At 35.8% G+C, this 72,089-nt stretch overlaps 2 protein-coding genes across 3 annotated transcripts; one reads left to right on the plus strand and one right to left on the minus strand.

Annotated features, from left to right (window-relative positions):
- Positions 1-20,297: 20,297 nt before the first annotated feature.
- Positions 20,298-21,303, plus strand: LOC131039275 (NAD(P)H-quinone oxidoreductase subunit I, chloroplastic-like). Its single transcript, XM_057971979.2, has 2 exons — positions 20,298-20,670; positions 21,077-21,303. Exons 1-2 carry the CDS (start codon positions 20,298-20,300, stop codon positions 21,301-21,303), a joined length of 600 nt encoding a protein of 199 aa, XP_057827962.2.
- Positions 21,304-22,768: 1,465 nt separating this feature from the next.
- On the minus strand, positions 22,769-43,298 carry LOC131039213 (aspartic proteinase-like protein 1). Of its 2 annotated transcripts, none has more exons than XM_057971901.2 (10): positions 42,887-43,298; positions 39,478-39,613; positions 28,777-29,018; positions 28,390-28,617; positions 27,477-27,615; positions 27,274-27,344; positions 27,056-27,155; positions 26,857-26,914; positions 23,477-23,548; positions 22,769-23,393 (listed from the first exon to the last, which is right to left on the minus strand). In XM_057971901.2, exons 1-10 carry the CDS (start codon positions 43,216-43,218, stop codon positions 23,116-23,118), a joined length of 1,656 nt encoding a protein of 551 aa, XP_057827884.2. In that variant the 5' UTR covers positions 43,219-43,298; the 3' UTR covers positions 22,769-23,115. The 2 variants fall into 2 exon arrangements, with proteins under 2 accessions (XP_057827884.2, XP_057827885.2); XM_057971902.2 differs by having other exon boundaries at positions 22,769-23,372; positions 42,887-43,290.
- Between the last annotated feature and the right edge of the window lie 28,791 nt (positions 43,299-72,089).

Here is a 72,089-nt window from a genome sequence, read left to right on the forward strand (position 1 = left end):
CCACCTTGATCCTGCCCCAAATTAGGGTAGGACTAGGGTGTGGCACCCTGGTCCTCACTAGGACTAGAGGGCATGGAGCCTTGGTCCCCCTTAATAGGGACCCATTCTTGGGCCCCTTCCTCTGACTTATCTCAAATTTTAAGCAGGAAAACCCCTCTATGTTGGTTCATTTCGTAAAATTAATTAATACATCCTATGAGCAAGTATATAAGAGGGATTTCCCCTCTCATTTGAAGAGACACAATCAATATCAAGAATCTGAGCATTTAGGAGATCAAGCATTCAAGCATTCAAGAGAAATTGAGCATTTCCAGTCTTCCTTCAAGCTTTGGAGCAGCAATAGAGTCAATATTTCAAGCATTGAAGAGGAGATCATCATTCTAATCATAATTCCATGTGGAGGCAAGCAAAACTTCACAAGGAGGTATAAGCATTTCATTTCCAATCAATTCAATATCCCCTCAAAGAGTAGGATTTCTACTTTCAGTCATTTCAATTACATTATTTTAACCACTTGATTAATTCCAAAATTGGGGTTTGACCTAAAGGCAAACCCCTATTCCCAACACATTTCCCTTTCCTTTTGTGTGTAGGAAGCAGGTGCATAGTTGTACTTTTGTAATTAAGCTTTATTTGCAAAGACGGAGAAACCCTTTTTGACGCGTGGAAATTTTGGTGGACCAAGAGGATGGGCGACCTGGTCTGGACACACAGTCCCTGCTACTTTTGACAAATTTTGCAAAGTAGCTCAAATCATCTCAAACTTCTCAAATCTAGGTGCACGATGAAATCTCAAATTTGTAGCTCACTGTTTTCTCATGTTTGTCTTCATTTCCAACACTTAGTCTTAATTCAACTAGTCAACCTACAAAAGAGGGTCAAACATATTCCATTTCAATCAATCTACTCAATATTCAATCTTAATCTGATTAGTGACTGAATCTAGTGGATTTACCTAGTCTTAATTCAACTAGTCAACCTACAAAAGAGGGTCAAACATATTCCATTTCAATCAATCTACTCAATATTCAATCTTAATCTGATTAGTGACTGAATCTAGTGGATTTACCCCCTCTTTTCAATGTAAAGGCATATCTCCCCAAGAAAAAATAGATGATTTCTCCTTCTACCTTGGAAATTGCCAAGTCACCTAATTCGCCCCTTTACAGACCCTAATGGTCTATGCAAACACTGAGCTCTTAAAGGTCCAGCCCCTCCTGAACCTATAGCAATCCCTACTCTTAATGGCCCCATGATCCCTATGTTATCAGATCTCTATCATCGCCCTCAGCTCCTGGCCTCTGACATCATTAGAAATTTTTTGACTCTCTAGCTGGCTGGTACTATAAATTCATATAAGTTCCACCAATATGCTATCTCCTATGCCACACTTAAAACATAGTCCATCGCAAAGACCACATCTCCCTAAACTGTATCCCTAGAACTCTCTATAGCTAGCTCCGCTCTCCCATATCGCTCTATAGTTGTGTCTCTCTCGAATGTAACCATTCATCCCTACTCTTGTATGGAAGCGGTCTAGCCAACTTGGAGCTACATTTGTCCTCCAAAATCCTAATTTAGGCTCTCAATGCCCCAAAGTCGGCAAGATCCTCCCAACCCCATCCATCTAGTCCTCTGGGCTACTCGAATTTACCTAGACACAAACATGTCAAGAATACACAAATGGAGTTATTTATGTCGTATACACAAAAAGACCAAAAACATGCCAACATTCGACACATATGCAATAGGATTGACCCTATACGCTTTTTGACCATATAGGCACTTTTAAGGATCATAGACATAGTTTTACAAGCCACATACATGATTTTAACATAAACGCATTGCAAACTACCCTAGACGTGCTAAGAACTGACATGTATGTGATTTCGACATTTTTCCTAGTGCCACTTTTTTTGCAAAATGCATTCTAGCCCTATTAATGATGCAATAAATGTATGAAATCAAAAGGACGACATGGTACATATCAGCTCTTCATACTCCTTGGGCTCCTCATTCCATCAGACAAACTCAAATCAGTGGAATCTCTCTGCCATAGCTCTATTGTTGTGCTCTTAAGCTCTCCTTCACTCTGTACCATGAACAATGAAAGTGATGGATGCAAATGAGATGATCTCTATCCAACTCTCCAATTTTTTGGAGTGGTAACCCTAGATACCCATGGTGACCCTCTATGTTTGTTGTGATCCCCCGAGACCTCATTTTTGCCCATCTTCAGCCTTTTTCACCTGCCTATTCTTCTTGCTTATCCTTTTTCTAGCCCTTTTCATTTTGAGCTTTGTCTAAATTGTTTGAAAAAAATTCACCCAATCTCTCGAGGGGGCATGTCATCTTCCTTACCAAGGGCAACTTATCATATCAGTGTTCTATTTTTCTTTGAAACAATGCAACAAACTTCATTGTCTCAAAGAGTCGTAAAATGTAGACACCTAAAATTGTCCTAGACTAATTAAATAAATATTTTATTTATTTAATTATTTTATCCTAAGCCTTCTATTATTAAATAGATTTTAATCTATTTAATTAATTCACTAATCCTCTTCTAGCCTTTCCCCATTTAAATAAATATTTTTAGTTATTTAAATTATCCTCTCCCTAAATTAAATAAATATTTTATTTATTTAATTGGCACCACCTATTCTATTAATTAAATAAATCTTTATTTATTTAATTAATTCATTAGCTTTTTTCCCTCCATGACACTTGTCATTCATCTCTTGATTTACCTTTAACCACCTCTCCAATATTTTCCTATTTCCTATGCCTACCCTCCAATCTCAACCGACCATTTATCCTTTCACCTCTTAATCCTAGTCCTCCATTTCTAGGGTGTTCTCTATAAAAGAGACTTCTTCCCTATCCCTCCATATAGAATTCAAGTATAAGCACCTATAATTTGTCGAACTACATACACAACCACATGTGTCCTCTATTGAGCTCTTGTGCATGATACAAATCTAAGAGCAACCATAATATCAAACAAGATTAATGGAGATAGGAAAAAATGTAGATCAAACCCTATGAAAATGTGAAGGTATAATAACATTTCTATACTTTTTGTTTGCATGGTTTTAGGTTCTCATTAGTGTATTTTGGATTCTTTGTAGAACTAGGTTTTATGTGGTTGAATCATTTAGGTTTTACAATATTTTAATTTTCCGATTAACATATACAAACATAAATCATAAATTTAACTAATAATCAAACATATAAATGAAACCTAAGGGTCAAATCAATGGTGGATAGGATGGGTGGAAGTAAGGTCACTCTATGAGCTACAAACCCTAGAAAGGGATGCATATATGAAGTGAAAGAGGAAATAAAATCCTAACCAAATCTTGGAGAGAAGGTGAAGAACAAATAAATAAATATAAAACCCTAATGTATAATAAATAAACCTTAGGGTCAAAGCCTATGTGGTGACATATGACATATCAGGTTCACCAATTTATGTAAGAAAATAGAATTCCTTACATTGAATAATCTAGCCTAATCAAATAAATACAATCTATAATCACAATTAATCTAGATTTATTGGTTGGGTTAATAATTGTAATAAATCTTAAAAAATAAGTGAGAGAGTTTAATTGGGGTATTTATCTCTAAAATCGATGGAGAATGGATATTTTGATTTTGCATAGAAAATGATCACCTTTGTTAGAGAATATGCTAGACCTCTATCTAACAAGTGTCTTAGAAGCAAAATGGATCTATAAAATGATAAGGTTGATCATGAGCACCACATGTTTAATCTTGACTATCATAAATTTGAGCTATTACACAAATATGATATGTGTCTTACAAAAATTAATTGACAAGATGTGTGCCTATAAAAATGCTCGACTTTACTATTCTAATATCTAGATTTGTTAATGAAGTGCTTACCAACACCTCCAGGAGATTGTGAACTCAATAGATGATTTTTTTTTAGGTCAAGCCCCTTATCAAGACAAATACACAATAATGAGGAATATGGAAGATAAAATTTCATCAACATGCAAATGGATTATATGCAAATGTGATTCTTTGTTCCTAAGAAAATTAAAGTTGGCTCTAGATGTTCTTATGAAAATCTAAGTGTATTCTAAATTTTTATATTATTCTCCCTAATTCCACATATCAATGAATGACACATTGAATTGTTTAAATGCCAAATCATAGCAATATGTCACATAAACATGTTTCAAGTTGGCTCATAACATCTAGTAGAAATGGGTGAGAAATTTAGATTTGAATTTGAATATTTAAATTTTGGAGTCATTTCTAAATGCCTTGGGATTGAACGAGGTCAATCATGAGTGGTATTGAAATTAATCTTGGGACCAAAATGGTATTTTCAAGACAAATCGCAAATGTATGAAAGTAAGTTTAGATGAGAATTTAATAATGATGAAAAAATATAGAATGTATAAGAATTGGTGTAAAAATACTATATAAAGATAATTATGAATCTAACTACAAACCAAACCTAACACAAAATCATGTCTTTTATTGATGTGTTAATTATTAAAATATTTCACTAGAATAAACATAAGCAGATAAAAAAGGAGACACACACACATATTCTTTTTTTAAGGGATACATAATCCAGATAAGGAAAGGTGAGATTTATGAGCTTTCTCTATTATTATCTTTTTTTGATGAATAGGCCTTCTCTATTTATGAGCTTTCTCTATTACTATATTTTTAAAAGTATACATCAAATAAAAAATGATTCCATTAAACATTGAATTTGAAAGTAATTAGGGAGGGAACATATGCTGATCTTGGAGGCTCATTTCTTACTATACTAATCTTGAACCAAATAATTCTAATGCAATGATCCACTTTTAATACCATCTAAATCAACAAGACAATTTTGAGATCTATAGAGATTGAGTATTCATTAAACAAATAATATAAATATGCACCAATTATTGGAGAATGAATGTTCATTACCAAGTCTTGCAAACAATGCACCGATTATTGATAGCAACCCAAAAGTTATCCAATATATTTAAAAAAATAAATATGCGTTCTTTTATTTTTTAAGTTCATTTGAACCAAACATTTTTAAAGCACTAAACTAAAAAACAAATTTTATTAATATTTTTAGTTATTTTAATATAAAAATATTTGATTCCCAACTTTTTTATTTAAGATAAACTTTTATTCAATATAAAAATCAAATATCTCAAACCAAAAAAATTAATAATTTCTATACCCTACACCAACTCCTAAATAAATTATAAAAACGTTTTTTTTTTCCAAAAAAAAAAAGGACCAACAACATGGTGGAGCCATAAACGTTTTATTTCGATTATTGTTTAAGAATTAATCCGTTTATTTGGCGCCGACATAATGCTCAGCTGGCACGCAGCTAGGGACAGCTGTCGGGGGATCCACTTGTATAGAAGGGAGAGAAGCGGTTTAAAAAAACAGTAAAAGCTGCTGACCGACAAAACATATCTATGAGTTCTGCTGACAGCTGCCGGTTATTCCATTACGCTTTACTAAAAAGATTTAGCAGTACGCACTTGAGGGAAGGGAACTGACACGGCCCACCATGGGCCAGTTGGAAAATAGTATACCAGATACCAGATCCACACGCCTATAGCGCTGACAGTGATGTGCTCAATTTAAGCAATTGGGAATCTAGACATTGTGTTATATATATATATATATATATAGATGTTGGCATTATTTTATAATATTTTAAATATACATCGAAATCATTAGTTTTCTTTTGAAGAAGTAGTACATGTAAGGGATTGTGTTCCTCAAAGTCACTGGTCGTGGCTATTCTCGCTCCAAAACAGACCTTTCGTATAGCGTGATAGCGACGTGTTAGTCAATCGCAGTCATTTATTGCAAAACCGACGGTGTAAAACGTGCGACTAACTCGCGTGTTAGTCATTCCATACTGTCGTTTTCCAGCCAGAATAGACGCATCCAAAGTCATTACATGTTCTTCTAGTGTGAACATGTAGGGTTTGGATATTAGTGGATAGTTTTTTATCATATACCATCATCCTCACCAGTTATGCTCAATCAGTTGAACTAGGGGAGTTGTACCAATAGTCGTTATAGCTAACATTGTGCACTCAAAGATCTTAAATGGCACGTCAGATTTTGACGATTTTTTTGGTTGTTGTCTTCATATGTGACTTAACTGCTTATAGCTATTGTCCTGGTGTTTGGGTAGTAACAACGCACGTTATGGGATCAGTTATACATGCAAGGTTTTAAAAGTGGTCATTTCAAAGTGTCACTTGATACCTACTTAAGATAACCCAATAACCGTGCACTTAAAATTGCCAATACTTATCACAACTGCTCTAATAGTTGTGTGCTATTGGTACCAATAAAGGTGCACAAATGGTTCGATTACAGTCCAAAAATGCTAACTACTAGGGGTAAAGTGGGTTGGTATTGGTACATGTGAAATTTATTAATGCGCTTTTAGTTATCATTTTTTTGGTTTCTTTCAAGTTAGTAATTAGAGGGTTGGGTGAGCAAGGGGTGAATGGTAATTGGAACATGGGTGGCAACTAGTGCTCTTCCCTTATAACATTTTGACAAGTATTTATTTTCTTCAAGTAATTTTGAGTGATTTTGATTTTATTTTTTATTTATTTTTATTTTTTTAAGGATTGAATTTTGATAGATTTGGTATTAGTGCAAGGGATGCATGTTTCTTCAATCAAAGGCAACATTACCAATGGTCATCTCCACATCCAATAAATTCCAACTAATGAGGCTTTAAAAGTAGTGTTTGGCTTACTAATTTCTCCCAATTAATACATTGGTTCTCCGACTGACAATGTTTCTAAAGTGAACTCTCCTCGATGTTCTTTCATGATTAGCTTTTCATTACTTTCCTATTGGTCATATTTGATGTCTTATATGTTGTTGTTTAGCTTCTATATTGATTTTTTCATCTTTTTGTCTCCTTTTTCCAAATTGGATGTAACATATGTGGCTAGCTACCTTTGGCACTATTTTGTGAAGATCTCCAAACATCATCTTTTGTTGTATATCTATCGTTTAGTATTTTCTTTATCCAATTTGAATTCAATTAATTGAACTACAAGTCTTTGGTAAAAATTAGAAAGAAGCTAGATATGTTAATCCTTTGGTTGAAGACTAAACAACTAGCTATATCACATAAAACTCTAATTTTCTACTGTTTTGAAAACTCTCATTATCACATCAACTTAAGTGTAAGACTAATAGGTAAATAATATTTTGGGGGGGAAAATGTAAATTACAAATGAAGAACGTAGCAAACAGCTGCAAGAAAAGAAATTGTCAAAGAGAACATCTCAGCAAAGAGCATATTTCTCCGGCATAACAAAAAAATTACATCAATAAAGAACAAAAGAAGTTGCTGCTATAAGCTCCAACATAACTATAAATTAAAAAGTTACTACCAACATCAATAAACAACAAAATAGGATGCTAGTTGTACTGCTAGTGTGTTGTCACAGGTTCGTTTTGGCCTTTTTTTTGCTAACAATGGTTTGTTCATGACATGTTGTGAGTGGTATGTTTGGCTTGAGTTTGTATAAGGCCAACACCCTTGTTTTGTTGGTTTTATAATATAAAAAAAAAAGAAGTTGCTACTGCCACTAGCATAACTATAAACTAAATTTTACTACCAACAATATCATCTTGGTACAAAGTTAATAAAACATTGTTATAAAGAGCTTGAAACAGCTGAAAATAAGAAAAAGGTGACCAAAGACAAACAACCATCAAGTTTTCAAAGAGAACCTTAATCCTTGTGTCATAGGGATCCTTTTATTCCTTGAAAGTTGTTCCAACTGAACAAACAACCATCAAGTTTGCAAAAAGAACCTTGATCCATGTGCCATAGGGATCTTTATTTTTCCTCAAAAGATGCTCCAACTGAAAAAACGATCAAAGATAAACAATCATCAAGTTTGCAAAGATAACTTTAATCATGTACCATAGGGATCCTCTTTTTCCTCAAAATTTGCTCTAATTGGACTTTAATCTATTGATCTTTGTATCCTCCTCTTCCTTAAATATTATACGTAAATAATATTTAAGGAAGAGGAGGATATAAGAATGTGTCTATTGTGCAATAAAATATTATGAAAATATAATTACATTAAATCATAGAATGTGAGATATAATTACATCCACATAAAAAAGAAAAACAATTTAAATGTGAATAACTTAACTATCTTATTTGAAAAACCAAATTTATCAAAATAATAAACTTTTTAAACATTTTTAAAATCATTTAAATATAGATTAACTACTTTATTTGAAAAAACCAAAATAACAAAAATAATAAACTTTTTAAACATTGTTAAATAAACTTTTTAAACATTGTTAAAATATATCATTCATTCATATTATCAGTATGAAATAATAGTCCACTTTTAAACACATGCCATATAGAAATTCTCAGTTTTGATGCCTTCCATGTGGAAGAATTGCTATTTTTGGAAATTACCCATCTTGAATTCAAATCTAAAATCTCAACTTCATGCTTAAATTGTATATAAAATAGATGTAATTAAGGTTGAGTATGTTTTCCGGTGTTTTAGTTATATTTTATTTTATAATAATATGTAATTTAATTTATATAAATTGATTTTTATTTAATAATTTATTAGTTAAATTTTATTAGAGATTATTTAATCTAAAATAATTCTTAGAAACTTGTATAGCATGGATTCAGCAAACCCCTTCTCAAGCTTAGAAGGTTTCTTTTCTCAAAAGCATTGCAGGGTCACATATTTTCCTTTTTGTGTGGATTTGGAAGTGAGTAATTTTTATCAACTTTTGGAGAAAAAGGAAAAATCACATGTGGGAAAAAAAACCCTCTCCAAATGCGAGAGATGCAATGCATGAAAAAAAAATGAATTGCAAAAGGAATGGACAAAGAAGCATCTAAGAAAATATCCCAAAAGAATAGGAACATGAAGAACATCCTTGAAGCACAAAGAAGTTGTAGACAACTATCAAATGATAGTTGTTGTAGTGTTGAAAGAAGAACCTCCTCCAAAACCAAGATGATGATCAAGACCAAGAAAACAAGAATTTGTATGAGTGCCTACAATGACACCATGATCAAATGGATGGCAAACAAAGGGAAAAAAACATCTAGCAATCGAAGATACAAATGGCACATGAATCAACACGAGTGAACCCAACGACACTACTCAACCATGCAAGAGTAAATTATTAGTCAAAAATACAAGTGCCTATAGTCTAAAGAACACTGATCAAATGAGGATAAGTCAACTCCAAAAAACTAGAATGCAAGATTGTCTTTATAGTAAAAGCTCCATCTCACCAAATTATAGCCACTGCATCTGGATAGTACATAGGAAAAAATACTTAATATGTAGCTCACTCCAAAGTGAAACTAACGAAGCATTAGCACCAACAATAGAAAACCCCCATAATGTTGACAATGGAGAGAGATGACAAGTCCACTGAAACTGAGTGTTGCCATGAAGTGCATAGAGAATCTAAATGTGCATAAGAAAGTACTTGGAACTAAAAAAGGGTATGCAACCAATGCACACATGCATGGGAAAAGAATCTCTAGGATTCTATGTTGTTGTGGAGGGACACTCACCTGACAAACATGTGATGGCAAAAAAAAAGGCACTACACAATCCCCCATGACACTTATAATACAGTTCATGTACAAAATAAGGCACAATAAAATGTGCAAAATCCCAAAAAAACATACACAAGAGCGGTACTTTATCTCAATGCATCTACAAATAAAGAAGTGCATGAAAAGGATTCTCAAAATGCCCAAAAAGGGAAAATTGCTAGAATTACATGTAGAACAATCCAAGAGAAACCATCCAATGCAAACAGAGTTTCTAGGAGCCAAAATAACAAAGTAATCAACCATAAAGTGAAAACATGAAGGACTAAATGAAAACTACCTAGGGAAAAATCTAGAAAAAATAGCAGCAAATTTGGATGGAGCACTAAACCACCTTTTCAACGATATGTAGTTTTTAAAAAATGAAGTTCGAATGTGCAAGTTATGACCCTAGAAGTACAAAAAAGAGAGCTAACTTCAACAACCTACTGATAACTCAATGATGAACGGATATTACCAAATCGGTACTGAGAGGGGGGGGTGAATCAGTACAGACAAAAACACAATCCTAAACCGGTTTGTCAGCAGACACTGTGCTTAGGCAGACAAACAGTAACACCAGTCTTAAACAAAGTACAACCAGCAAAACCCAAAGTAACTAAGACAATCATAAACCGGTTGACACTTATCTTCTCATACAATCTAATACTTCATTTCCATTTTACCCTAGTGTATGAACAGGTAATCTACCATCAAAGATATATATATAAACAGCTAGATCAACATGATTCACCACTTGACAGAAAACAACATAGCATCACATGAAAAAGACATCACATATGACACACATATTTTTCACGTGGAAACCCAACTGGGAAAAACCACGGTGGGGATGAATACCCACAAGCTATTTTTGAACTCTTTAGAAGTTCGCTTTGTTAGGAACCTTGTCCGGTTAAATACTGATACAACAGATTTTGTTAGGAACCGATCCTGTTAGGGATCACCCAGTTAAGAGATGGCTAGAATACCCGGTTAAGGGTTAAACCCTGTTAAAGGTTACCTTATTAGAGGATTTCAAGAACTCAATGGTTTTGAGTCACCCTGTTAAAGGATTTACAGTAAGCCGGTTAAAGCTACCATGTTAAGGGATTTCCCAACTGTTGAAGTGGTTAGAGATCAATAGGTATTACAATGATCTGGTAACAGCACTCAATGCCAATGCAGATCCGCTTTAGCTCCTCTTCACCTTCTGCACTTACACTCTGCAGGTATCACTTCTCTCTTCTAGTCTGGCAAGAATCACGTATCTCTTCTCTTGGATACACACACAAATTTTGCCAACAACCTCGGAAAGAAACACAACATCGACCTTATAGGAAACAGATAGGTCGGTAGCATAAACCCTAAACCCTAAACCTGTTAGGATAAGCAATTCAAACGGTTCAATCTTGACCATTGAGCACATTGCATTAAATGCAATAGTCTTGAACCAATCTCAAGACGTTCTCTATCGTTTGTTTTCCATTGATTTCATGGCGGCTGATAACCCATCACGCATTATCACTGTTTACAGACTTCGCACATTCCCGAGATAGATAGGAACAATCTCCTTCATACAAGATCCTTCATGCGCACAAGGCTGACGCGGCATCACAGTCTGTTCTTCGTTACAATGCTAACTCATCACACAAAGTCACTGGTTGAGCCACACAGGCTTGAAGCACTTCAACCGGAAACCCTAAAGTTGAGACTAACAACTGGTAGTCATACAAAGCTTCCATGTGTCGGTTCCCATAACCACATGCCGGTTCACCTTAAACAAACACACTGCTTCACTTTGGCACATATATCGGTTCACAGTGTTATACCGGTTCTCAGTAACATACCGGTTCTCTCCTCTTCAGCATATTGACATCAATGACAACATACAATGTCATCATGTCCTCATACCGGTTCACATAATGCCAACAATCTCCCCCTTTGGCATTGATGGCAATATACAAAGATATCTCTCCACTTCACATCTTCTCCCTCAATTTCTGCAGATATCTTCTCTGCTTCTCTTCTTCTCCCCCTTTGACAACAATGCCAAAGTGGAGGCACAAGCTTCCCCGTTCCATTATGTTGCTCCCCCTGAGGAGTAGCATCCTTCAACACATCAATCCAAAAAGAATTTGACTATGCAATACCTGACTGATGTGGAGCATATACCTTTAGTTTACCTCCTGAAGGGGCAGCACCGATAATTCACCTCTTAAGTACATAAATGTAGCCTTTGGGAGAGGCTTGGTGAATATGTCTGCTAACTGCTCCTTACTGGAAACGTGTTCCAGTGCAATCTCTTTGTTCTGAACCTTTTCCCTCAAGAAATGATACTTAAGCTCAAAGTTCTTGGTTCTAGAATGTAAAACCGGATTCTTGGAGATGTTAATTGCATTAGTATTGTCACAAAATATACTTACCGGTTCAGATACAGGAACTTTGAAGCCATTTAATACATGCTTCATCCAAATTGTCTGAGTGCAGTTCATGAAAGCTACAACATACTCTGCTTCCACTGTAGACTGAGAGATACAACTCTGCTTCTTACTCATCCATGAGACCAGTCTACCACCGAGAAAGAATGCACCACCGGTTGTGCTCTTCTGGTCATCTACATTACCTGCCCAATCAGCATCTGTGAATACTTTCAAGTTGAAATCCTTGCTATATGGATACCACAATCCATAATCAATAGTTCCCTTCAGATACCTAAGAATCCGCTTGACTGCAACCAAGTGGGATTCTCTTGGGCTTTTTTGGAACCTTGCAGTAATGCCAACTGCATGTGCAATATCTGATCTGCTATGCACTACATAATGCAACTTACCAATCATTGATCGGTATTCCTTCTCATCAACCAATGCTGAGTCATCTTCTTTCGATAGTTTACAACCGGTCACCATCGGTATACCAACCGGTTTGCTATCTTCCATGCCAAAGGTCTTCAACACCTCTTTGACATACTTGGACTGAGTGATAAAGATTCCATCTTTCATCTGTTGGATCTGCAGTCCAATGAAGAACTTAATCTCTGCTATGAGTGACATCTTAGAATCTTTCTTCATCTCATCTGCAAACTCATGACTCATCTTGTCATCTCCACCAAAGATAATGTCATCAACAAATACCTCACAGATCAGGATCTGATCTCCTTCAAACTTCAAGTAGATATTGCTATCTTCGCTTGTTCTCTCAAATCCAATCTTCACAAAATGGGAGTCCAGGCGTTCATACCATGCTCTAGGTGCTTGCTTTAGACCATATAAGGCTTTATGTAGCCTACATACCATGTCACTATCTTCAGATGGGGCAAACCCATCTGGTTGCTCTATATACACCTCCTCTTCAAGTACACCATTTAGGAATGCAGATTTTACATCCATTTGATATACTTTGAATCCTTTAAAAGTTACATATGCAAGAAGCATACAAACTCCTTCCAATCTGGCTACAAGAGCAAAGCTTTCTTCATAGTCTTCTCCTTCTTCTTGGGCATATCCCTTGCACACTAGTCTGGCTTTGTTTCTAATCACTGTGTCATCCTCATTCATCTTATTTCTAAAAACCCATTTGGTACCAATGACATTTTTATGCTCTGGTCTGGGTACCAAAGACCATGTACCATTTTTCTCTATCTGGTCAAGTTCCTTTTCCATTGCCCTGATCCAGTCTTCATCTTTATGTGCCTCTTTGAATGATTTAGGCTCAAATTCAGAGATCATACATGAGTTTTCTCTGACCTTTCTTCTTGTAAGGATTCCTGCATCCTTATCTCCTATGATCTGCTTAGGATTATGATTCAGCTTGACATACCGAGGAATGGTCTTGATAGATTCCTCTTGCTTTTCTTCTTCATCCTCATCTCCATCAGTATCAACATCTACATCTACCGATGTCAGAACACTGTTACTGGTACTCGGTTGACTGACAACCGGTTCCCAGAAGGTTACGACCGGTTCATTTACCGCTTGCTCACTGCCGGTTTCCTCGGTTTTCTCAAAGGTTTCATCAACTCTTGCATTGATGCTTTCCATAATTCTCTGAGTCCTATTATTGAAACACTTGAGAGCTTTGCTCTTGGTGGAATACCCTACGAATATTCCCTCATCACATTTCGCATCAAATTTGCTCTGGTGTCCGCTCCTCTTGATGTAACATTTGCTACCAAACACTCTGAAGTAGCTAACCACAGGTGTCTTACCGGTCCAATACTCATAAGGAGTTTTATCCTTACCTTTCTTGATGAGTACCCGGTTCATTGTGTAGACTGCAATGCTCACGGCTTCTCTCCAAAAGGTGTGAGCAACTTTTCCTTGAATCAACATAGTTCTAGCTGCTTCAACCACAGTCCGGTTATTCCTCTCTGCTAGGCCATTCTGCTGTGGATTTTGGGGGGCAAACAGTTGCCTCTTGATGCCATGTTCTTCACAATACTTGTTGAATTCACCGGAAGTGAATTCCCCTCCTTGATTAGTTCTCAGGTACTTGATCCTTTTACCGCTTTCCTTCTCCACTAATGCTCTGAAGGCTTTGAACTTTACAAAAGCTTCAGACTTAGCTTTCAAGAATGTGACCCACATCATTCTTGAGCAGTCATCAGTGAGAATCATGAAGTACCTATCACCCTGTACACTCCTAGTTTTAATAGGACCACACAAATCAGTATGCACAAGATCAAGCAAATTTTCAACAGTGAAAGGTTTACTTTAAAGGTTGAGAAAGACATTTTCCCCAGTTGACACTCTCTGCACAAGGTATTTTCCGGTTTGCTCAGCACCGGCAACCCTCTAACTGCCTTGATCTTACTAGCCTTCACAATATTGTCAAAGTTTATATGGCAGAGTCTCCTATGCCATATCCAGCTATCATCAAATTTAGCCATAAGACATGTACTTATATTTGCATTCAGCTGAAATAGGTTACCTTTGGTCTGCATGTCGGTGGCCACCAATTCACCATTCTTTCCTTTGATTCTGCACACTCCATTCTTGAATTCCAGAGTGAGACCACTGTCATTCAGCTGGGCAACACTCAGAAGGTTGTGTCTGAGACCATCAACCCAATACACATTGTCAGCACTACTCTTTCCATTCAGAGAGATGGACCCTCTACCTTTGACCATACATGGTGCATCATTACCAAAGCGAACCACACCACCATCATACCCTTCCAAGGATAGAAACTTGCTTCGGTCACCAGTCATACCATTGTCAATAATCCACTCATTGGAATTATCAAAGCGAGAGACAAGAGCCTTCTTATCTGACACATCTTCCTTGACAGCAACAAACACAATATCTTCATTTTCTTCATCCTCTGATTCCTCATCTATGACACCTTCATCAACTGCCACAAAATAGTTTCTTCACTTTCATCCTTTGAATTTCTTGAACCTTTCCGGTTTGTCCTTGTTGTCACCATTAGGACAGTTTACAGCAATATGTCTTATCTAATTACAAGAAAAGCATTTCAAAGGGAGCTTACCTCTGTATTTGTCGGTTCCTTTAGGAAGTTTTCTGGCAAGAAGAGCTTCAAATGCCATCAAAATCTCCTCATCATCCATTTCTATGCTCTGTCTTGGTTCACCACTAGTGCTAGCTTCTTTTCCTTTTCTGGATGGTACAGCAGAAGCTTTAAAATCTGATTCAGTCTTTTGAACACTGCCATCAAAACTATTTAGCTCATAGGCTATCAACTTTGCAATGATGGAGTCTAGGGATACCTTAGTCTTGTCTATTGATCTCAACTCCTGAATAGCAGCAACCCTTATTGCATAGACCGGTAATAAGGATCTCAGGACTTTGCTTACCACAATGGAATCTTCCATTTTACCACCTACACTCTTGATATCTCCAACAACAGTTTTGATTCTTATTCCAAACTGTTGAATGGTCTCACCTTCAACCATCCACATGTCTTCAAACTTCCCTCTAAGGCTTTCTTCCTTAGCTTGTTTTACATGCTCATCACTGCCATAGATATTTTCAAGAGTATCTCATACCTCTTTGGGATTTACCTTATCTTGGACATCAATAAACTCAATGTCAGATAAACTACTAATTAGGGCTTCCATGACTTGCCCATTCTCCTGCATCTCTCCCTTTTGGTCATCGGTGAGAGTACTGGTAGGAGCAACATAGGCATTCTCAACATAGCTCCAATGTTGAGCACCCATGCTTCTGATGTATATCTTCATTTTGTCTTTCCATATACTGAAATTTTCTCTGTTGAACTTTAGACCTTCCCTCTTCATCATTAGACTGGGATCTTTACCTCAAGCGGTTAAGCTTATAACACAGAGGACCTAGAGGATGCTCTAATACCAATTGATAACTCAATGATGAACGGATAGTACCAAACCAGTACTGAGAGGAGGGGTGAATCAATACAAACAAAAACACAATCCTAAACCGGTTTGTCAATAGACACTATGCTTATGCAGACAAATAGTAACACCGGTCTTAAACAGAGTACAACCGGCAAAACCCAGAGTGATTGAGACAAGCATAAACCGGTTGACACTTATCTTCTCATACAATCTAATACTTCATTTCCATTTCACCCTAGTGTATGAACAGGTAATCTACCATCAAAGATATATATATAAACAGCTAGATCAACATGATTCACCACTTGACAGAAAACAACATAGCATCACATGAAAAAGACATCACATATGACACACATATTTTTCATGTGGAAACCCAACTGGGAAAAACCACGGTGGGGATGAATACCCACAAGCTGTTTTTGAACTCTTTAGAAGTCTGCTATGTTAGGAGCCTTGTCCAATTAAAGACTGATACAACAGGTTCTGTTAGGAACCGATCTTGTTAGGAACCGATCTTGTTAGGGATCACTCGGTTAAGGGATGGCTAGAATACCTGGTTAAGGGTTAAACCCTGTTAAAGGTTACCTTGTTAGAGGATTTCAAGAACTCAATGGTTTTGAGTCACCTTGTTAAAGGATTTACAGTAAGCCAGTTAAATCTACCCTGTTAAGGGATTTCCCAACTGTTGAAGTGGTTAGAGATCAATAGGTATTACAATGATCCGGTAACAGCACTCAATGCCAATGCAGATCCGCTTTAGCTCCTCTTCACCTTCTGCACTTACACTCTGCAGGTATCACTTCTCTCTTCTGGTCTGGCAAGAATCACATATCTCTTCTCTTGAATACACACACACAACTTTTGCCAACAACCTCGAAAAGAAACACAACATCAACCTTATAGGAAACAGATAGATCGGTAGCATAAACCCTAAACCCTAAACCTGTTAGGTTAAGCAATTCAAACGGTTCAATCCTGACCGTTGAGCACATTGCATTAAATGCAACAATCTTGAACCAATCTCAAGACGTTCTCCATCGTTCATTTTCCACCGATTTCATGGCGATTAATAACCCATCACGCGTTATCACCGTTTACAGACTTTGCACATTCCCGAGCTAGATAGGAACAATCTCCTTCATGCAAGATCCTTCATGTGCACAAGGCTGACGTGGCAACACAATCTGTTCTTCGTTACAATGCTAACTCATCACACAAAGTCACCAGTTGAGCCACACAAGCTTGAAGCACTTCAACCGGAAACCCTGAAGTTGAGACTACCAACCAGTAGTCATACAAAGCTTCCATGTGCCGGTTCCCATAACCACATGTCGGTTCACCTTAAACAAACACACCGCTTCACTTTGGCACATATACCGATTCACAATGTTATACCGATTCTCAGTAACATACCGGTTCTCTTCTCTTCAGCATATTGACATCAATGACAACATACAATGTCATCATGTCCTCATACCGGTTCACATAATGCCAACACCTACTATAGTCACCAAGAGCAAAATCATATCAAGCCACTTGTAGATTCAAATAGCCCTCTAAACCAATTTTCCAATAGTATATGGACATCGAATAGGCACCATATGACCAAGATATGGCTAAAAAATCAACTGCATGTCATGAGACGAGGTTTTTAAAAAACAAAGTCCGAATGTGCAAGTTATGACCCTAGAAGTACAAAAAAGAGAGCTAACTTCAACAACCTACTACAGTCACCAAGAGCAAAATCATATCAAGTCACTTGTAGATTCAAATAGCCCTCTAAACCAATTTTCCAATAGTATATGGACTTCGAATGGGCACCATATGACCAAGATATGGCTAAAAATCCAACTTCATGTCATGAGACAAAAGAGCAAACATTTTTTTCTAGATCGGACAATAGCTAAACAAAACTCCTACAAAGATATATCATTGTGCATGATCACATTTGCATTCATCTCTTATGATTAAAACACAACCTATGTTGTAAACCAAGAAGACAAGGGTCACCAACGAATGCAAATGGTTATAATAAAGTAGAACTTCAAGCCTTGCCAATGCACTAATAGATTGAACACAATGCTACTTGAGAACTAATCCTATCGGCGAAACACAATTTGAGCAAATAATTACATATATAGACAACAAATCTCTTCATGTGTTAGGCGTAAATTTAGTAGTGCAACAAAAATGTGTAAAGACCAAATTGAGATCCACTCAACGTGCCAAACAGATTGTTGGCAATTTCAGCAATCATGTTATACATGAGAATAAATTGTGTATAGTTCATAACCATTATAACAAGAGCAAGTGCATACCTAAACTTGAAACAAGAGGGCAAGTTAAGATTTTCACCACAACAATCATTAAACTCATACTGTCTAATCATTAAACTCATAATGTCTGATAATGATTGGTATTGCTTTGTAACTATTGCTATTAGTTCTATGAATCCCGAAATGATAACTCACCACACCCAATCATCATTCCCAAAACACAACAAAAGCCTCAAAAAGTTAGTTAGTCTAAAAGGCCTTGTGAGTTGTCTAAAACTAAGTTTCACCCTAATAATACTATTAGCTAGCTACTATAACAATATAACAACGCCAATAATGCTATTAGCTAACTACTATATCAATATAACAATGAATGAGGAAAGGAGCAAGTGTTCAAAGAAAATAAAAGAAAAAAAAGTGATCCACTAAGAAAATAGATTAATTTGACTCCCATTTCAAAATGCAACCTTCCATCCACTTACATAATAAGTGCTACTGATGGAAGTTCTACTTACTTACATAACTCATCTAATGGGCTGAAATCCGTTACATTAAAAAAATATAGAACATCAACTATACTACTTCCATATAAGGTCCCTAACAAGTAGACAAACAGTTACAATCCAAAGACCCCTTACAAAGCACAGATTTATAGTGCATCAACTAAACTACTTCCATATAAGGACCCTGCGCTATAAGGTGCACACTTCAAATCCGAGGACCCTCTCCATGACGAGATATTAAGCAACACAATGTAAGATAGTATTTGCACTAGGTACTACGCCCATATCTATACCAAGGCGAACCACAAGATGACACCATCTACAACAATCTAGATCGCAAAGTATACCAAATGAGAAGAAAGGAGATACAAATTTCTAAGGTGAAGAACGATCCACGTAGTGATCGACTGAACCTCAATTAAAGAATTGGAAAATACGTAGCATAGGTGGGCATAAGCTCCCTCTATCTACACTAATGGCGATTGAGTAATCTAGGGGAATCTGTTAAACCATTTGCGATATGCCCCTGAAATCTCGACGAAACAACAGTTGGATGAATGCATGAGAAACCACTATCATGAATAATTACAACATCAAGCAAGATACTTCCGAAATGTGTGCAAAAAACTATAGTGTTCAAAAGATTGAAGGACTTCAACCACACCTATAGAGGAAATCTGGACTAAAAGATTCTTTTTAAAAAGTGCATTGAGCAAGAAACAGAACGGCTGCTCACATACATCTAGAGCACGTTGTCAAAAATAGGTGCAATTGGTGGATTTACTCACCTCTACAAAGCACATTACCTCTACAGACGGTATTCAATGAGTAGAAGACTTGTTGGATATTAGGGAAGAGTATCAGTAATTGAAATAGTTATTTTTGTACATTTACAGATTTTAAACAGTATATTAGATGTTGACGTTGTTTTTGGTTGTCTTTATATGCGACTTAACTGTTTAGTAGTAAAGACGAACGCTGCAAGATCTATTATGCATACAAGGGACAAGGGTCAAAAAATAGTCATTTAAAATTGTTGCCCAATACCTACTTAAAGATGCCCCAATAACTGTGCACTACAACCACCTCAAAAATTGCCAAACAACTGTCCATTCTATGTATTCTTTAGATCTTAAAAACAACAAATCTTGTGAAAATTAGCACACCAATAAAACATGACTTAGTGCACAAACATTGGTTTCACTTTTTTTAGACCTTTTTGGACACTCAGTAAAAAGCAGGGTCTCACTTCTTTTTTTTGCATTTTTGGACACTTTGGTAAAAAGCATGCTAATGTGGCATCATATTTGATGATGTGACCCTGAAACTTTAGTTATAAATAAGGGACTTGCCAAATAAGTTGTTGAAAAAATTGATAGCAATTTGAAACTTCCCCTTATTATTTTGAGAAACACAAACTTGCATGTTCCCATGCGACTGCTCAGCTTATTTTGATTTGCAGACGCTCTTCCCAATATTTTTCCGTTGGAGTTTGCCTTATTCCTTTTATCGAGCATAATGATGCGAATCATGCTTTAATGGGTTCTAATATGCAGCGTCAAGCAGTTCCACTTGTTCAACCTGAGAAGTGTATTGTCGAAACTGGATTGGAGGGTCAAGCATTTCACGGGAGGATCCACTTTGAATTTGATAAATGCATTGCTTGTGAAGTATGCGTCCGTGTATGCCCGATCAATCTACCTATTGTGGATTGGAAAGTCGGAATAGATATTGGGAAAAAACGATTGGAAAATTATAGTATTGATTTTGGAATTTGTATCTTTTGTGGAAATTGTGTGGAATATTGCCCTACAAATTGTCTGGCGATGACTGAAGAATATGAACTTTCGACCTATGATCGTCATAAATTAAATTATGATCATATTGCTTTAAGGACGTTTACCAATATCGGTTGTTGAAGATTTAACAATTCAAACAATTCCGAGCTGAACATATTAACTTAGTATGTCTGAAGAAACTACGGACAAATTTTATGTTTTAATCACTTCTACGATTATTCAGATTGAGCTCTCATCAAAGAGTTTCTGATAAATAAAAAAAAAATTTTGACAAATCAAGAATTAATAATATTCCATTAATAATGTAACGTGTGATTGATCAGAATCTATTATTGATCTATAGATTAATTAATCTGAATCGATATATGATCTTCTTTTGGCTCCTCTAACGCTAAGTCTTATATTCGGAGACATAGGAGTAATATTACTTACTAATATAATTTATTCCGCTCTATCATTGGGGCTAGTTCTTATTTGTATATCATTTTTCTATATTATATTGAACGCAAATTTCGTAGCTGTTGCACAAATCCTGATCTACATTAGAGCTGTTAATATTTTGATTCTATTTGCCGTGACTCAAAAATCAGATCAAATGTTAGAACGAGATTTAACAAACAATATTCAACGTATTGGGGTTCATTTATCCACTGATTTTTTCCTTCCATTCGAACTTATTTCTATAATTCTTCTAGTCACTCTTATAGGAACCATTACTATAGCTCGTCGAGAAGAAACAGTTTGAAAATGAAAGCTCATCTTAAATTTGTATTAATAGCATTAATACTAATTTGTGCTCTTAAAATTTGAAAAATAAAATAGAAATAAAATCTCGTAAAAAAAAGGAAAGCAAATCATGGAGCCACATGACATTTTGTTAATATGTCGTGGTGTTCATTTCCAACCCCCTTTCTTCCACAGCGTATTTCTAATTCCTAAACAATAACTGCAACACCCAAAAAAGAAAGATTCTAAAATATCTTTTTTTTTCACAATTTTAAAATTGCTTGGGAACATGGGCTAGGGTGCTCAACTATCTAATCCTCTTCCCTAATACCAATCACCGCTACACAATATTCTACAAATTATACAATATTTGTTGGATGCATGTTGTTTACTCCACCGTCATATCGATTGGGTCCTACGGTTGTGCCTAAGCTCGTGAAGCCTAAGCTTGAGAATGAGAATGTGGGTGTATGGAGTTCTTGGCCTACTGTTTATATTCATTATTTTATAACACCACTTCACTATTTCTAGTGACTTGCCCATTAACAGATGCACATTTCTAGTGACTTGCCCATTAACAGATGCACATACAAGCCAAAAATATATTCTGTATTGACAATAATGAGTATGATACTCATTTATAAAAACTTGCACATAAATCAAAGTTAAATATAAGCCAAAAATATCTTGCTGTATTGAAATGCATTATCGATGATGAGTTAATACAACGAGTCTTATTTTTGTAAATGCATTGTCAATTATGTATTGACTCATTTTGTAAATGTATTGTCAATTATCTATTGTTAATTAATAACCCTCTAGTGTTTCATCAAAAAAATTTGCACAAGAAGAATTTAGATCAAGAGGCGGCTAAACCACGAAACCAATTCGATAAAATGGACATATTTTAAAGCTTTCTAATGGTAGCAGTTAATTTGAAGATGAAAACAATTTGGCAATTACTGTATTGACAATTACTCGTGTACAATATTTTCATAATGCCCTTCAATATTTTTAAGTTAACATGAATTATTAGTTTAAAGTAATTATTAGCATTTGTTTCTCGTATATGTTGTTTCTTCTCTGTGGCAAAGTAAAGAATGATCTTTGTCTCTCTCGGAAGAGAGAGAACGGTATCCAGCTTGTCCACTGCATGTATAGATGTAAAGCTTCCATAGTCCACTCAGTTTGAAAGAAGAAAAAAAAATAACAGAAATAGCAAAAAAAGTAGAGAAAATTGTTTCAATCGGCATATTTTTATCATACCACATGATTAAATCATTATTAGGATAAATCACGCGAAATGTAGGTAAAGAAACTTTTAACATTCCTTGAAGAATTCTACATAGATTTTTATAGTAGTTATAAAGGCCGTTCATGCTGAGTTTATGAAAAACATACATATCTTTAAACCAGCTGAATAAAAATGTTTCACCATTTCATATGTTACCCAAGCTTTGAAACAGAAAAAAATTAAGATGAAGTAAAAGCTATATATACAGTTGTTTAATTGCCACCATTTCAGATCATGTATAAAAATTTCAGCTGATAAAGGCTAATTCCAGAAGCACCATCACTGGTAAAATAGGATCCAGGAGACGCTAAAAAGCAGCATTCCAAAAATTCTGACAATTTTTCTCTAACACAACTGAGGATCATTAATTATAGGTTACAAGGTAAATGAACAAAATTATCTGTAGTCCCAATAAGCCATTTTTTTAACTCAGCAATGTGGAGGCTTACTGAAAATCATGGCAGTACCTAAAAGCTGTAAAACATAAATATGTGCAAAATATCCTAAAAGCACACAGATAAGAATATAAGAAAAATTCTACTTGTTCCATGTACTTGTGTGCCCTAGCCCCAATAGCAAAATTGTAACTGCACAAGTAAATAGTACGGATGTTTTTAAATTTGATTTTGTCTGCACACAATCAGAATTATGTATATTAGGAGTTCTTCCTGCTATTGCTGGAGATACTGCTCGTGGTGAGGAATTCTGCTGTTGCTGTAAAGGTGGAGATTTTGGTGCATTCTCGGGTGAATGAGCAGGAGCCACATTCCCCTGATATTCATCCAACTGATAGCCTACTCTCGCAAGCAACAGACCTCAGAGATCAAAAGACTAAATACAGAAAGAGAGCAAAAACACAAACAAGAGAGAAGATACTGCTGCACTTCAAAATACTTACAATCAGATGGAGACCAGCCCAACCTCAAATTATCGCGATCAAAGACTAACCGGTAACCAGTCATAAAGTTCTCTGCGTATATCAAAACATTTTCCAAATCAATAACAGAGGCCTACCAGAATAGTGACCTTGCAAACTACAAATTCTGCCTTATACAATACTACGAATATCTATACTGGCATCAAACTCTACTGCAACATTTATCAATTGAACATAGAACATTAACCAGTTTTCAAACTAAGAAAATCTCACAATTTGCAAGTTAATGGAAAACAGGAACCTTGTGCTTAGTGTAGACTCCGAATGTCAAAAGCAACTACATAATTCTAACCAAATTTTCTACCATAATTTTAAGGTTTACAAAAGGTAGCGAACCAAAAGTGACACTACGATTGACCATGTCTGATATTGAGAGGAAAGAATGGGCCAAAAAAGGGTCCTGCCAATAGATATGTATCTCACAATCTGAATTTCAGCCGTTCAGATTATCTTTACATCATTTAATTAAATTCTGTAAAGTAATGTCAAAAAATAGACAAACAACGGTTACTCACATGCAGTCTCTAGATATGCCTGTTCAGACTAGCAAGAATAAACTCAACTGCACCTGTACAAATACACGAATATGCATATTCTTGTATAGTTTGTTTAAGAACAGAAACAATACCCCAAACCTTGACAGCTTTCCTTTCCAACTTAATGTGATCCTCCGAACAATCACAGCCTCTGCAGAATTACCTTTCTCACACATGCATGAACACATTATAGTTTGTTTAAGAACAGAAACAATACCCCAAACCTTGACAGCCTTCCTTTCCAACTTAATGTGATCCTCCGAACAATCACAGCCTCTGCAGAATTACCTTTCTCACACATGCATGAACACATAGATAGCCTCTGATATGTATGTGAATAACAAATATCAGGAGGAAGAGACGAAATGAAAACAAATTTTCTGAATTTTAGATGACTGTGCAAGCACGTCACACATTCAACAGAAAATTAGTTGCAGACCTTATGTTGAAAATTCAAAAACAAGGGTTGAGTTTCTATACCTATCTTTTGAGATGTTAATTATATCAAAAGTGAAAATAAAAAACCATAGGAGAGCCTTTTGGCCATGAATTTGAATGGTTATAAAAGAAGAAATTCATTATGAACAGAGAAAACTTAACATATGCTTCAAACAAATAAGGAGTAGAGAAAAAACTAGTCTACCATGCTGAGAAATAACAGTAATCCATTATGAGATATAACAGATTACATATTCCTAAATCTATGGTCTGAGGAAGAAGCTATAAGATTGGGAAGTTCTCCACACTGAACAAGTTAAGTCCCAGCTCACAGTGATTGACAACCAGTTCTATTTGTACATAATGATCATTTAAAAGCATATGAGAAACTCTCTTCTCAGAAAAGGCACCCAGCAGAAGTTAAACACTGGAAATCTAATGTATAAATTTCAAGAACCAAAACAGACTTATTTGAATGAGCTAGTCATGAAACAAGAACCAATCTGCATGAGTGAAAACGGAGAAAACACACTTGCCATCGCAAAAATTTAATCTAATTTTGAATTTACTTCTGCTTTTTAAAGATATTGAAATGTTATTAAATCTCTACAGTTTCGTCAGTGTAAATCCTTCCTGTGTTAGTTGTGATGATTAGAAGTTGGTAAAGAATGGATTAGCCTGTTGGTGTAAAGAAAAATAACTGCAGATACCTCATAGATGCTAGTTTTCCCATGGGGGAATGTACAGCTAGATGAACAAGAATGTTTTACCTACAAACATGCATAATGAACAGTAAGAACATTATCTTAAAAGGACTTACAGATTATGATACTACTATCAGGATTCAACTGTGTAGTTTTTGAGTCAAACTCATTGACCCATGAATGCATTCAAATAGTTAAAACTCCAAAAAGTGTATTGAGAAAAATCAAATTTATCCCAGGTAAGGGTAGTTTGAATTTTCAAGTGGGTTCCCCCCAATCAAGTCAACTTAAACTCAACTTTGACCAAGCAGCCAGATGTAATCCTTGCGAAGAGGTTGTAGGGATGTTCAGGTATCACATGGATTATGGTAAAACAACCAAAACATTAGCTTAAGGAAGGGTGTCATGTGCCTTGAATTATTAGCTCAAGGAATTCTATGGACAGAACCGGGCATGAACTCTAAATCGAAGCCATCAAAAAGAGGATTTCTCTAATTGGGGACTCGAGCATTATCTCGGTCATTTTCAAATTCTTGAAAGGCTTTTCCCAAATGCCAATAATGGGCATATTAGGAGAAGCAGAAATCAACGTATCGATCAGCAGGATTGATAATGAAATCAGTCAATGCGTTGAGGAGAAAAGGGCATGCAATCAAAAACATTAAAAATCATCTTAGACCCCAAATTTTTTTGACTACTTATATTCATGATAGGGTCATCACTTTCCCCATAAATATCACTTTGAGTATAATGGGATGTGATCCCATAACCCTACATTAATGGATCACATAGCGACGATGTTGGTTAAAACTCAAAGAAAAGGTATGGTTATGGCAATACAGCAAGACCATCAATGATATATCTGGTATTGTTCTAGGTGGAGAGATATGTCCCATAAGAAATGCCCAAATGAAATTGCATAGCATCGAGCAAGATTCTGGTTTAAATAGAGCTCAGGGTTTGAAGCCCATGTAAAAAATTCCTTGGCATCTTGCCAATATGTATGACCAATATCTTAAGTATGATAAAATGTAGAAATGCTCTGTAGATGTCAATTCATGTACTCATCAACATTAGGTTCAATCAAATGGTTCACTTTGAACCAATCTACTATCTTTCCCAAATTCATACGTGTAAATGTTGGGAAGTTTCAAATCTCTTACAGTCAACGGAGAGTATTTATGATCTTGCAACTACTAATGGTCCCAAGCTGGAACGCCTGTCCAATTTTGGAACAAGCAGCTCAATTAATTAAACCAAAGACTAAGAAAAAGAGAGAGTGGACCAAAATATTCTTCACATTGGAGAACTTCAACAAATCCATCACTTCTAACCATTTTGTTGACATGCGATTTATTTGACGAGCGGGAATGATTTTAATCACAAACCAATAAACACATTAAATTAAAGCATACAAACAACATAAAATGCATCGAAAAAACACAAGTACAAACAATTCAAATAAAACTTAGACAATAGCATGCATTAGATAAATAATCCCAACTGTAGACAAAGAAATTTAATTCAGAGATCATACGCAACAAGAGAAAACACAGGTACAAGCAATTCAACAAAACTTGGACACTAGCATGCATTCGAGAAAAAATCCCAACTGTTCAAAAAAAAAAATAGTACTTCAGAGCAACAGGAGTAAAGCACTCACGTGCAACTATTGCATATTCACTCTCCTGCACTGCCAAGCAAAATCCTTCATATGTGCCCTGAAATGACCAAAAAAATCATTTCATGGTCTAAAACAAGGTTCATATTTGATCATGAAAGTAAGGGCTTAAACTCAATTTGCTCAAGTCCATATGCAAAATACAAATAAATAAAATCTAGAAAGAGGCCATTCAACTTACATTATCAGAGAACAAATTCACTACAGGATTATAGATTGAAAAGTTGCTTCCACCTTTGAAAACAAATGAGACACTGGGCATCTCAGGTGAATCTGAAGACCTGCAGTTGCCAATAAGCACAACATAGCTCTAAAAGAGTTTAATCTATGAGATACTGCCAAAATCTCACAAGTAGAAATACAGTAACCACAGATGCCACCAAAATATAATTGACTAACCTTACTTTGTAGCAATAATCCCACGGGACATCTTCAAAAAAATGTTTTGGATAATCCACCTGCTCATCAAACTAAAATGAAACAATTGGAACACGGTTATTGGCAGGTGTTAAACTTCATATACCAGCTCTTTAAATTTAATCTCGGTTATAGACTATAACAATTTTTTATTAATAATTCAAGCAAAACACCAAAACCCTTACTTCTTCAGTAAGCCGTTTGAATGCATTGCTGGGCAGATATGTGAATGAAGTTCCACTATCAATCAAGACTTTAAAACCTGAGATTTTTAGAGCATTTGAACCGACATGAATCCCTTCTACTCCAACAAAGTATCCTGATCTGAAACATAGTGAAAATTTTATAGTTACCACCATAAAGTGTTTATAATTGAAGACTAAAACTATTCTTAAATTTTACGGTTAGCACCAAAAAACTCCAGCAATGTTTCTAAATTTAAACCCCGTACGATATTTAATAATGCATCAAGAAGCCATATCACATCATTAAATCTATTAATAGGCAACAAATCTCAATCAATACTAACATGCTCTATTGCCTTACAAACAACAACATTTATCGCATCAAGAAGCCATATCACATCATTAAGTCTATTAATAGGCAACAAATCTCAATCAATACTAACATGCTCTATTGCCTTACAAACAACAACATTTACCCAAACACCAGGGATGAAAATACCTAGCAAGTAACATGGGCTATATGTAGTTTGCTACTTTTCTATCCCTTACAGTTGGGTATTCTTCAACATACCTCTGGTAGACAGCCAGCCTTAAACCACACACACTAAGCAGCATATTAAGCCTAGAGAATGTTAGTCAACTCTGAGTAACACTTGTAAGCCTAGAAGTGTATTCTTAGTGTGACCACATACATAAGCCTAGAAAATGTCAGTCAATTCCTAGTGTTTAACAATTTTTAAGTCTAGAAGTGTAAGCTTAGTGTGTGTGGTTTAAGTCGTTCCCTGGTGGACACAACCACATATTTAAGTGTATTTTGTCAATTTAAAACTTACTTTTTTTATCACATACTTATGTTAGTCATACATTTATCTATCTCCACTTGTCAAATATTCACGGCAGATAGTAATGTTACCCCGTTCCATTATGAATTATGAAAGGTGTGAACTGCTGGTTTGAAGCTCCTTTATCCCCAAAGAAAATCCTTCCAGAATCATCCAATTGAAAACACATTGAAAACGAATTTTGCACCAATCCTGCTTTCGCTAGCAAACTTGGAACTGAAATATCCGAAAACCCTAAACCCAGAAGACCATCTGGAGCCCCACCAATCAGAAAGCCACCAGTCTGTATTTGGCCACAGCTGTCAAAAAAATATAGCATATAGTAAATATAAAGACATTACAGGTTCTGCAAAAGTTATAATTTTTGTTCATGTCTGATCAATTTCAGTATTACAAATAATGATTTTAGAATTCATTAAATGGCATCATTTTTTACTAATAAAACTCAAAAGACCTACCCAATTACAACTGGTGTTTTCACTGACTGGCCAGATGCAAGCTCACTTCCAGAGGCCAAATATAAGACATCCTCCACTAATGATCCAGAACTGTTTGTATTATCAGATAGATACGACATAGAATAAGGGCATGCCTCTCTCTTCGTTTTGCAGTTGTGGCCTAACACGCATAAGCTGCTGCTACAAGATAAATGTTTGCTGGTGCTAGAATTTTCCGGTCTGTACATGCTCAGATCTTTATCCTGCATAATCAAATGCCCCAAACACCAGAGAGTTCCTGCCAATCAATCATCGGTGATAAGTGCCAAACCTGTTATAAAAGTTTGTCACACTAATTTAAAGTAATCTTGCTTTATAGTTATCAAAAAGTATGGCCATTTTTATAGATTCAACATCTATTCCCCATTCCCCTTATGAAAGATACCCCAGAAAATTTAGGATTCATCAAGTCTTATACTTCAGTAACAAAGTTCAAATGTATTTACGCAAAAAAGTGAAAAACTGTTACTGTAGAGTGAACCAGAAGTAGTTGTTTTCTGCCTACACAGAAATCGATATAAAGCAAAGCAACACAAAGAATAGAGTACTTAAATACCCATGTGGATGGGCCTTGAACCAAAAAGATGTCTTTACAACAAAATATATCAAACTATCACTTGCTTGTCCACCATGGTTTTGTTCTATCCCATTTGAATATGATATGCCATTTATATATAATACAGACATCTATTTTTGGACTTATCCACCATTCCACTCGTTCTCAATTTTCCTTCAAGGAACAGAATCCATTAATCATGAACTAAAATTAACTCCTCTGACCCATTTATAGCTAGCATAATGTCTACAAACCATAATGCAATCCACAGGTTACAAAACCACACATACATTGTACCACTCGTATCCACCATTGCATTGTACCACTCTCATCCACCATATACCTATATTACTGGAATCTGCAGGAACCCTGGCCAAACCTAAACCTCTCTCGACCGGATTCTGACCCTGGTCTGGGGCCAGCCTGGGTCCTGTCCTCGGCCTCTGAATTTGGCGCAGTTACATGTTAACTTATATAGGCAAAGATGTACCCAAGCCCAATCCAGAGGCCCAGGGCAAACGCAGTGAGAATCTGTGTAGGACCTAACATAAATAAATTTTTAATCAAAAAATATATAAAATAAAAAAATTTAACCTAGCTAACATCAAGAATGAGGATCACGTGGCTGCTACATGGTACCATTTGCATGATGCAGCTAATGGGAGTAGCAGCAGTGCTGCTGCTTGCCTTCCAACAAACCAGCTGATGGTAACGACGCTTTCTCTAAAAAGCAATATGATGATTTATATTGTTTTTACATGCACGGATGCACTAATATAAACTGTTTTGATTTAATTTTAACAACTGAATTTGCATTTGACTATCAATTATCAGCTGTGTTCTGTTTCTAATATTGAACGTTATATATGGCATATAGCAACTTGATGAGTTTTACTGATTTTACATGTGCAGATGCACTAATATAAAGTTAAACCATTTTATTATATGGTTAACATTTGACAAATGACATTTAACTATCAGTTATCAGCCGTGTTCTGTATTTAATTTTGTACATCTTGTGCAAATAATGTATATTTAAATTTTCTTTAACATATATTTAAAGCAATATGATAGTTTCTATTAATTTTAAATGTTCAGAGATGCAAGCCAATAAAGGCATGATCCAATGGTTAGTAGATGATAATGTTGTTGCAACCAAGGTTCAAACCCCTGTTGGGCCATTGAGTTCACAGGCTTTGTGCCCCTACTGGGCCATTGTGCTCACAAGCTTGAAAGATGATAGCAAGCCACAAACTCACCAGAAACTCACACAACTCGCGAGATAGCAAGCCCGGTGGGTCACTCGTGGATATACTCGCCAACGAGTTTTCCAGCAGGGATTTTATCCGAAAAAACACACGCGAAACCACTGATTTTTTGTGTAAAACTTGTTGCAATCAATTAAAATCACTGTTTTCAGCAACTTTCAACCTTTGTTTGGCATGCAAGATGAGGCACACGATGAATCTAGCAACAATCTGATTTCCCTGCAATTAGATTTTGCTTTTATGGTATAAGCTTAGGTCATGAAAAAGCAGGCCCCTGGTCTAGACGCAACATGAAAACTTTTGCACTGTCGGCAATTTACCGGTCCAGTGCCTCCCATAACGTGTAGCAGGCTTACCAAATGCAACGCTTAAAAGAAACAGGTTTAATTTTGTGCCGCTACAGATCACTCTTGAAGCTGGAAAGTATAAGATAACTACAAGTCTAGTTTTAAATATGTATTTCAGTTTTTCAAAAATTAATATTATTTCATTGTGTAATTTAATTTCTATTTTTTTTTTTATTAAAAATATTTTTTTGTTAGATATCAAATATATATTTTATAAGTTTGAAAAAATGAAAATAATTCAAATTGTAATAACTTACATTAATATCTTTTAAAGATTATACTTATCAGTTATCATCGCTATCTAATTTTGATTTATATATGATTGAAATTGATCATATGTTCTACAAATTTAATGATATGTATCTTTTTCAAGAATATTTTTAAAATTTTACATATTTTTGTATGTTCAATAAATTTGCCGAGTTATTGCCAATTTTTTCCCAAGTTATTTGGTAAGTCCCAAGTTTTTAAAAATTTTGGGCCAGCCAAGTCATTGCCGAGTCTGAGTTTTCCAACTATGGATGATACTGCCATGGGAAGAGGTCCCCCAAATGTGATCTCTCTGGCTCAATATTCCTTAGTTAACTGAAAAAACAAAGTTCAGATGCACTAATATAAACTATTTTGATTAATCTTAACATTTGACAATTGACATTTAATTATTAATTATCAGCTGTGTTCTGTATTAAATTTAGTACTTTTGTGCAAATAATGTATATTTCCCCAGGTTCACCGTGCCTGGATCTGGGCACACTGAGCACAGTGAACAAAATTGGCAACCCACTGAACCCGACGTATTCAACATTCGGTTTAAAACCTAACATGTAGGCAGATGAAGCCATATCAACCTCAGCATGTAAAATCTCGACATGCAAATGATTTATTGAAATGGCTACAGATGATAGCATGTGAGGATTGACACATTTGCAGATACCAATTTTTCAACATGATTCAAGATGATATAACACATTTGCACCTTGGTCATCAATAGAAAACAGTCTAATAGCTAAACCATCAATGATCAAATTGAGGGCATAAATTCACAGTAGTGATATGGTAAAGACTTCAAGCCCATCCTTTTTAATCAACAAACTTAAAACAGAATCCACATCTCTGCAGATTGCATTCTGATGATCATCATAGAAAGATGCTGTAAACTTGTAACTGTCGTGAAGAACCAGTGGAGAGGTAAGTTTGAATTTTCAGGTGTTTGGCATAAACAAACATCAAAAGCAAAAAGTCAGTTGAGGATCAATCATCAGACATTGCCGAACCAGCATATTGAAATGAGTTACCTTTGTGTGGCATTAATGAAATTCAAATAAGCAACTTAAACCCAGGAAGTAGTAAGGAACTAGTTCCAAACATGACCAACTAAACCATAGACCTCACTTTTATCAGTGATACATTACATGAAATACAATGACATCCTTTTAAATATTTATTATTAACACTTTTATCGTCAACCAGCCCTCATCATAAAATTTTTATCAAAACTTCAATGTTGTCACCAAATGGAGAGAGCATTGAACTGCCAAGCGGATTTTGTACCACCTTGAATGACACTTTCTTACTGCATTTTTCACTGGCTTTCCATCCGAATCTTCATCATCATTCCTCATCTGCTCATTTTTCATCCTTATCCATTTGCATAACTTGCTAATTATTAATCTCATTTGCACTTGAGGAAACACTCTAACCACCCAAAAGAAAGTTGTTGCCAGTTCCTATGATACACCAGCACAGCTATACACCCTTCCACAGTTTCATTCTATCCAATTTCTTTGTCTGCTTTCTACTCTCCATGCTAGCTTGGAGACCTTCATGCATATTGAAGGTCACTCCAACCTATTAGCCCATAGTTGCACTTCTTTATTCCATTACCATTACTGCACTTTGTTATTTCATGACCCAACTGTATCCTCGATCCACTCTGTTGTGCATTCCTTATGAAAGATGTAAGAGCGTATTCTAGAAATAGCCCAAAAGAACATGACCAACATGGGCATTGAAATTTGGGCCAAATATCAAACCTTTTCTGGGCCATTGTTGTGTCACATGGATTTAGAAATCCACTCGTGGTTTGTCATTTAATATATACCTATTTAGAGATGTCGTGGCATATTCGTTGTTTAATTGATTTGCAAGTACTACTATGTTGTCAATATTGCTCCAGTTTACGTGTTGGTGATAACTCCTGTAGAAGCATAGCCTCGATATTGTCTTGTAACAGTTGTTGCCAAATAATACAATTGGTCAAGCTTTAGTTGATGTTTTAGCATAAGTTCTTTGACATTTAACCTTATTCAAATGTTGGTCTATCCTTCCTTAATGTTACTCCAGTTTACATCATGGTGATAACTCCTGTAGAAGCATAGCCTCGATATTGACTTGTAACAGTTGTTGCTAAATAATACAATTGGTCAAGCTTTATGCTTTGACATTTAACCTTTTTCAAATGTTGGTCTATCCTTCCTTAATGTTACTATGCAGTACATAGTAATGAACTGCACACTGTGCAATGTAACCAGCCATCTGAAAATTAATGAAAATGACAATATTAAATATTTGAAAATTAATGGCGTAAACTCTCTCTCTCTCTCTCTCTCTCTCTCTCTCTCTCTCTCTCTCCAATTGCATTGCCTGCTTTTTATTTTTCCTGCATTTTTTGGATTTCCACTTTTTTGAGAAAGTCTATGTTTCCAATTCTGGTTCAGATATTGGTTCAGGTTCACAGATTCGATTTCCACTTTTTTGAGAAAGTCTATGTTTCCAATTCTGGTTCAGATATTGGTTCAGGTTCACAGATTCAATTCGTAGATCCATCAAGAAAATTGTGGGGTTGAGCTCATTTTCGGTTCATCCATACAACTAAACATGTAAAATCATATATATATATATATAGAAACTACACATTTCTTAGTATTTTTATATACAGAAACACTTATAAACCTTATAAAATATTAATAAAATTAAAATATAATATAATAGTATATAAATATAAATTATAAAAAATTAAAATATAATGTAATAGTATATAAATATTAATTATATAATATTATAATATACAATATAAATATTATAATATACAGATAATCTTATAAACATAATAGTGTAATATATAAATATGATAATATCTATGTTACCCCGAGTTTCCGGGACGGGGACGAGGACGGCAAGGGACGGCGGGACGCGTTTCCGGGACGGCAAATTTTTTTGTCAAATTTGGGGACGGCAAGGGATGGCAAAGGGGACGGCTATATAAAATATAGGAAAAAATTTAAAATATATAGGAAAATTCTAAATGTTCATATGAAAACATGTATAAAGCATGCATATATACATTATATTCATATGAAAACATGGATATAGCATGTGTATGATACTATGAAAACATTTTAGAATGTAAATTCTGAACATACAACATTGTCAATACTCGATATGCAATTATGCATTCATAATTCAGAATTTCAATTCATTCACATTGTCAATATGCATATCATAATAGATATTAAAGAAATAACATACAAAATGTCAAAATACCCAAAGGCTACACTGCTGCCATATAGTTTCATTGTCAGTTACGATATGAAAATCAAAATAGTACTAATGAATTAATATTTTATTATTTTGATTTCCTATTTATAATTTATTATTTATTAATTTAAAATTTTTAAATGTTTACCAATTAATTTAACAATTTAATATTTTCTATTTATAATATGAATTAATTTTAAACATTTGATATGAATTAAATTTTAATAAATTTAAATTTAATTCATGTTGCCTTTTAATATTTTTAATAACAATTTGAATTAATAGGGGCCCATATTAGAAAAAACTTTAAAAAAATTGAAAATACAACATTTTTTATTTTTTTAATATTTTTAATAGTCTTAGATGTGGGGGACGACGAGACGTCCCCCGGACGGATTGGGGACATCCCAGCCGTCCCCAACCGTCCCCGAGACGTACGGACGTCCCCCCTAGCTAGGGCAGACGTCCCCCCGTTTCGGGGACGTCCCCTCTAAATTCTTGGCAATTTGGGGACGGGGGGAAACGTCCCCTGGCCATCCCCAAGTCCCCGGAACTGGGACGGGGATTTTCAAGCCGAGGACACGTCCTCGGGTTACATAGGATAATATTGTTATAATAATATATTATTACAATATGGAGTTCATCCCATAGTGTGACGATTAAGTTGTGGCATTGTTGATGTTGCCACCAAAGTTCAAACCCCATTGGGCCACTGTGATTGGAAGCTTGTACCTCTGATGGTCTAGTGGTTTGCAGGTTGTGCACCATAGTGCTATATGGGCTCTATATGCCCCTACTGGGCTACCATGCTAAATTTTTGTGTTATCAATCAAAAAATAATAATATAAATAATAAATGTTAAATATGATAATATATAAATAATTTGTAATAGTAAGAGTTGAAACTTGTGTTTCTACTACTACAAAGGACGGACCAGCTTAAAGGCTTTCCTAAAGCAAAGCACAAAGCTAAGCCTACTCAAAGGTGTTTTTGCAAGTGAACCAGCCGCCCCAAATAGATCCCCTCTCCTTCTGTGCAGCCACCAAGAACGAGAGAAGAAGCATGATCACCACATAGAAACAATACACCAGCTACTCAATGAATGAATGTTGGGCCACGTCGAAGTCTAATTAGGCATTGTTGAACCCATTATGATACAGTAGGTGCACCCATTTTACAAAAATTTGTGTCAAAGTCTATCAAAGATGAGAATAGGGCTGATACAATAGGCATTGTTGAACCCATTATGATACAATAGGTGCACCCCTTTAGAAAAATTCAATGAACCCCCACAACACCACTATACTAGATCTCGTATCTGGTTTGAACTAGACCCGAATTAGAGATGGTTTGGCCCACAAATCCGATAACATAAGAAAAAGTCTATATCTTTTGGTTTGTTGAGTTATTCCCTAGAAAAAAAATTGTTAATATAATATCATCTTTCACCACCAAAAAAAAATTTGTTATTTTCACTTCTCAATTAAGTGTCAAGATTTGGTTACTTGATCCAACCACCTTCACAACCATATATCTTCGCCATGGCATGCACTTACGTAAAGTCCACCAATCTGTCAACCATTTATGCTCTCCACCCAATAGGCCAACTAACAATGAGACTTTTAGGTTGAAGGGGTCGAGAGTATTTATGAGGCATTCTACAAAAGAAAGTGAGGCCAAAACTCAACCAATGGGAGAAGGAAAACCTCAAAACCCTTGAAGTCAGTTTCTTAATTTCACTACTAAATTAAGTGTCAAAATTTGATTACTTGATCCAAGCAACTTCGTTACCAATATATTCGACATGGCATGTTTGATTACTTGATCCAAGCACCTTCACTACCAATATCTTCAACATGGCATGCAATTATCTTGAAGTTGGTTTCTTATTTTCACTACTACCTAAGTGTCAAGATTTAATTACTTGATCAAACCACCTTCACTACCAATATCTTCAACATGGCATCCACTTATCTTGAAGTTGGTTTCTTCTTTTCACTACTAAATTAAGGGTCAAGATTTGGTTACTTGATCCAACCACCTTCACTACCAATATATTCAACATGGCAAGCACTTAATAAAGTCCACCAATCTACCAACCATTTATGCTCTCCACCCAATGGGCCAAAGAGGAAGGGACGCTCAACTAACAATGAGGCATTTAGGTTGAGAGTGTTGAGGGCAATTATGAGCTATTCTACAAAAGAAAGTGCGACAAAAACTCAACCAATGGGAAAAGAAAAACCTCAATTGGTTATGAGTCTAGGGGCCAAAAAGATAACTATTTTACTAAAAAAGAGCTTTGTGAAAAATTGTGAAAGTTTTTTGATTGAAACTTTGGACCACATCCCATGATCCATCAATGGAATATAAATTATGTAAAAATAGTAAAATTAAGCTATCTATATGAACAAGTCTAGTTAATATAAATAAGTCTACAAGATAGCCTAGTGAAGCAAAGGTTAAATGCAAAAAATTAGCTATTATAGCACCCTCAAATCATTTATTCATAATTACAACAGTTGACCACCTCCATTACATCAATAACTAACACCTTGATGAATAATGAAACGACAACAAATCATGATCCAATCTCCTGTAGCTCCCGTTGTTAACCAAATGCTCTTCCACTTATCTATCAAAGTCCAACCCATTCATTACTAAAGTTTGCCTTGATAATAAAAACATCTTTCTTGTTATTTGATCTTTTTAAAGCACCCAAATCTTCCCTTGAAATGTTACAAGATGGTCACTTGGCATGCCTCAAAGTCAATTGCATAACCTCGCCCAACCTCTTCAGCTCATTAAATGCTAGCTGAAGTGTGATATCTAAAAGCTTTCTCAAACCTCTAGTTGTTATTCACTAACACTTGTATGCATTTTCTGCGAGCAGATTTTGTCTTAGGATTTGATGCTCAAGGTATTTGACTCCTCACCTTGCTCTATCTATAGCCCGACTAGTTTATACCGTCTAGAATGCCTCATCTAATCTCACATAAGAACAGATCACCAAATAACAAATGAGTTGTTCTTGAGGGTTGCATGGGACTTTAATGTAATGTCTCCTTTGCGGATATTCTTATATTTTGCCCTAAAACCACAAGTTCATCAAAAATAAGAAATGTAAAACAATTAAGAATATAAATTTACCAATTGTAATGTCTTTAACAAGATAAATCCTAGTTTAGGTCCTGCAATCATGTTAGTCGACATTTGAAATGTAATCCATGAGGCCAACTATTTTCACAAGGTTTAGGAATCCAATAACATATAAATGCATATATAATCAATAGTATTAATATTCGTCCAAAGCATATTCCTATAGAAACCATATTAGAAACTAGATTGAAACTTAGCAAACCACAATCTCAAGGATAGTTATCCTTGTATTGCAAGAGCATGGGTGGAAAATGGTCCACTCCATCCCTAAGTCCCCCTCAGAGGCACTCCATCCTCCTTGATCAAGCCTAGGAGCACTAATCAGCCTCCCAGCCCACGAGCACTCCATCTCAGTGTGGCCTGCTTGATAAGAGTATGAGACTACACACTCCACCAAGCCCAGGTGCACACATATGCCTCTCGGCCCACAAGCGCTCCATTTCAAGGTGGCATACTTGGGGAAAGATAGATCAGGTTCTCACCTCTCGTGAACTCAAAAGGTTGATCAACCTTACTGTTTTGCAATCATTTCTATCCAATTCAAAATAGATTAACTATATGAATATATTTTAACATATTTATCAAATAGAAATATAATTAACTTTACTTAAATTGGGAAACAATACCACAATTAGAAAATAATGCAATTACTTATAAGTAACCTTATATAATTTCAGCAAAGGATAAATATTGCATTCATACACTCATATCATATTTTCACACATAAACTTACTATTTTAGGCTAATAATATTTAATCAGATTTCTGGCTACTTCTTGATTTCAAATCAAATGACTATTCCAGATCAGTATTTATTTTCTGATCTCTTTCTCATCATTCGATTGATGTTCAGATTTCTTATTCTCCATTTCTACTTCATGGATGGGTGCCACCATAATTGAGTTACATCTCCCCTTTTATATCTTTATACTTGAAAAAGACGCACCACTTCACATTCCTGTCCTTTGCAAGAGATACACCTTTCCTTTACTAATTGCTGTCAATAATTTACTTTAAATGCCTTTATTATTTTGACACCTTTATATTAATATTGCTGATAATATGTTTGAAGGGGCTGTGATCCAAATAAGGCTTGTGATAACATATTTTCTCTTGAGAAAATATACGGTGGTTAAAAAAAAACTTACCAGGCTTAATATGATACAATAAAGTCAGACAAAACAGGTTATTGTGTCAGAAATTGTCTCCTCTGGTATGGGGGTTCCCTTATGGAAGTGTACGGCTGGCAACTCAAGCAAATAATGCACCAATCAACAGCAATCTTTCATTTGAGTATATGTATTTATTAAAATAATAATATTATTATTATTATATTTATATATTTTTTTAATATTTTAATTTATCATTAAATCTCATTAAAAAAAAGGGGCATTACATTTAACAACATAAAATGCTTTTTGAACATGAATGGATGATAAACTATTCATCGGAAGCTATAGGTGCAGAGGTGTAAGACCTCAGGTATAAAACAAAGTGCCAGCTTGCGGATAACAAGTTGATGCAAGGAGCAGACGAGAAATTAATATTAATTAATATGGCTTGAAATGGACCGCTGATATGATTAACATTTCTTATATATAATCACAGAAAGAAAACTCTTGCAAAAACAACAGTTATTACGGTTAGGATACAATTAACATATGTATAATCCCAGAAAGGAAATAATTGCAAAACCAAAAATCGTTATAGTTAATTTGAGACAATATAATTACAAACATGACTATCCTTGTTGACTGACCTGATTTAAATATGCAATAGAAGAGCTTTTAACATACCAGACCATAACTGGAGGCAGAGCTAGGAGCACACTGAATGCAATCACAAGGAACCCAAAAGAGGTCACTACCAGTATCAAGAGCCACCAAAAATGATACATTTGGTGTTCCTATATCAACCCATGTATAATGCAACCTGCAGCAAGAAAGACCACAAGCAGTCATATATCAACACATGAATTAATTATTAAAGTAAAACTTAGATTTAAAAGAGTTCATATATCAACACATAAATTAATTATTAAAGTAAAACTTAGATTTAAAAGAGAAACAAAGAAGTAGAATTGTTATAAATTGCTCTATCCTCGATAGAGTTTCAAACCCTCATGAACATAGCTCAAGCTATATAGCTTTCCAACTGATCATATGGTGTGTTTTATGTTCAACAATAGTATTCAGGTAAGAACCAAAGATTTTTGCAGTCCATCGTATTCAGATTTTTTGCACCAAAGATACATTGCAAAATAAAATCGGGGCCACTCATCCTCCTCTACTTCCCTCGCCTAAGGGCCCGTACATTGAATGAGTTAAAAAGATCCCCAATTTTGCTATGCTAAGCTTTGCTTAAAAAACTAAATCAAACAATGCTTTGCTACCAAACACCGTTATTGGTTGGGCCACAAGATTTTGTGTTGCTCTAGGATTCTTGTCTACCATTAAAAAGGTGTCCCCTCCCTCCCTCATATACCAGGCTTGACCTTGGATTTTGCTATGCTTATGGGGTGAACTATACCAAGAGCAAACCACCACAATTAAGCTTTGTAGACACTAAGCATCATAATTTTCACAAACCGAAATGCCTTGTTTAAGCAACTCGTTGCCTATTTTGGCAATATATCTATTTGTAAATCAATATCACAAGCTAAAATATAATACCTGTATGTGCTATTAAGCTAGTCAAGTTGTGCTGTTGTCTACGGGTGATAGTTACATTGTCAGCAAAAAAAACATATGTTCACATTTTATTTCCTGCTTTTCTGAAAAGCTTTGCCACACCTAATCTCCTCTATACCACCTGCACACACATCCAAGACAGACCTTGGAAGACGAGTGTATGATTACACCCAACCAACTTAGCAAGCATAAACTCAAGCGATGCAACAAAACCAAACAATCCAAACTACATTGACTGTCAAAATCGTGCTAAGCTAAGCTGCCAAGACAAGAAGAAACTCTTCTGTTGTTGCATCCAAGATTTTCACCTGAACTAACAGATTGCCTTTCTCACCATCTGACAACTCCTATAGCTAAATTTTATCTCTTCGTATAAAAGAACCCAAAAAGTGCTCGACTCTTTTCATAACAATACAAATGAGACAAACATCTACAATACTCTCTCAAAAATCATGCAAGCGCTGACCATTCTATTCGATACCCATATCGCGAGTTTCCAATCTACCATTAACTCAAGATCACTACAAAAGCAGCCTATCAACTTTAGAAAACATGGCTAACAGACAGATGGAGGTGCTGCACTTTTTCTCTATTTAAATTTTCCATGCGATGATAAATCTTCGCAAGCTTGACAAAATACAACCTTCCATAAGCTCCCTGAAGCATTCTGGAGTGATAGTGACTGCCACGACTTGAATTCTACCCTGAAAAACTACACCATTAAGACAAAACTTGCTAGCTGGTAAAGAACATTTTGTTAACATCAAAAAAAATCAAGCGCTAATTCACAGGTCTACGATGTGATGTTAATGAGGGTGTGCCCATAACTTTGTGAGACAGATAGAAATCAGCGCAATATATCAGAAATGCGGTTGGGTACCTATTGAAGCGTCATACATGTGATGAGGCAGCTATTTGAGTGTCACCCATATGGCTTTGAAGCAGTAAAACGTGGACCAAGCTTTTACACCAATAGAATGTAGCCTCCTCGACGGTGTTGAAGAATGAAGGTGCACTCTACATTTCCCATTTCATATTATAACAGTTGTCAGATTATTCGACGCTGCATTTATATGTGATACCCATGGTAATACCATAGGAAACACTATATTACAAGTTGATGATGGTGCAAGTACATTCTGGGCTAAGAGTCATCACTGCTTACCATTTCTGCCCTCAAAGTTTGAGGTTGTTTTTTTCAATTAAAGATTGGTTGCATTTATTCTTGTTATTTGTTGCCAGTGAATGGTTTATAAATGTCATTCGAGTAGTTGAAAGATTTACACTTGTCTGATTTTGCTTCTATTTGATTATATTTTTATTCACAGCAGTTCCAAGCAGCAGAAAATCACAGCCTCGCCCAAGATTTACTAAGCAGAAATTTGAAAAATAAATTCCAAGACCATAGTATCTACTCCGTCCAAAGTGTTTCAATTTCGTCCCCTTTACACGAGATTGTTCCAGACTTCAGCCTCTGCTGCTTGCGAAACAGCATTAAAAATTTCTATAAACAGTGGACCAATATAATATTCTTCAAAGGAATCTAGGTCTCTACATGATAAGCAGAAATAAAATACAGTTTAACAGAAACTCTAGAGAGAGTCCTCAATGGCAATGGCACTTGTCTTGGATCGGGATCCCCTAAGCAAAGGTGCTACCCACATTTCCCAGATTTGACCAAAAACCCTAAGTGGCATTTCCTTCCTTAGATGAATAGGCGTGACACATTTTTCTCTTCACTAAATACTCTTACTAATCCGACCCTCAAAGGATAAAACTGGAATTAGGGCTGCGGCTGCATTTCGTCGGCACGCATCTGTCTATTTCAAGTCTCACCATGCATTTTCTTAAGACCAAGAAGCTCGCCTCGCTATTAAAGTTAAATGCCATGGCCACAGGCCATAAACATACGAAAAGTAACACAGAATAGGAGGAGATCCACAAACTCCAAGCATATTTTAGCATTGAACTAAAGACCGTTGACAGCATTTTCCTGTTTGACTAAATACACAAACTTATATTATCCATTTGCCGAAGTATTCTTACTAATCAGGTGGTGAGAGCATAAAATCAAAAGATATCTAGTCTGATATTATATTTATGTTCCCAATCTGTCCATTTCATGGCATTTTCCTCAAAGATGAGAATTCCAACTCGCCATTAAGAGCGAACGCGAAAGTCAAGGGCCAAAAAAGGACTTAAAAGCATACAGAACAGCAAGAGATCCGAATGCAAAAAGCGCAAACGTTTCAAAGCTCTAGAAGCAAGATTTCCAAATCACCAATAAAATACAATGCTACGGGCACAACCAATAAAGAACCAAACACAAAAAAAAAACAGTAGATTTTCATTACGAGAAACGCAAGTACTTCAATAAACAAATAGTTCAAGCACCGCCATTATAGTCAAAATCCACAGAGCCGAGCCAGAAAAAGAAAAGGGACCCAGCAATTTATAACAAACGATCAAATGCAAGGGCTCTAAAGGTTATCAAACTGAAAGATTTAGCATTTACCATCCAAAGGTCTCGCCATACTGTACGGTCTCGTTACCCTGCGAAAAATACAGGGACTGGTACTCTGCAATAAGCTCCCGCCGCTTGCTCATCCGCTGTGCATCATGCTGGCTGAGAGCTGCATAGTACCGGGCACTTCCCTTCTTGGGCCAAGCCATGGGCGAGGTGCCCCGCTTCTGAGTCCATATGTCTCTGGCCTCATCTGAAAACTTGTGTAACATCTTCATAGAATAAACACCAGAAGAGCCCTGGCAAGTTTCCATCACGACCAAAAGACAGAGAAACACCATGGCTGTAGCCACACACAGGCTCCATATTCGTTCCTTCATCATGGAAATAACGTGATTCGTTCTCGCGACCTCACGCCTGATTTTTGAAGAGGCAGAGCATGATACTATGACACTATTTATCATAAAGTAAAAGGACTGGAAGAGCGCTTTCGTGTAGTATATGTCGGGGCATCGATGTTTCTGATGACGTGGCAGTGACATGGCACGCATTTCCACGTGTCGTCGAATCTGCGAATCTCTTATTTTAACGAGTTTTAATCTTCAAAATTTGAAAATAAAATGTACAATGTCTGCCTGCCTGCCAGGTGTACCTAATCATTACTGCTTTTTTATTGCAGAGTAACGTGCCGTGAATATATGGGCATAATAATCCATTACCACCGTCAAGTTTGACGACTATTTGAATTTAATATAATTTTTTGCTTTAGCGCCTTCGCTAAGGTTACGTTGACCACTTTAATATTTTGTAAACTTAATTTTGCATAAATTGTCTTATTATAGAAAAATACCTTTATAATATTTTAACATTTGTCACTATTTTGAACGTTATGTGTCATTTATAGAGAAGAGTGTGGGCACTCATAGCCCTCTCATTTTTGCACCTAAACTCTCAAGTATCCTAAAATCTTAATCCATGTTCTTTCATTTGAATTACTATTCTTTTACCACTTTAATTATGTGGACATCTATGTTCTTTCATTTAAACTACTATATTTTGACCACTTTAATTATCTGGAGACCTTATTTTGTTTAAATTATATTTCATAATTTCACATTTCAATATATGTTGTTATTTTAGGTGTTAGTGTGTCACACTCATCTTTTGAAAAAGATTGTGGGTAGTCATGATCGTCATGTTCTCTCACCTAAACTCTTGTTTTTTGACATTCTAAAATTATAATCCATTTCTAATGATCAAAAGAAGTAAAGTTTATTTATACAAAGGAACTTCAATTAGAAATTGAGCATGATTGAAAAAGAGAGAGATCGCCCAAGGCACACACTAGAATACTTAAGTGTGTTTAAGAGAGCATTTAACCATGTAAGCAATAGCAATCTTGTACAACAATACCTTCATTATTAGATCACTATTATTCTATCAACATGCATCTTCTTCTACCTAAGGCTTTTCATATGCATTATAAGTATTTTCCAATAACACTATTAAATCGATGCAAGATCTAATTATGGCATATCCCCAAATGTGCCACAAGACCATTTTGTCCAAAAAATAGACATTGTCAACTTACAACTACAAATGTAGAGAAAGTTGTCAAGGATTGCAAGTTTTATGTCTGAAGTTGTAATGGATGTCTCAGTGGTTGTACAAGATAGCAATGCCACTATACATACAGCATTACACCCAGCAAGACATTATTGCCTACAATCTTGTCCTTTATAACATGCATCATAAATTTAGAGAACATAAACTCATTCTAGTAGTATCACATCTTGTCTTGCCCTTCTCTAGCTATCAACATCTACAATAGTCATCAAATATAGACACACTCACTTCTTTTGTTTTATACTTCTAATTTTTATGTTCAATCTCAACCTCAACTTCCAATTCTTTTACTATTGGAAATGGTATTATATACTTCGAATAATTTATTAGTTCCTACTTGAAATAAATTGCTTATGCGTTCATTGGATGTAATTCATTTTGAGATTATAACCAATCAAGCTTAAAAATTAAACAAGGTCGACACAAATGCTTAAAAATTTATCATTTCTAATATATTTTTTTATATTTCTAAACAATCCATTATGTTTGTGATTTGAGTTGTGTGCCCCAAATCCCTAATGTCTAGTAGTCTCCTAAGTGTTAGGAGTGTCAAACCTGAGAAGATCACTACAAACTTCTCTTCAAGTTAAGGAATTGAGGACCAAATGTTGAGGTGGGTACAACCTCCTTCACTTCTTGCTCTACAAGACTAGGGGGGGTTTCTCTAATGTGTTGAAATAGGTTTTGAGTAAGCACAATATTTACCTTGACTTGAACCATACCCATTTGCATAGTGCACTCCTATATGGGTTGTCACTTTGTGCCTATATTTTTGGTTTTAAGGAATGCAAGGTTAAGCACCTTACCAAAGTAGATAGTCTACCATACAAATGTACGAAAGTGTATTTTATAGTAACCCCATATATTGTTACATACACCTCTATATAACAATGGGACACACACAAGTAAAATTGAAATGAGGTGGTTGAGTTGATGTATATAAAGTGTGTTGAGGATGATGGAGAGAGAAAACCAATAAAAGACTAGTGCCTTTACCCATTTGGGCAATATGGATTTCTAAATTTAAACAAAAGATGTAACAACTAAAACCATGTCGATGCATTCACCAACACACCACAAAAGTTCAAATTTTCTAGAATGCACAAGCAGGCTAGGCTCTACATATACATTCAAGAAAACCACATATGGTTGCAAAACATTAACTAATTACACTTAGTTATCTATAAACATATTCACGCATTCCCTTTATTGCATTGAACAAATACATTGTAAAAAAAATTTGTAAGGATTTTTATAATCTTCCAATTGGCCAACTAAACAACACACATCCAAAAATGTAGAACATACATATGGAGACACTTAACGGAGGTTGTTTTTTTCATTTATAATCGATTCCTTAAATGTTACAATAGTTATTATAAATTTTGGATCAACCTAGATCATTAACATACAAAAACAACTATATACCCTAAACTAGAATATAAAACCTAGGGTTGCTTATGAAAATCTCTCTTTTGTTGGCTTTGTAATTACTCTACCCTATAGAAAATTTTATCCTCTTCTCAAAAATGAAATTTTCTAAGCGATATACCCATAACATGGAGGTGTCCAAGCTATCAAGGAGTCATACAATCCCAAAAAACCTTAGCCACAATCTCACTAAATTCCCAAATGACACTGATAAACTTATAAGGCACTGAGAGGGGGGGGTGAATCAATGCAAGCAAAAATAATATAAATTTGATCACCACAATTGCTCTGTTAGGAGCACACCCGGTTAAGAGTGTCTTAGCCTGGTTAAGAGATATTACAATAAGGCCTGTTAGGAGCTACCCAGCTATGGGATTTCAAAACACAAGCTAATATGTCACCCTGTTAAAGGATTTAAACCTTCAGACCTGTGAGGATCCTACCACACCCTGTTAGGAGTGACCTTGTGAGAGGATTTTATCTTGTTGCAACTGTTAGGGAACAACAAGTGACTAGTCTAAATATAGCATCTATGTGCCTGATTAGATTTGCTTCAGTTCTGCTTCTAACACCAACTAAACATCAATAACGAGCTTCACCTTTCACCGCACAATAAAATTCACACTATAAATCTCATATCTGATACATCATCACACAATACACTCATTTTTATAAACAACTTTGCTAAGTTGGCTAAGAACCCTTGGAACAATTTTCTAGGTTCATTGAATCTAGTCAGTCTTGCTCATCACACTTTCCTTATGTCGGCAAAACATAACACAACACAAAAACATAACATTATGTCATCGGTTTATCGATCTAAGTAATTTTTCTCTACCGGTTATGTGTTCTTTAAGACTGACTGCTCTAAAAATCATAACTCATTCATTCCATTGAATTTGTTGATGTGGTTCTAGCCATAGACTCGTGTTAATGTCATAAACATGCATACCAAACTACAACACTTAACTCTTCACCAATCTTATGTACCAGTGGCTTGAACATAGCTCTGTCACTGTTTACCGATTCATTGTTTAACTGCTTCCACTACCAGTTAGGCTTTACCAGTTGGACTAAAAGACTTAGATGACTGACAAAACATGGTTGCCATCAATGACAACACAAAACAAGTCCTCAATCAACCTATTACATCAATAACATCATCATCAAGCCAACAATCTCCCCCATTGGCATTGATCGCAACACTTAGGAAAAAAATTGTCTAAGTGTCACATTACAAAAATTATGACTCAAATACATAACGACTCCCCCTTAGCAATTGCATGCTATTACAAAAATTTAGAACATATATACTACTTCCCTTGTTACAAAATTTGACTTATACTACTACTCCCCCTTTGACAACAATGACAAAGGTAAGCAAATACATGAAAGGATAAATGCAATAAACATCAAAATTTGCATTACCAAATATATAAATAGGGGTTCAAAATGTTTTACAATGTCATCTTATGAAATACATTTGCAAAACTAGACTTCAAAAGTGTTAAATCATTGTGCCAAGTCTCCAAAAGTGTCCTTGTTATCTTTGTATGAGTTCGGATCTGAGATGCAAGCTCCTCCATTGCATCAAGTGTGCTCATCTTCGGTGTAGCCTCTCTGCAAAATTTCAATCTTAGGGACTAGTAAAGTTTGTAACTCCTACAGTGAAGATGTCCTTTTAACATGTTTAGCTTCATAAACCTTAAGCTTATGTTGTAGTGCAACAACAAATCTACCAAAATTGATTGCAGACTCACAACTTTAAGCTCCTGCTGAGCTTCCTGCTTCTTCTTCTCAAGATCATCACAAAACAATGAAAAATTGGCAATTGTGAAAAGGATTTTACCTCTGGTTTGTAACGCTTCCTTTATTAGGTCCTTGTTTATAGTCAGACCTACTCTATCTTTATCAATAGCCTTCATCAATTGTTCAATTCTCCTCTTTTCGTATTCCTTTTCCACCATTTTTAATTGTAGCTTCCTCCAAGCTTTTTATTTGATCTCCTGTTGTTGTGACCAGTTGCTCCAGTTTTTCAATAGGATTAGGAAGACTGTCTATATCAGTCTTCGGTAATATATTAGATAGAATATCAACAGTAGTCTGAATTGTTTGTGCTTCTTTTCTCCGAGCCTTCATTATTTTCTTTTGTTCCTTAGATTGCATGGAAGATGCAATCTCCATCAGCTTAGTTGGGCTCAACATGTTCATATTAATAGGTCCTTGAATGCTTATAGTATCATCTTCTTCATCATCATCAAGGATCTTCTTAGATGTCAGTGATCGGGGAGTCACTTGTTGTTCTTGCTTCTCTTCCTCCTTTTCTTCTTCCTTCTGCATCTCTACATCCTTCTCTTTGTCCTTCACCGGTGGTGTAGAGGTTTGTACATCTTCTGATTGTGTAATATTTGGTGGCTCTTATGCTTCTATTGACTCAGTGGTTTGAGCATTATATGTTTGGTCATTCACTGGTTGCTCTGTCATTTCTTCATCTTTCTTCTCTACTTCTATGTTCACTACACCTTTATCGGTTGAAGTAGCTCCCGGTAACATAGTCTCTTCATCAAGGATAATGATTGGATCTTCCTTAGTTCTTGTGTCAGCAAAAAACAATCTCATCTGGTATTAATGTTCACATTGTCAGGGAGATCTTCTCCCTTAAGTCTCTTTGGTTTTTCTTCTTCTTCTTAAGAAATAATTCCTAAAAACTTCTTCAAAATTTGCTCAATTTCAGCATGTACTAACTAAGATTCACCAACTAACAATCTTGTCAACCTTTTCTTTGTAAGAAATAATGCCCTTGCCTTAGTAATAATTTCTTGTATATCTTCCCTAGAGGCTTCCGATTGCAAGTGCATTAATACAAATTCAATTAATTATTTGTCCTACTTGATAGCAGTTTTCCATCTTGCTTCCAATTTATTATACAAAGAATCAAGAATCAAGCCTTGCAGCTCAATCAATGCTTTGTTGTACTTATTCATAAACTAGACAGTAGTATCTTCAATTTACTTTTGCTCATCTTCACCAAAATTGTTATAATGTCTTTTCACGTCAACCAATATACCATCTTTCCTTATTAGCTCTAACATTTTTATCAAGGGATATGAGTTTGCTTATCGGTGGCCTTACAGATTTCACAGTAGGAGATCCAACCACTTTGGATTTCTTCCCACTAGCTCTCAACTCTTTTTGTCCACCTTTAGATTTTGTATCTTCTTCTGTGTCCTCAACAACAGTCTCAAGTGTCCTTTGTGTTTGTTGTTTCTTCCTTTTCTTGTATACTTCTTTCATTTTGGGTGCTTCAGGCTTAGCTTCCTTAGATTTTCTGCTAATCTGAATCTTAGGAGTAGGAGGGGGCTTCTCCTTCATAATTGTACTCCTTATTTGTCTATCAATGTTGGTACCGGTTGGGGCACTAGAGGATTTAGCCTTTCTAGCTTCAAACTTAGTTGTAGCCTCTACAATCGCCTCTTTTGTAAATCCTTGTTCAACTGCAAATTATTCCACTTCTTTTCTTACCTTCTTTGCAATCACCGGTTTTTCCAATTCAGAGTGCACCTCAATAGATTTTTCCTTGAAGGTTCCAAATCTAGTAGCATTAGAATCTACCGGTTGTGCTGATAGATGATCAGCATACATGGTCACAATATCTTCCTCTACTTCATAACCCATGGGCAACACCCATGATATCCTAGGTTCTACCGCCTCCATTTGACATGTGTCAGTATCCACCATGAAACAAATAGTATCTCCATACCTTTTAACAACCTATTCTAGTATCCTTTCTCTTTCATGCATCCTCTTCTGAAAATCTTTAAAATATCCCCAAATTACCTTAGTAAACTCATTACCGATCATCTTGATGTTGTTCTTAATCTATAACATTGTCGGTGTATCATTTGACCACTGAATATCACCGATATTGGGAAAGGAGTTCTGAAAGTAGAAGAACAAACCTATGATCAACTGTCCAAATTTGAATTTTTGCCTTTTATCCTTCTTAATAGATTCCAAATTCAATATCAACTGGGTTCTTAGGGCTTCTACAAGATCATAGTCTGCATTTTCTTTTATCATCTGGTAAGTTGTGTGGATTGCAGCTCCGGGAAAGCTATTTGTTCTGCTTGAATGATAAATCCTATATCCGATGACCATAGATGTAAATTTCACCTCAAGGTCTTCAATCTCATTTATAGTCACTGCACAACCATCTCATTTAGACTTTGTCAGTTTAGTTACATCATCCTTAGGAATTGATCTTAACACAGGAACTTCATTGGTCGTAGACAATCTGGTGACAACATGAATCTCCTTCGTAGTAATCTTATGTGGTCGATCAAACCACATAAACTGCTCACGTATTCTGCTCAAGATGTATCTGATATGGTCTTCTTCGAATTCATCAAGAAAGTTCAACGCATGGTGAAAACCTTTGTCGGCAACCCTTCGGAATTGATCCTTTAATACACCTTGTTTATCACATAGTGTTCGAAATTGGTTAAAGATTGTAAACGTTCCCAAATCTTCCAGTTTGCAATGAATGTAGGATCTAACATCTTCAACATGCAATACACCATACGGTACGCTGGATAGGGCTCCAACAAGATCGGTTTCAATCGACTTATGTGGATGCCTCTTGAATTCCGGTCAAGGCCTTTCAGTAACATCTACAAAGTGTGGTGTATCCATAACGAAAACACAAACATAGGATCGAATTCCAGATAAATACCTTTTTCCTCCTTCGTAGCTAGGGTTTCTATATCTAAATGCACTTCACCGATTCATAAATCCACAGAACTTACCAATCCAATGTCAACTCAACCAAGGTAGCAATCAAAAACTCTTCTCTAGTTCAGTCGCTCTCCAAATGCTCTAAAAAATGCAAGGTAACAAATGAAACTTGTAAAACACTTTTTATTTACCTTTTACAAACTTCATTAAATGCTATACCCAGTTGAACAAACCCTAAACAACTTTCAACCCTAAAACATGCTACCAATTCACATAACACATCAAACTTACCAGTTTGATTGTAAAATCACTTCATAAAGCATCAAAGTATGCAGATTTAACTTACCGCATAGTCCTTCAAGGGGTTCGAAAATAGATCTGACAATAAGCTCCCCCTAAGCTTTATAACATCTTAGTTAACCGGTGAGGGATTCTCCACATTAGGTGAAGAATGGGAATTTTCGATGATTTGTCTTCAGTTTTCTCATCACTCTTCTTTCTCCAGATCTTGTTCATCTCTGCTCTGGTCTCTTCCACATCAACTTTCTTTTTCCCTTTCCGGTCAGCAAACTAATTTACCAGTTGGTTCATCCTTGCTCCACAAAACCTAGCAATGTGTCCCAGTTTGTGACAATGAAAACATGTCATTCCTGATGCTCTTCAGGGTCTAGCATTGCCTTACCAATTCTTCTCCAGCAATTCATAGAAACATGTCCAAAGTTGTGACAAATTGAACAAGTCACATTCTGTCTGTTCTCTCTCTCTCATAAGGACTAGACCAGTTTACATAAGGTCTCTGCCAAGTAGGGTTTCTCTAGTTATTGTAAGATCTTTGCCATTCACCGGTAGATCTCTGATTCATGTAAGATCTCTGAATGTTTTCTCTAGACTTGCACTCAACAACTCTATGCCCATACTTGTTGCAAGTGTAGTAATAACCATCAAAAGTTCTAGTCTTGTAACCATCATAAGCATTAGGTCTATAACCATAAAAATAACTAGATCTGCTTCTACAAACATTAGTAGTATGACCAGCCTTCTGATAATTAAAGCATACAGGTTTGTAGGGTTTCGTATCAGTGGTCAACTTTGGCTTAGGTACAGATTTATCTTCATGCACTATCTCCTTGGTACCAAAAGGCTCACCTTTCTCAAAGGTAGTGTATCCCAAGTCTTGTGTCTCTCCTTTCTGCCTTTGTGATTGAATCTGTTCATCAAGCATAGTAGTGCTTTTGTTGAATTTAGCAAGTATCTCATTAGCATCAGCCAACTCCTTATTAAGATCTTCATTCTTTTTCATAATACTTTCTCTAAGAGACGTAGCCATGTCTAGATAAGCCTTTACTTCTTTTTCTTCTTTTTTCTCTTGAAGGTATGCAGTCAGGGTTCCAACCTCTTGGTTTAGTTTATAGATCTTGTGCTCTTTTTCTCTAATCTTGTCTTCAACAGTCCTCTTGGCTTCCAGATATTGACTCATCCTGATGGTTAGGGATTCAAGCTCTCTCCTCAAGTTTGACTTCTCATCATTCAACTTTTCCACCTCATTAGCCAATGCATCAATGTTTGCTTCCTCAGATGAACTACTTTCACCAAGTTCAAACAATTGTTTAGCTAGCTCTCTCCTCTTAGCCAATGAAGCTTTGTACTTGACCCTCAATTCACCTAAGGCTTCTTCAGATTCTGCAAGCCTATTAGACAACTCTCTGTAACTCATGCCTTCTCCCATGTTAGCCTTAGGGATCCTTCCCAAGTGCTTAAGCCTTAAGGGAATTATGCTCTGATACCAATTGATAAACTTATAAGGAACTGAGGGGGGGGGGGGGGTGAATCAGTGCAAGCAAAAATAATATAAATATGATCACCACTTTAATCAACTTGAAACTTAACAAGCATGCAAGGAAAATAACCACATAAGCTAACACCCAATAACACATTCACCACATAACACAATGTTTTTCACGTGGAAACCCAAATGGGAAAAACCACGGTGGGAATTGGTACCCACAAGATCAACTATTTGCAGAATAGAGATCTGACTGGTTAAGGTCATACAACTGCTCTGTTAGGAGCACACTCGGTTAAGAGTGTCTTAGCCCGGTTAAGAGATATTACAATAAGGCCTATTAGGACCAGCCTTGTTAGGATCTATCCAGCTATGGGATTTCAAAACACAAGCTAATGTGTCACCCTGTTAAAGGATTTAAACTTTCAGACCTGTGAGGATCCTACCACACCTTGTTAGGAGTGACCTTGTGAGAGGATTCTATCTTGATGCAAGTGTTAGGGAACAACAAGTGATTGATATGCATATAGAACCTATGTGCCTAATTAGATCTGCTTCAATTCTACTTCTAACACCGACTAAACATCAATATAGAGCTTCACCTTTTATCGCACAATCAAATTCGCACTATAGATCTCATATCTGATACATCATCACACAATATACTCCTTTTTATAAACAAGTCGACTAAGAACCCTTGGAACAATTTCCTAGGTTCATTGAATCTAGTCAGTCTTGCTCATCACGATTTCCTTATGTCAAAAAAACACAATACAACACAAAAACATAACATTATGTCTATCAGTTTACCGATCTAAGTAATTATGCTCTACCGGTTCTGTGTTCTTTAAGACTAACTGCTCAGGAACATTATAACTCGCTCATTCCATCAAATTTGTTGATGTGGTTCTAGCCATAGATTCATATTAATGCCATAAACATGCATACCAAACCATAACACTTAACTCTTCACCAATCTTCTGTACCGGTCGCTTGAACATAGCTCTATCACTGTTTAACTGCTTCCACTATCGGTTAGGCTTTACCAGTTGGACTAAAAGACTTATATGAATGAAAAAACATGGTTGCCATCAATGACAACACAAAACAAGTCATCAATCAACCTATTGCATCAATAACATCATCATCAAGCCAACAGACACATGTCCACTATTGTTGGTATGTGGTGATTGATCTTGCTATTGGGCTTAAATTTTGGTGACTTTGATAGTGATGTTTTTGCCAAAATCAATTAACGAGAGAGTGCAGGGGGACAGAGCATTTTCTGCAAGGCCCAAGTATGGAGACCATAATAGCGGCCTAGGGGTTGTTGGGGGAACACCCTTGAAGCAAAAATTGCTCAGTATTTAATAAAGGAGACAAAAAAAATTGTATGTAAATTTACATTTGTAAACTTCTGAAAAGGCTTGATAAATAAGTGGTTGTGGAATGTAAAAAATCATCAGATTGTAATTTTCTCTATGTTGGATAATGAACAAAAATTGGATGGTTATTTATTTGTGGATGTAATCCGCATTGAGTGAACCACATTAAATCTTTGTGTTATTGTGAATTGTTATTTTTGTCTCTGTTATTTTGTATTATATATTTATTTATTTTTGCTCCTGTATACCTAAACCCTAACAACTATGAATTAGATCTAACCATTATAAATCATTTAGAACATTCATTTGACAAGTGTCATCCCCTTTCATTGATGATCCATTATTTTGAGTGGAAGAAATGTGAGAAACCACCCAAGGAAATTGTATCAAGGAAGGGCTTCATATTTAAAAAGTGGTTTGCATTATAGATATAGCAAGGGCATCATAGTCCCCCCCTCATTACATAATAAAATGTATGAAAATTTATTTAGAAGATCTCATCGCTTCAAATTGAGTGCATTAATAGGCTTCCCGTAGACTATTATCACTCTTTGTGTCTCTTTCCCACTCTTGTCGCCCTCTATGTTGTGTTCTTAATCGGAGGTTATAGGTCCACTAGGAACCAAGCTAATGGTTCCAATGGTTATCATGACACATGGATCAAAGGTTTCCTATTGTAATGTTGTGAAAAATAGGAATTAGGGTTTCACTAAGTAAATCCACTAAATAACCAAATTAACACAACTACATTGAAAGAGGATTGAACCCAATATAGCTAGGTTCAATCCTAATGGAGAAAGGGTTGATATTCTGATTGGATTTACTGGTTGGGATTGTTTATCGTCTTTCTTAGTTGAATTTGGAATGCAATTGATTATCCTCTTTTTAGTATGAATAATTGAAGTAAATCATGGCAAAGAGAATGCTATAGATATCCCACAAAGCCCCAAACTGAGATCTTGGCAAAAGAAGATGTTTAGAACTTGTTCCTAGAAGTTCAGACTAATTTTTCGCGGCAAGGTAGCATAGATCTACCCTAGTCCTTTGAATTTTCCATCATCAAAAGATTAACTTGTTCGTCATTGTCAACACCACCAAAATTCTTGAGTACAACTCCTACACCTATTTCTTGCATACAAAAAGAGAGGGAAAGATGTTGAGAATGGGGTTTTGCCTTAGGTCAAACCCTGGTTTTGGAATTAACCATGAGATTGGATTGATAAATATAATAAAAGACTATGATAAAATACTTTCCTTTTGAGGGAAAGGTTGAAATACTTGAAACAATAATGTTTACCTTGATGAAGTTTTGTTTGACCTTCATGCAGAGGTTTTAGGGTTTCATGTAGGATGTCTTCATAAAACATTGATCATGAATGCCATCTTCAATACTTGAAGGTAACTTCACTTCTTCTCTAATGCTTGACGAGTGACTGATTGCTTGCTCACTTGTATTGAATTAAGATCATAATTTTTGCCTCTTGAAAATGTTAGGTTTCAAATGAGAGGGGTAGACCTCCTTTTATACTTGACTATTCAAAAACAAATTAAATTTCTAGAATAAGCCAAAAGGGGATTGAATTTCCCACTCATTTGAGATGACCTCTATGAGGCCCCAATTTAGGGCCTGATTAGGAGGACCAGGGCGTGGGATGCCCTAGTCTCAATTTAGGACCAGGGCACCCAACACCCAGGTCCTGAAAATTAGGACTCAGAATGAGGGGGGGGATGGAAAGGTGATGAAAATGTGAGTTTGGAATGTGGTGTGAGTAGAATTAGCACTATAACAAGGCATTGGAAGTTGGAACGCTAAAGTGAGGCCTATGCAAGGATGAAATTGTAAGTGAGTACAATTGACGATATTTTTACAACACTACACCTATGAACTAAGGGCAAAATCGATAGTTCCCTTAGTTCATATACCCTCAAAAAGATTTGATAAACACTTCTTTATTTTCTTTCTTGTGCCCTTAACAACTTTATCACCTTCCCACCTACATCTCCCTAACCTACCACATGGGTCCTCTTTCTATTGCCACTCTTAGCTTTTGTGAGAAGAAAACTTGCACTCAATACTCTTTTTGTCCTTTGGTAATTGAGGTTTACTTGTAGCTTAAGAACCAACTAGAGGTTCTTGTGGTTTTGAGAATTGTTGAAAGCTCCAACATAATTTGACCTTCATCATCTTTCATCCTTTTTCTTCCTTGGTCAATAGTTACTTAGTTTACCAAGAATCAAGAATCAATCAATGCTTCCTATAGTTTTAGGAACCACAAAAAGCTTTGACCATGTCATACTTAGTCATTTTTTCTCAAAAAAAATCAAATTGAAACTGGTGGCACAATCCATTAAGCTCTTCTTCACGGTGAACATCTTAAAACACATATACCCTACCCAACCTTCCCAAGTTAATGGTGAAGGGTATAGAGAGAATTGGGAATTGATCAATAGTTTCTATGGTTCTAGGAGCCCATTTGGGGCCTAACGTGGTTCCTAGAACCAACAAAAGTTGCAATCATCCATTACTTGGTCAATTTTGTTCCAAACTTCATCACACTAAAAACATAGGAAATCAATAAGACCCTCTACAAGGTCCTAAAAATTTACACATGCCTTTGCTCATCTTGCCCTATCAACAATTTTGATCTCTTCAAGAACTAAATCTACAAAGAAGAGGATTCTAAGAACCACATCAAGGACTAACGTAGATTTTGGAACCAAGAGGGAGTTTTGAGTTACCAAAATTTTTTCTTCGTCAATCCACAAGCAAGGAACAAGAATAGAAATAGAAACTTATTAGTGGTTTTTACAATTCTAGGAACATTTGTCAACATCAATTGAGGTTCTTAGAACTACCAAAATCGTCGACTAATCATAAATTATTGTTTTTTTGTCTAGTATTCCTCAAATTTAATAATGGGATATCCACTTTAGCATTTTACAACGTGGAAAACTTGGAAACCCTCTTACTTAATGCATTTTTTTATATTTCAACATTTGGTGCTTGTCTTAGGGGTATCTTCAATGAGAATAAATGGGTAACTTGAGGAATGAATATCACCATCTAGTTTATTAACTTTTCAGTAAAAATAATCAAATTAAATGATCTTCAAAACTTTCAAATAAAAAAATAAAATTGTTAGCTCAAACCTCTTAGCAAGTTCAAAGAGCCTATTATTAATTTGTGATAAGTTTCCTAGGTCACTATCTTTAATAGTATATTTATTTACAAAATGTTACTTTTCTATATAATTTATTCTTTTGTATAACATTTTGTAAAATCCTTAAGAATTTTTTTATTTGCTTCACTTCAAATATAAAAAATATTTATTTAATAAAATTCTCATCTAATTATACGATTTCTTAAGTAAATTATTGATATTGTACTTCAAGCTCTTAAAAAAAGACAAATAAAATACAAGAATTATAAATAAATAATAATACAAAAGATTTTAGATTATATAACTATAAAAAGTAGAAATATATCAATATGAAATAAATATTAACCCACTTGATTAAAATGTCCCCCTACAACCAAAAAAGAAAAAAGAAAAAAGGCCATATAAACATATCTTAATCTCTTTCCTTTATATACCTTTGTTTTTCTCATAGAAAAGTCAAGAGATCTCATCCTTAATGCATCAAACACAAAAGATGCACAATATCTCAGAGGAAAAATTTACTTCCAATCAAAGCATACAAACTACTAAATAGAGGAAACAATTAATACTGTGATTGTTGTTGATGTGGTTATTAGTCACACACAATAAAAAAAAAAAAATCTATAAGAAAATCCTATCTCTCAAAACTTATCCAATGCTTCAATCACTAGGTCTCGACACACTAGATTCATTTAGGGTTGTTTTATTTACTTTTTTCACAAAGGGATGATTTGGTGATTTTTGCTTACTAGGGCTTTAAATGCCAAGATATATGATGAATTCACTAGATTCAATAGACTTCATTGTTATTTAGAAAACTTAAAGAAATGCAAGATGAATTTGTCTAGTTAATCTAAAACTATCTACTCATTTTCTAAGATTATATGAAGTCTATAGAAAAAGACTCAAAATCTTCAAATATTTAATTGAATTTTGTTATGACGATCAATTTCACTATTAATATAAATATTTACTCGACTTAAATATTTTCAGTTATAGCTCTTTATATTTTGATTCTTTTAAATGATTTAGTAAATATGGAAAAAGATCAAGGGAAAAGAAATAAAGTTAAGAAAAATAAATTTTTAGTTTTCACACATGTATATCAATCTAGATTAATGAACTACTTTAAACAACAATGCATTTCACCATATTTGTTCACAACTATGTACAAGTGATGCAAACTTCATTGGATTGTCAGGCACCATGAGATAATTCAAATGCACCCAATTTGTGGTGCAACAATTGAAAGGAAGCAAATGTGTGTAAAATGCTTCCTAACATTAATCTAGTGGCAGAGATATTACAAAATTTCTTTAAAAATCTTAACTATTATAGAATAAGTAACTGTAGCGTCCTAAAATTGTGACACTTGCAATTTCGACTACATTTGGGTCTTCACGATGGCGACGCAACACGCAACCTGAATGGAGACCCCGAAACCTGATTATGACACTGAAAACTGCATTGTCTTGCACCCTGGCCTAAACCTCCTTTGCACCCTGCTGTCCCGTGAGGTGGGACCAGAGCGCCCAGCGCCCTGGTCCTTCAGGACCAGGGCGCCCAGCGCCCTATCCCCCAGGACCATGGCGCCCAGCGCCCTGGTCCCTGGGTCCTATTTTGGGCCCGGTCTCTTTTGGACTTCGGGTCTTTATGTTTGCAAATTGGAAAATTATCTTTCCTGGTTGGCCTAAGGTCGGGAAAATCAGTCTATCAACCCTAATTGACAAGTATATAAACTACATTTTCCTCTTTCATTCGATATGATGGAAAAGGCGTGGAAATGATATTCAAATACTCAAGCATTCAAGCATTCAAGCATGCCTTCAAGCAATTGATCATTCTAAGTCTCCATTCAAGGCTAAGTGTTGCATTCAAGACAAGGATTCAACCATTGAAGAGGAGATCACTTACAACACATTACATGCTACATACACCATACAACATACAACAAACAACAACATCTATACCTTCGCACATAAGGATACAAACATCCTTACAACAAGGTATTAGTACTTGTTTTACATTACATACATTTACATTTACAACATTTCTCATTTCTTGGTTAATTCCAAAACCGGGGTTTGACCTAAAGGCAAACCCCTAATCCCTAACCCCCCAATCATCTTCGCTTTTCTGTGTGTAGGTTGCAGGTACGCGGCTGAAATTGAAGATCTGGAATCCTTGTGCAGAGACGAACAGATCCCCCTTCGTTTCACGGATTTTTCGGAGGACCGTGGCGCCGGGCGCCATCGTCCCGACAACTTTTGCTCAAATTTGCAGGACAGCACCGTATCGACATTTTACTGCTAATTACAGGTCCGCAACTTCATCTTATATCCCTATCTCAGTTTATAAGCGAATCTTTGTCACTTTCTATGCATTCCTAGCTTAATTCTTCTATCAACATTCTTTACAAAAGAGGGTAGCCTTGCTTTCTTAACCCTTGAAACACATTTAGCATCCAATCTTGCATTGTGTGGGATTGGATCTTGTGGGTTTCAACCCCTCTTTTGAATGTAAAGTCTCTCCCCTAAGTGAAAACCATCAACCCTAGTGAATCTCCCTTCTCTCTCCTTGGAGTTGGAAGAGGGGAGAGCTACTAGGGTTCGATCGCGATTTTCCGCTTTACATTTTGGTGAACCCGACGTGAACATCCTTTCTGATTATTCATAGTTAGATCTGAAAATTGGATTCCTTGATTACATTTCCATGTTTGATCTTTTGCAAAATTTTAGAGGTTAATTGCATAAAAACCCTAAATTTTCTTTTTAAGTAATTAAACTTGTGAAATGTTTAATTGTTGATGCTTGTTTCAGATCTGCCCTTCTATTACAAATTATCAATTCATATTTGTGCTTTAATTTGAAAATTAAGTGGTTAAGTGTCAAAACCCTAATTTTTGAAACCCTCTTGATTCAACCTTTGTCCGACAATTTCACTGATCAAAACATCTCCAAATCAGCTGTAACTTTGGATTTCGCAATAAAATCATAATATCTTTCATCCCTGAAAATTTGGAAAAAAATTGCGAGGACCGTGTGCACTCCGAGCGCCATCGTCCCCGACATTTTTTCCGAAATTTCGGGAGCGAGATCTTACTGTATTTTCCTGCTAGAATCCAGAATTTTGGCTGATTTTATCAATTTTAACACCTTCAAAATTACAGTCAAAGTTGGTCTAGCGATTGCTTGGATTGAGGCTTCTAATCATTCAAAAATTGTTGAAATTGAAATTTGTGTCAAAATTGTGTTTCTTACAATCCTAAATCCGAAAAGTGTGTTAGCATTCATTCGAAATTTCAGTGATTCATTCAAATTTTTGCAATTTGTGACTTTTGAAATTAAGTGCTTAATTACAACAACTTTGATTTCCGCTTTCAAAATTGAATTTTGCGTGAAATTGAGTCAATTTTTAAATTTCAAAACTTACATTGCTTTTGGTATTCCCTCTAAAATCATAAAATTCAAAATTTCAGTTTCCCTCTCTTTTTCAAAATTCAAATTTTGCATTTTTCGACAATCTTGGTAGGGTTCAATTTTGAGATTGCAACTTTAATTTGGCCTATCTACAGATCGTAAAATCACTCAATTTTTTCAGGTTAGCTGTAAAATCATCATAACTTTCATCCCTACAAATTTCGAAAAAAGTTGCGAGGACCGTGTGCACTCCGAGCGCCACGGTCCCGGACATTTTTTTCGAAATTTCGAGAGATTGTCCTGATTGTATTTAACAGCTTAAATCTGGAAGATTGGCTGGTTTTACTGAAATTTGCTACCTCTAAAAATTCAAAATCTTCTCTCTTTCTTTAGTGCATGAGTTTTACAACAGTAAGCCCTACTTACACTATTCCCGTTAGACGAAGCCTGAGAATTAAGTCCTTCCAAGGTTTAATTACTGAGGAGATGGAACCTAATTTGAATGGTCTTTTTAACGAGGACATGGGTAATTCCTCTAATCCTCTTAATGATGAAGAAGCTCTCCATGAGGTTTCTGTAGAACAACTTTCAAAATTGGATAACCAATTTGACGATTTTCGACAATGGATGTCGCAAGAATACCCTGATAGTCAAGCTCTTCCTTTAATTGAGGGTCTAAAACGTATGCTTCAAAGTGATAAGAATGGAATTGATATTTTGCGTGGTATTGCACACATTGTGGGTTCGAATGTGATGCCTATAAAAAGTTGTTCCGAAACCTTAGGTTATACACAACCTCCTACTCAAGACAATCATTCTATTCCTTTGACGACTCCTGTTGCTAGTATACCTACTTTTACATCAAACATAATGACTACTTCAACACAAGACATTCCTCCTACGATCACTAATCATGGGGGCAATCCTTCTTCTTCAATTAACCCTCTTCCTTCATTCAATCCGACTTCTTCATTCATTCCTTCAATGAGTGTTCCTATTATATCTCCACAAATGAACATGACGCAAGGGGGCAATTCATTTAACCCTTCCATTCCTCCTTGTAGTGTTCCTCCTTTCCAATCGTCTCCTATGACTAACTATCATAGTGTCCCAACACCTTACTCTCTACCTTCTTTCAATAACATAACACCTCCATCACAATCTAACACGTCTAATATGAACTCTTCGACTGAAGCGACCATTAACAACCTTGCACAAACTGTCTCTTCTTTACAGCAACAAATTGCCTCTATGAATCAATCCAAGTTTAGTGTGCCCACATTTGATGTTGCGAGCCCACTTTCTCTTGATATTGTTCGAGCTATTCCCCCTAAACATGTTGAAATTCCGCATTTGGAGCTTTATAATGGTAAGGGTGATCCTCTAACACATGTTAAGACCTTTCAAACAATATGTACTGATTTTGCTTATGACCAAAGGTTGCTTGCAAAACTGTTTACTAGAACATTAAGAGACAAAGCCCTACAATGGTATTGCTCGTTGCCTTCTTATTCTATTACTTCTTTCGAACAACTTGCAAATGCTTTCATTCAACAATTTCAAAACAATATAAGTCCTAAAGTTACTTTGATTGATTTAATGCATTGTAAACAAGGTGTTAAAGAAAAAGTGACTGATTTCATTGGTAGATATAAGCATTTGTATGCTCAAATTTCTTTTCCAGTACCTGACAATGATATTCAAAGAATCTTCATTTCTAATTTACAAAAAGATATTAGAGAAAAACTCTTGTTTTCTGAGTTTACTTCTTTCCAGCAGTTGTGCGCAACTCTTCACAATTATCAACTGACTGCGAGTCAAATGGAACAATCACATCCTATGGCTCTGAGTGATAAGGGTGATAGTAGTCAACAACCATTTGGGAAGTTTAAACCGAACAGAGAGTCCATTAAATTCAATGAAAACATCATCAACAACAATGTGAATGCAGCATCAGGTGTGTCTCCTATTTCTAAGTTTTTCAAGAAAGAAAGAAAGTATACTCCTTTGAATGAATCATTGCATAGTATTATGAATAAGTTATTGGAACAAAATGTGCTTACTCTTCCTCCTGTAAGGCAAATTGATCCTGCAAAGATTACTTCACCTTATTTTGATAACAAATCTTTTTGTCAATTTCATCGTCAACCTGGGCATGATACTGAAAAATGTTTTTCTTTAAAGGGTAAAATTCAAGATTTGATTGATAATAATACTATCTCTGTTTCTGGAGTGAATGATAAAGGCAATACATCTGTAGCTCCTCCTAACCAAAATCTTCAAATTTTCACTGATCCATTACCTTCTCATACCTCTAATGCGATTGATACTACTGATTCCTCTATCTCACCTGATGATCTTGTGTCCATGACTCCGAATGTGATTAACTTTGTAGAGCAGCAGAAAATCCCTAAAGAACCTTCCATCACATTTGATTCCAGTGAAACTATCAGGGCACCTGATGGTCCTTTATATATAGTTGCAAAAGTAAAAAATACACCTTGCCGTGGAGTGCTTATTGATCCTTCTTGTATGGTTAATGTCATTACTGAAGAATTCCTTTTTACTTTGCAATTGAATCAAGTGATCTATGATGAAACAAATGTGGTTGTGAAATTATTGGATGCATTTTCTTCTCCTGCAATTGGTTCTATTACATTACCTATTGAGGTCCGTAACAAATCCCTTGATGTGAACTTTGCTATTATTCCATCTTCCGAACAATTTCGTGTGAAGCTAGGCTATCCTTGGCTATCTTCCATGAAAGCTATTGCTTCTCCTATTCACAAGTGTTTGAAATTTCCCCATAATGGTGAAGTTGTTACTGTCAATCATAGTCTCTTTAAACCAGCTGAAAGAACTTCTAGCGTTCCTATTGATTATTTTTGGCCTAAACAATTCCAATCTCTTCCTCCGCGAAGTGATCATCTTTTCAAATCTTATCAAAAGTGGAAAAAAGACATGATCCTATCTCTAAGTGAACCTAGAACACCCAAACTTGACATTCCTATCATTCTTAAGAAGGAAGTTCTTCCTTTGAAAGATAAAACCAATGTCTTTCCTCAAGAAGATTCCCAACCCATTCCTATGGATGTGACTATGCCTATATCTAATAAACTTCCTAAGAGTAGACCTATACCTCCTCGTCATGATGGACTTGGTCTCCTTCCTAAACCAAATATTCCTCCTTTGTATGGAGCAGTTCCTCCTCCTTCCTCTTATGGAGAGAAGAGACCTTCCTCTTCTCCTATTGTTCAACCTAAGAGACCACAACCTAAACACCCAAGTGATAAGGATGAGAACATTCCTCCTCCTCAATCTCCTAATCTTCCTACTAAGACTAGACGAAATCGTTCTGCACGTGAACGCCGACGAAAGCGTCGTCTTAGAGCTCAAGCAGCTGCTTCTCAAACTTTGCAATCTCCAAAAACACCTTCAACAAGCATTATTCCATTTTCTCCTCATCCAGAAATTGAGCCAAAATCTCCTAAACATAAGATGCATGATGGTCTTGATCCTGTGCGAGTTAAAGATCCTATTTTTATAAATCTTGATGATGATATGGATGAAAATGTTATTCATGATGAAAATGTTACTCCTATTCATTCTGATAGTGAATATGAACTTGTTGATGTTGATAACCATCTATCTAATGAATTTTCTAAAGCACTTATCCTAGCTCCTAGACAAGAACAACGTGGCTTGGAACATGAACATAGCCCTTGTTTGGATCTTGTGATAGCTCCATCTGCTGTGTTGAATGTTCCTCCTCTAGCGTGTTCCCTGCCTTCCCGAAACATTGATCAGCAAGATCGGGGGGTAGATGACGTGCTAGACTAGTTTCATTAGCATAGCAGATTCTCTCCTCCCCTCTTTTGTTACTTCTTCTATATGTTATTCTCATTCTTCTATTTGTTGTCCTTAGTGTTGTCTACTTGAGGACGATGCAAAGCATTGAGATCTCTCGATCTCTCTCATGTTGACTCAAAAGACACATGTGTTCCCTTCTTCTAGGTGACCTTCCGTGATTGGGGAATGAAGAACAATTATGCATACATACATATGATATACATGAATTATCATACAGCATACTGACCCCGAGGAAAGCGAAGTCACCTTGTGCTTTGTGTTTTGTGTCTATTATCCTTGGGCTTATCTCACACTTGGGGGCTAAATCCTTGTGATAACGTGCTCCTTTCTCATTTCTTATATGTATCACTACCTTAAAGCAATCACCCCCGGTGAGGCGTGTGCGATCGCTTTAACGTAGGGGGCATACATCCTGTTCATATCTTTTCAAGATACTTGAAAATTTCTTGACAAATTTAGCTTTGCCTTGAAAATTTTTGATATCTTTCTTGCATGACTCATAGTGAGGGAACCTTACTACTGACAGTCATGGTTCTCCCTCGTGATCTTCCCTTTTACTTTGTCAATCGAAGTCGTGAGATCCTTAGTCCACTGGGGGCTTGGTGTATCTTGCCTCCTTGACGTGGTGAAAGTCTTTCAATATTGTTTCCTTGTACTTTACCGGAAGTATGAGCGTACGCCTATACTCCCGCTAAAGTGGGGGCTAAATGTAGCGTCCTAAAATTGCGACACTTGCAATTTCGACTGCATTTGGGTCTTCACGATGGCGACGCAACACGCAGCCTGAATGGAGACCCCGAAACCTGATTATGACACTGAAAACTGCATTTTCTTGCACCCTGGCCTGAACCTCCTTTGCACCCTGCTGTCCCGGGAGGTGGGACCAGAGCACCCAGCGCCCTGGTCCTTCAGGACCAGGGCGCCCAGCGCCCTGGTCCCCCAGGACCATGGCGCCCAGCGCCCTGGTCCCTGGGTCCTATTTTGGGCCCGGTCTCTTTTGGACTTCGGGTCTTTATGTTTGCAAATTGGAAAATTATCTTTCCTGGTCGGCCTAAGGTCGGGAAAATTAGTCTATCAGCCCTAATTGACAAGTATATAAACTACATTTTCCTCTTTCATTCGATATGATGGAAAAGGCTTGGAAACGATATTCAAATACTCAAGCATTCAAGCATTCAAGCATGCCTTCAAGCAATTGATCATTCTAAGTCTCCATTCAAGGCTAAGTGTTGCATTCAAGACAAGGATTCAACCATTGAAGAGGAGATCACTTACAACACATTACATGCTACATACACCATACAACATACAACAAACAACAACATCTATAACTTCGCACATAAGGATACAAACATCCTTACAACAAGGTATTAGTACTTGTTTTACATTACATACATTTACATTTACAGCATTTCTCATTTCTTGGTTAATTCCAAAACCGGGGTTTGACCTAAAGGCAAACCCCTAATCCCTAACCCCCCAATCGTCTTCGTTTTTCTGTGTGTAGGTTGCAAGTACGTGACTGAAATTGAAGATCTGGAATCCTTGTGCAGAGACGAACAGATCCTCCTTCGTTTCATGGATTTTTCAGAGGACCGTGGCGTCGGGCGCCATCGTCCCGACAACTTTTGCTCAAATTTGCAGGACAGCGCCGTATCGACATTTTACTGCTAATTCCAGGTCCGTAACTTCATCCTATATCCCTGTCTCAGTTTATAAGCGAATCTTTGTCACTTTCTATGCATTCCTAGCTTAATTCTTCTATCAACATTCTTTACAAAAGAGGGTAGCCTTGCTTTCTTAACCCTTGAAACACATTTAGCATCCAATCTTGCATTGTGTGGGATTGGATCTTGTGGGTTTCAACCCCTCTTTTGAATGTAAAGTCTCTCCCCTAAGTGAAAACCATCAACCCTAGTGAATCTCCCTTCTCTCTCCTTGGAGTTGGAAGAGGGGAGAGCTACTAGGGTTCGATCGTGATTTTCCGCTTTACAGTAACACATTAAAATATAGATAATGAATATGCAAATAATATACTACAATGAACACACAATATACGTGGGGAATTATTTTTAGGAGAAAACCCCCCAAAAGCACAATACTTTATATTTCTAGTAAGCTTATCTGTTACAATATAATATCAACACTTAACTTCTTCAACAAGAGTATACAATCAACGACCCATAATCTAGATTGATTCTAACAACATATCACTTTAACTAAAAAACATAACATGTATAATACTCTCTAAGACAATCTTATATAGAGAAATAAAACAAAAGGAGAAAGCTTCTAGATGAAGACAAAATAGGGAGTTGTCCAAAATACTTGGCACATTTTTCAACCACTCGTAAGCGTGCAAATGATACATGTACATGATCCTTTGACTCCTCATTTAAAGCTCCAAAGTTGGGTGCCCAAAATTTTCTATATATAGGTATTGGCTAATGCTCTTACACATCTTGCAATTGTCATAAAAATAATCATGACTAACAACACTTATAGTTTTAAGAGAATCCATCATAATTGACTGATGATAGTTGATTCTCTTACAACTTATCATTACCCAACTTGGGCGCCCACCTTCTCCATGCAAGGGTAGCTCTCGACCCTTATCCATTCCATCATAGAATCTTTTATAAAGATATCATAAGTTGTCATAGGTATGTGTGTCATAATAGTTGTCATAAATTTGTCATTACATGACACATGGCACCTACTTACTACAAAATCCAAGATCCTCTAAGTGGGACACCTACTTTATCATGTGAATTTAATAACTTCATGTCACCTTCCTAATAGGATGACAAGTCAACCTACTCCCACTAGATGACAAAATAGCATGTACAAATAAAGGCTCGTAAAACTAAATCAAATATTAAATAAATCTCATTACCCATGTTAGGACTTGCAAAGGTTGAGACACCTTAATGCCAACATTCTCACACTTGCCAAAGACCTTTCAATAACCTATCAATCAATTGCAGGGGACCACGATGCCCATAAAATTGGAACACCATCTAAACTTCATTGTGCTCACAAGTTTTGTCAATGCATATGCAACATTCATCAAAGTGTCAACTTTCTCCAATTTTACCTTCCCATCCTCTACCATATCTTGAACAAAATGAAACTCAAAATTAATATATTTTGTCATGTCATGGAAATTTGAATTATTTTCTTAGAAAATGACACTTGGACCATCATAATATATAGTAACCAATCTTGCATCAAACCCAATACCTCAACATAACCATCTAAGACAAATGACTTCCTTACAAGCATGAGTAGTTGTCATATACTCTACTTCTATTGTGGACAAACTGACTACAACTTGTCACTTACTCATCCAACTAATAGCACTGCAAAACATAGTAAAAACATAACCATTGGTGGATTTTTTGTTGTCAATGTCACTTGCTCAATCTAAATCCACATATCCACAAATACACATAGAATTATAAGGTCTAGTTGGATAACCACGAAACATAAGGAATACTTAGAAGTACCCCTCAAATATCTAAACACTCTCTTGACTACATCTCAATGCACTTGTCTATGATTATCCATATATCAAATCAAGGCCCCCATTACTTGGGAATGTTTGGTCTATTATAGACCATAAAATACAAAGGATTGCCAACAAAATTTGCATATTGTACACTAGCCATGTCCTTCACCTTAGTAGGAAATTTTGAACAATTATCCATAGATAACTTTGTTCCTAGTGCAACATGAACTATAATGGATCTACAATTTATCTTGTTGAATCTCTTCAACATGAAATTCACATACTTACTTTGTCTTAACCAAATATTTTTGTTAGATTCTCTTCTAATCTCCATTCCTAGAATGTATCTAGTTGCACCTAGATCTTTCATCTTAAATTGAGTTGACAACTGAGACTTGAAATCAAAAATCAAATATTCATTACCAAACTATAACATATCATCCACGTATAAAGCAATAATGAGAATGTGACCATTATCTATTTTGAAGTAAACACAATGATCAAATTTAGACCTCTTAAATCCCAAACTCAACACGTAAGTATCACACTTTTGGTACCACATCCTAGTGATAATTTTAGATCATACAAAGACTTTTTCAACTTGTAAAATATATTTTATTTACCTTTCACCATGAAATGCTCTAGTCGTGACATATAGATCTCTTCCTCAAAATCAACATGAAGGAATGTTGTGTTCACATCCATTTGCTTGATTTCCCAATGACAAGCTATAATAAGTGATGACAAGAATCAAATGGATGTCATACTTGTAATAGGAGAGAAAAACCTTACCATAATCTCTTCCCTTAACCTAGGTGTACCCCTTTTGTGACCAACCATGCTTTATGCTTCACAACATTAGCATCAAGACCATACTTTTTCTTGAACACCTATTTGCATCTCACCGACTTACATCCTTCAAAAAAAGGTACTAGATCCCAATTATTATTATTATTTAAAGATGTAATCTCTTCATTCAGGACTTTAAATCACTCATACTCGTAGCCTCTCTAATAGCCCTAGGATCATCATTGTTAACAATCAAATAAAAAATACAACCAAAATCAACATTAAATAATCAAACCTATCTAGTAGTCGTTTGACTCTTATAGGCCTCCTCAAAGGTTGAGGTTGAGGTTATTCATCTTCTTCTAAACTTTTAGAGTTGCTAGAGCTATCCTCATTATTAGATCCATTAGGAGCTCGTAGTTCTTCTCTCATAGTGGCAGAAGAAATCTAAACTACCTCCTTATTCAATTTATCCTTTCTCTTGTTGTAGCTCAATAGTGGAATGTTTCATCTCTTTGAAAATAATACTTCTATTGTAGATAATCTTCTCTATCATAGGATCCCAAACCTTGTACCCTTTTACACCAATACAATAGCTGATAAAGATGCACTTCACTACCTTGTTCTCCAACTTAGACATTTTTTCATTCAACACATGAGCATATTCCTCACAACCAAAAACGCTAAGATGTCTCATCAAAGGCTTCTTTCCTAACCACACCTCCATAGGTATCTCATCAACAAGTGTTGATGTAGGAGATTTGTTTACCAAATAGTAGACAATGGCTACAACTTTGGCCCAAAACATTTGTTTGAGGCCAACTATGCTAAGAATACCCCCAACCCTCTCTATCAATGTCATGTTCATCCTCTCTAAAACTCCATTTGTTGAGGGGTGTACAGATCTATCTTATGCCTCTTAATCTCATGTTCCTTATAGAAACTAATGTAGTGTTGTATACTATATCCTTATACAATTTCATACTCACTTGGGCCTCACTTTGGTATTTATGCTCTCGAAACCTTGATTCTGCCCACACCAATGCAAAATTTGTGATCTTCATTCTCTTCTTTGACTCCTGGACCTTGATCCAGCCCATGGTTTAGACTAGGGCACTAGGCGCGATAGTCTAGACCACAAGGGCCCAAATTTGAACCCTCTAACGATCGAAAAAAATTGAGCGAGAAATGATTTTCAATGTTGGCATTCAAAGAATTCCAATGATTTCCAATGTTGGCCTTCTTCGTAATTTTTAATACGTTTCATGAGGATAGGTATAAAATCAAGTGTTATCCCCTCATTTGAAACATCTTTCTCAATCAACTCTCAATTATAATTCCTCGACGGCTATTCAAATTCAAGTGAGCAATAAATGAAGCATCATTAGACCAGTGAAGGAGAGGCCAAGTATTCAAATTTCAAGCATTCAAGATGGCATCCACAATCAACTTCTTACGAAGACATCTATAAAATCCTACATGACAACTTCAACCTTTTTATGAAGAGTTCAAGGCAAAGGAGATTTATAAACAAGGCATCAATTTTCAATTCAACATTTATTTCCAGATCTAGCCTTTTCCCTACAAGGGTGAGCTCACCTTTCTATTTTATTTATCGTAGTGTTAATTCCAAACCAGGGGTTTGACCTAAGAAAATCCCTATCAACCAAACAAAAAAATTCAATATATTATGTATGTAGGTGACAAGTTCAGAAGAGAAGGAATACAAATCTATAAAGCATAGAATGAGACAAAATGAATCAAATTTTGAAGAACCAGAAAACCATGAACAATGGTAATCAACACATATTTATTTCTTTGCAATTCTTTGAATACTCTATCAATTCTATCCAATGTAGGCATGGCGATAGGATTTTGGGAGGTAGAGATTCTTTGATACACTACTTACGATTTTGCCTTTGACAACTATTCTTCTTGGTGTCCATATTCTCCCAACATATCAATAACCTCTACATTGGTTGCCCCCTCCTGTCGCATAGTGGTAAAAGATCTAGGCATGATGCTTGTGGGGACTTATACAATAGTGGGACCTCCCCGAGATGTTGGTGAAACATCTGGATTTGTTATGGAAGGTGAAGGTTTTTCCTTTCTTTTTCTGGTCCTTTTAGGACTAGGGCATTCAACTGGTGGAGTAATAGTCTTCTTTCAGTTTTTTTGTTGGTTTTCTCTCCACTACTAACTTCTTTCTCTTTTACTTCATGATCTCTTCTTCTTCAACATCATCTTCACTTTGGGCCTCTTTATCTATATTTTCCTCATCATCTTTGGAAGAATGAGAGTCAAAATCCCCCATCAAATCATATATAAATGGTATTTCTTTATCCTCCAATGTAGCCATTTGATGTCGTATCCAGCTATTCTATTATATTTCATCATTGTTTGCATTATTACATCCAATCTTGTCATAGGATCTTGTGACCAATCAGCTATAGGAAAAGCTTTATCCTTAGTGGGATCATATAGGTGGTACTAGATACAATCTCCATCATCTTCTACCTGAGCAAGCACCCAAAAGAGCTTATATAATCTTATATGATCCATTCTTAGTCTAGAATAGGTTATTTTTCTAACTTCAAATTGATCTTTGACAATATGCCCAAAAATCTTCAATATTACTCATATGTTTGTAGTGTCTTCCATATGCTCTCTTGGGCAAACTAGTGGGATCATAGTTTTTCCTAATTGTGTGTACATGTAGGGCAATGGATTCTATTCACCTCCATACTTTTCTACTTGGATTGATGCAAGACCTGAAAAATCTCCCATACCATCTGTCATGGGGTAGGATACTCCTGATATCTTCCTATCTCTCAATATTTTTTCTACTATACATAATTGTCTGGTAACCTCCACTAGGATCAATTTGTTTGATGGATACTTTAGCAATCTAGAGAGATAACCTTCAAAACCTGATATTATAATGTAAGAGATTCTTGGGAATTGGATTAGCTAAGCCCCATACTTCTTAACTAGGTCCATAACATTCTTAGACAACCTTTGATGTAAATATTGTCACAAAAGTTTGCACCCGCGTTGAACACTAATGCCCAACATCCTTGTGAAGCATTAAAACAACCCCAAAGTATGGGACCTTATGCAAGGGGATTGTATCTTCGAAGAAGGATGACTTCCTTTTTTATCAAGGTGCAGGTATTGAACCAACTCAATGCTCCAAATCCTACTTCTAAACCTATTCTAGCCACTTGTAGAGAAAAAGGGAGAAAGAATGCTAAAAATAAAGGAGGTGATGCACCAAGATAAGATATGTTTCTCTCCCACCCATAAATGACACAAAGAACCAATTGAAACACCTCGAATATGTACAACTTCAATTACATGAATGACTCCAAGCATATGTATGATGGTTAGAGTTTTACTGAATACCAAAGGGGAGAAAGTTTCCCACAAGACACACTTAGAAATGAGTTAACACAACACATATATGAAATAAAGCCACAAAATATACACCTATGATGAAGGTAAGGAAATATACAAAACATGCATAAGTTGAAGATACACAAGAA

The sequence above is a fragment of the Cryptomeria japonica genome, chromosome 10 (genome assembly GCF_030272615.1).
Source record: "Cryptomeria japonica chromosome 10, Sugi_1.0, whole genome shotgun sequence".
NCBI classification, from domain to species: domain Eukaryota; kingdom Viridiplantae; phylum Streptophyta; class Pinopsida; order Cupressales; family Cupressaceae; genus Cryptomeria; species Cryptomeria japonica.

Bases quoted from the DNA above. Each gene is read 5' to 3' on its own strand.
- LOC131039275 (XM_057971979.2), top strand. From the start codon at position 20,298: ATGGGTTCTAATATGCAGCGTCAAGCAGTTCCACTTGTTCAACCTGAG. The intron at 20,671-21,076 runs GTTGTTGAAGAT...CAAATTTCGTAG, and splicing joins AAGGACGTTTACCAATATCG to CTGTTGCACAAATCCTGATC.
- LOC131039213 (XM_057971901.2), bottom strand. From the start codon at position 43,218: ATGATGAAGGAACGAATATGGAGCCTGTGTGTGGCTACAGCCATGGTG. The intron at 39,614-42,886 runs GTAAATGCTAAA...TTCTTGCTGCAG, and splicing joins TATGGCGAGACCTTTGGATG to GTTGCATTATACATGGGTTG. The intron at 23,549-26,856 runs GTGAGTGCTTTA...TGATATACGCAG, and splicing joins TGAATATGCAATAGTTGCAC to AGAACTTTATGACTGGTTAC.